The sequence below is a fragment of the Zea mays genome, chromosome 2, assembly GCF_902167145.1.
Source record: "Zea mays cultivar B73 chromosome 2, Zm-B73-REFERENCE-NAM-5.0, whole genome shotgun sequence".
In the NCBI taxonomy this organism is placed as follows: Eukaryota; Viridiplantae; Streptophyta; class Magnoliopsida; order Poales; family Poaceae; genus Zea; species Zea mays.
In genome coordinates, this window is record NC_050097.1 from 11,392,012 (window position 1) to 11,461,970 (window position 69,959).

The 69,959-nt window shown below is 48.7% G+C and overlaps 5 protein-coding genes across 6 annotated transcripts; 2 read left to right on the forward strand and 3 right to left on the reverse strand.

Moving 5' to 3' along the window:
• The first annotated feature begins 17,141 nt into the window (after nt 1-17,141).
• LOC103645961 (probable protein phosphatase 2C 44) lies at nt 17,142-21,415 on the forward strand. Of its 2 annotated transcripts, none has more exons than XM_008670684.4 (6): nt 17,142-17,375; nt 17,535-17,680; nt 19,579-19,830; nt 19,941-20,223; nt 20,317-20,471; nt 20,761-21,415. In XM_008670684.4, exons 2-6 carry the CDS (start codon nt 17,564-17,566, stop codon nt 20,899-20,901), a joined length of 948 nt encoding a protein of 315 aa, XP_008668906.1. In that variant the 5' UTR covers nt 17,142-17,375; nt 17,535-17,563; the 3' UTR covers nt 20,902-21,415. The 2 variants fall into 2 exon arrangements, with proteins under 2 accessions (XP_008668906.1, XP_008668905.1); XM_008670683.4 differs by having other exon boundaries at nt 17,207-17,437.
• A 367-nt stretch (nt 21,416-21,782) lies between these two features.
• LOC109943956 (uncharacterized) lies at nt 21,783-22,677 on the forward strand. Its single transcript, XM_020548134.3, has 2 exons — nt 21,783-22,216; nt 22,301-22,677. The coding sequence occupies exons 1-2, from the start codon at nt 21,938-21,940 to the stop codon at nt 22,595-22,597; spliced, it is 576 nt and encodes a 191-aa protein (XP_020403723.1). The 5' UTR covers nt 21,783-21,937; the 3' UTR covers nt 22,598-22,677.
• A 1,227-nt stretch (nt 22,678-23,904) lies between these two features.
• LOC103646250 (uncharacterized) lies at nt 23,905-25,672 on the reverse strand. The gene is made up of 6 exons (XM_020549256.3): nt 25,522-25,672; nt 25,258-25,444; nt 24,968-25,176; nt 24,583-24,877; nt 24,430-24,513; nt 23,905-24,353 (listed from the first exon to the last, which is right to left on the reverse strand). The coding sequence occupies exons 1-6, from the start codon at nt 25,524-25,526 to the stop codon at nt 24,075-24,077; spliced, it is 1,059 nt and encodes a 352-aa protein (XP_020404845.1). The 5' UTR covers nt 25,527-25,672; the 3' UTR covers nt 23,905-24,074.
• A 76-nt stretch (nt 25,673-25,748) lies between these two features.
• Nucleotides 25,749-27,149, reverse strand: LOC109944108 (protein MAIN-LIKE 1-like). The gene is made up of 4 exons (XM_020548762.2): nt 26,499-27,149; nt 26,343-26,415; nt 26,100-26,266; nt 25,749-26,028 (listed from the first exon to the last, which is right to left on the reverse strand). The coding sequence occupies exons 1-4, from the start codon at nt 26,708-26,710 to the stop codon at nt 25,749-25,751; spliced, it is 732 nt and encodes a 243-aa protein (XP_020404351.1). The 5' UTR covers nt 26,711-27,149.
• Nucleotides 27,150-30,660: 3,511 nt separating this feature from the next.
• Nucleotides 30,661-34,367, reverse strand: LOC103645962 (hydroxycinnamoyltransferase 2). Its single transcript, XM_008670686.3, has 2 exons — nt 33,843-34,367; nt 30,661-31,823 (listed from the first exon to the last, which is right to left on the reverse strand). The coding sequence occupies exons 1-2, from the start codon at nt 34,260-34,262 to the stop codon at nt 30,861-30,863; spliced, it is 1,383 nt and encodes a 460-aa protein (XP_008668908.1). The 5' UTR covers nt 34,263-34,367; the 3' UTR covers nt 30,661-30,860.
• Nucleotides 34,368-69,959: the final 35,592 nt, after the last annotated feature.

Genomic DNA, 69,959 nt, shown 5'->3' on the forward strand with positions numbered 1-69,959 from the left:
ATACCCAGTACACTTCTGCTCCCTGCTCAGGCGGAGACCCGATACTGCCACGTGGCTCACTGCTCGTGACGTGAGCCAGCGGGCGGAGCCTGACGTAAGGCCTCTGGGCCACGCGACGCTACATTTATTGCGGATAGGACGCGCCGCCTGTCTATTCCACTGGCGAGTGATGTGCCGCCTCGGCATTTAATGAGCCCTGCCGCTCCGCTGGCAGGCGCTGTGCTGCCTCAGTATTAAATGCGCCATGTCCACTCCTCTGACGGACGGCGACCGAACCATCTGGCAGGCGGCGTGCCTGTCCATTCTGTTGGCAGGTAGTGCGCCCGTGCTGCGACATGCACTGTACTCATCATGGCAAGCGCGGGATATCAATACTGTATACGCTACGGATATTATGGCACTCGGAGATCTTGTGGGCAGCACTGGCATTGGATACTTCTATATGAGTTCCCTCCGTTTTGCCCCTGGGCCAACATGTCGGGGCTCAGCACCCTTGTATGTGCCCCCCTTCGAGTTATAAAAGGGAGGGCACACGACAACTGACAACAGGATCTCTCAGACCCAACTTAGACTCTCAGCTCTCAAGCTTCCACAACAATCCAACACACAATGGAGTAGGGTATTACGCTCCGACGGCCCGAACCACTCTAAACTATCGGGTGTTCATGTGCTCGGTGATCATTTAGCAGGACTGGCAAAACGCTTAAGCCCATTCCTCATCTTAGGATTTGTCGGCGTTTCGGACCCGGGGGGTCCCTGGACCGACGAGTAAATTTGTCGCTGCGTGCCCCTGCCCAGATGGGTTGGTGCGAGATGGAACACAAGTGGGGGAATGAGCCTTGTATTATCTTGCACCCGGGTGCTCATAGTAGGGGTTACAAGCATTGCGAGAGAGTGAGAGCGAGAGAGGGCAAGTAGCAGAGAGCGAGAGAGAGAGAGAGGGTCCGACCCCTGCTCGTCTTCTCCCGTCGTGCGTACGTATGCTTCGTATGTTCGTATGCTCGACCCTTCGTCCTCTCGCTCCCCCTTTTGTCCTCTTTTCCCTCGTGGGGCCCTGGACACCCCCTTTTATAGATGTAAGGAGATGCCCAGCTGTACAATGGGGTGTAGCTGGGAGCTAACGTGGCTGGCAGGGAAGTGCCCTGAGCCCTGTACAGATAACAACGTGGCCGTCGGGGGTGTCTCGAGTCCTGTAGAGGTAGTATCGTGGCCGTCGGAGAAGTGCCTTGGACCCTGTAGCAGTACAGCTGTTAGCGCTGCATGGATCTTGCTGAGGTCTCCTTGCTTCCGTAGGGGGCTTAAGGAGCACCGACATCATGGTTGCATGCGGGAAACCACCATCGCCTGTTACCGGGGTAAGCTTGATGGGACGCCGGTCTTGTTCCTTCGTAGCCTGAGCTAGCTAGGAGTAGGGTAATGATGCATCCCTCGTGGCGTGGTTGATCCGAGCCTGAGGTCGGGCGAGGCAGCGACTCCTCCGAGGCCGAGGCTGGGGCCGAGACCTAGGGTCGGGCGAGGACGTGATTCTTCCCGAGGCCGGGGCCGAGGCCGAGCCCTGGGGTCGGGCGAGGCGGAGCTTCTTATTGCGCCCGAGGCTGAACTCGACCGTTGCCGGTTTCGCCCGGGTGGTTGGCACAGCAGCCGAAGCAGGGCGGGCGGCGCTGTTTTCCTGTCAGATCGGTCAGTGAAAGGGTGAAGTGACTGCGGTCACTTCGACCTTGCCGAATGAGGTGCGCGTGTCAGGATAAGGTGTCAGGCGACCCCAGCATTAAATGCGCATGCAACACGGTCGGCTGGTAAGGCGATTTGGCCAAAGTTGCTTGCAAGACAAGGCTTGTCTTTGGCGGAGCCGAGGGTGCACTCACTGTCCGAAGGGACCCTCGGGCGAGGCGTGGGCTCATCCGGGACCACTGTTCCGCCCGAGGCCGGGCTCGGGCGAGGTGAGATCGCGTCCCTTTGTAGACGAAGCTTTGACTTTGACCTGAGCCGTAAGCCTTTGTGGTTTGCTCCAAAGGTGTTTACCAGCCGTGATTAGGAGTGTTGGGGGTACCCCTAATTTCGGTACCCGACAGTAGCCCCCGAGCCTCGAGGGAAGTGGTGATGCTCGCTTCGAGTCTCTACCGCATTCTTGGTGAGGGGACCGGCCTTTCTCGGTTATACTTTGTTCCGACAGGTGCGCGCGAGCGCACCCGCCGGGTGTAGCCCCCGAGACCTCGGAGGAGTGGTTTGACTCCTCTGAGGTCTTAACGCTTTTCGGGATGTTTCGGCCGGTCCTGTCGTTCCCTCATGCGGCCTGGCCGTGGCCCAGGTGCACGATCAGGTTCCGAGTTTTTGATCTGGTTTGTTGATGCTGTCAACAGTTTGGCCGTAGCCGGGTGCGAGAGCAGCCCCCGAGCCTCTGCACGGAGCGAGAGGACGATCAAGGACTGTCTTGACTTTTATTATATGCCCTTTCGTCGCCTTTCCGCAAGGAGGAAGGGGGAAAGCGCCATGTTACACTCGGAGGGCACCGATCATGGTGTTTCCGATGAGCTGCTAACGGGTGATCCGAGTGGACGCCCGTGCCCCATTCGTTAAGGGTCGGCTAGTGGCCCAGAGGTGCGCTCCAAAAGTACCTGCAGGTGATTCGCTGGACCCGGCCCCTTTTCGACAGGGTCCAAGGGCTCGATGCCTCCCTCCCGTGGGATTCCATTACGAGTCGTTCCCGCGGGTCTCGGAAATGTCCTAGGGTACCTCGGGAGCGTAGCCCGAGCCTCGGCCATGTATCGGATGTACCCAGGGTCATCCCTCACTCTACGTGTTCTGGGGCGGCTATCGAACCCCTTCGAGGGGCCAGCCTACGAACCCCTGATCAGTAGTGGGCGCGGAGCCCGAGTACTCTGGGGCAGCTGTCGAACCCTTCCGAGGGGCAAGCCTTCGAACCCCTGATCAGTAATGGGCGCGGAGCCCAGGTTCTCTGGGGCGGCTGCCGAACCCTTCCGAGGGGCCAGCCTTCGAACCCCTGATCAGTAGGAGGGCTCGGGGGCCCGTTTCCTTCGCGGGGAAGGATCCCTTTCAAAATATCCCCTTTCCCAGTCTCTGTGGCAAGAGAGAGAGAGGAAACAGAAAATGATATGAATTCAAAAGTCGTGGCACACCTTTTTTGACGCGGCCTTTATGGCGGAGGTAAAATGTCGCTCGCTTCGCCTGCCAACTATGTTGCTGGCTCTGCCAAGGAGTTAATGCGACGGGACGGGCGATTCGTGGGTCGTCTGTTGCGCGTGCGCAGGCCGTTCGAGGAACGGGGCACGAGCGCGTCGTTCTTACGCCATGGGAGAGGGCTCTCCCGCTGCTTCAGGAAAAGATGTGAGCCTGGGGGTGATCTGACCGTTGCTTCCGCCCGTCTGTTGCAGCAGTTATTGCCGGTCCGCTTTTGGCCACATCAACTGTCGTGCCTAGCCCCGCGGCTGACTGACTCGTGACCGCTGCACCCAATTGGCACTGTTGGGTCACGCGCGGGGCCGCCTTGAGTCGCGGAACTGGTTCCACAGTCAAGAAGACGCGATATTGGCGCAAGTGACGGTGCAGTTTCCTCGCACGTAGTGACCGTTGCGCCGATTGCATGGTAGGTGGGACCGGGCCTTCGTGCTGGTCCACCGGAAGTGATGAAGCCAAAAGGGTGCATAACCGTGGTGCGGTCGCATGCTCCCTTGCGAGGCGGCTCGCCCTTTCGTCTGCTGGTTCCGGCGAGGATGAGGGAACGCTTATAACCGCAGGGCGGTTTCATGCCTTGCGTGCGGCGGTTTGCCTCCCTCGCGTCTTGAGTCAGTTCGCACGACGTATGGGGCCCAACCCCCGTGTCGTAGGGGGAGAACCCTGGAGCACGTTGGTGGAGACTTTGCCCGTGACGCTAAGGGGTGCAAGTGAGGAGATCTGCCTATAAAAGGGGATCGATCCCCCGGGCAGTGTCCATGCCTTCGTTCTTCTCTCATGTGTTGTGTCCTTCCACCTTTCGAGCCCCCGGATGGGGTGCACCGGCGTCGCGTTGCTCTTGCTGTCGTTGGAGGAGCGCGGCCTCGTGGAGATTGGCGCTCTTCAGCCACCGCTTAGCTTCAAGGATTTTCGTCATGCAGTCCGGCTGCATTCCCTCACTGATGGTCATCCGTAGGGATGATCACCAGCCTGGTGGTGGGGAGAGGCAAGCCGGGCTGCGACCTCCGCCCCGCCCTTAGCTTCAAGGATCTTTGTCATCCGAGCTGAGGCGGAGGAGCGCACCGAGTGGGGGGTTGCCTCCGCGTGGGTCGGTGACCCTTTTCTTCCCTCAGCGTTCGGGGGAGAAGGGCATCCTCCAGCCCTGTGGAGGCATCCTCCAGCCATGCGGGGGAAGGCGAACTGCTACTCCCTGGCTAGGGTGTAGCTTTCCGTCCTCCACCCGGGTGGCGGTCGTGCCGCGCACGGGCCGGACACGTCTAGGTCCTCCTCGCACCGTCAGCTGCGCCAGGGGTTGCCCAGCACGTCGTACGCTGCGAGGGCGGTACTCGTGTTCTGAGTCGGCTTCGGTGAGGACGGGAGTGAGGACCTGCCGGTGCGCTTTGGGGTGGCCGCTGTTCGCCGGCGTGTTGTCGGTGGGTTCGATCCCCACGGACGGCGCCCTCCGACTCTTCGGCCTTAATGGCTTGTCCTTGCCCCTCGTTTGGGGATGTGGGCGAGGGTCTTTTCACAGCAGCGTCTGTCCTGAGGTCATCGCTGCTGCTGTTTAGCCGCCCGAGGTGGAGGTCGTTGTCTCTGCTGCTGCAGAGCAAGCCGCTTCGGAGTTTGTTATCCCGCGGGTCCCCTGGTGTGGAGGTTGTTCATACCCACGGGATTGGAACCGGAGTCCCGTCTGTATGGAGATATACTGGGTTTTTGCCCGAGCAAAATGTAACTGCTTCAAGGACTTAGACATTTGTTGTAGGCCGGGAGAACCGCCGAGGGTCCTGCCGACGTCTAAGTCTATGTAGCATAGTTACCCCAAGCATATGTACTTGTTCTTTGTGGCTATCGAGGCCTGAACATTTGGGTATTCGAGTATAAAGTTGTGCTTCTTCCTCATTTCGAGCACTAGGACTTGCCTGTCGGTGGCCGAACCACTTAACCGAGTGTGAGTTGCCTTGCGCGTAAGGTGACGAGTGAGGTATCCGTATCCCGGAGGCGTAGGAGTCCCTCGGCTCGGTTGGCCTTGCCGTTTAAAGCCTCTCTTGCTCGGTTTTAGAGCCTTCGGCTGCTCTGCGATGAGCCGAAGCTGAAGGCAGCGGTGGCGTGGACAGAGGCGATGTCGGCTCGGACATAGGCTTTCTCGGCGTGGGAGCAGGCGGCTTCCCAGACCGAGAAGGTGCAACAGCGGTAGCTGGGGTTTGGCCAGATCACCTGCGAGCAGGGCCAATCCCGGAGCTAAGCCGCCGAGGCCGTGAGCCGGGCTGAGATCCTCGGGGGACGGCTGGCTGGGGCTTAGGAGCAGCTGGCCGAGGTGGCTGCTCGCATCGCCGTCTGAGGCTAGGCCAGATTCCGCCGAGGGTGGAAATGACGCCGAGAGTGCCGCTCCTCCCCCTGCTGATGTTTGAGCCTGCATGAACAGTTCGTCTGAAGTATGCGTATGTTTCTTGCGGCCACCGAGGCCTAAACATATTTAGCATTCAGATTATAGAGCTGTGTTTTCCTTCCTCTTGTTTCGAGCACTTACGACTTGTTCGTCGGCAGCAGAATCGCATTATCCAAGCGAGAGTTACTTTTCGCGGAAGGTGATGAGTGAGGTATCCGTATCCCGGAGGCATAGGAGTCCCTCGGCTCGATCGGCCTTACCGCTTACGTGCTCTCTCACTAGTTCGTAGGATTCTGCTATCGATATAGTCGAAAAATGCACGAAAGTCATTTTCTACCCGAGCGTTAGGACTTGTTCGGTAGCAGGATCGCTTATCCGAGCGTGAGTTACTTTTCGCGGAAGGTGATGAGTGAGGTATCCGTATCCCGGAGGCGTAGGAGTCCCTTGACTCGGTCGGCCTTGCCGCTTATGTGTACTCTCGTCGTTTTTAGGGCCCTGCTATCGACATAGTCGAAAGCACAAAAGTTGTTTTCTGTAGAAAACATTCCTCGGTAGAAAACTTTTCCGAAGAAAATTCCGACGCAGAGGGGGGGTCCCCCCTTCTAGCCCCCGAGGCAAGGCTGACCCTTCCTTGACGGTTAGACTTTATTTAAGCGCGTAAAAATGAGGAACATGAATGACTTGAAACATTTCAAGGGTAGAAGCGACGTAGCTGTTCGACGTTCCAAGCGTTGTTGTAGACCTCGCCTTGATCGTTGGCCAGCTTGTATGTTCCGGGCTTCAAGATCTTGGCGATGATGAATGGCCCTTCCCAGGGGGAGTAAGCTTGTGGCGCCCTTGGGCGTCCTGTCACAGCCGAAGCACCAAGTCTCCCACTTGGAAGCCTCGGGGCCGAACCCTTCGGGCGTGGTAGCGTCGCAGAGACTACTGATACCGCGCCGAATGTAGTAAGGCAACGTCCCGAGCTTCTTCGAGCTGGTCCAGTGAGTTCTCTCAGCTGATCTGGTTGCTTCGGTCGTCATACACCTCCGTCCTCAGGGAACCGTATTCTAAGTCCGTGGGGAGGACGACCTCGGCCCCATAGACTAGAAAGAACGGCGTGAAGCCCGTGGCACTGCTCAGCGTCGTCCTCAGACTCCAGACCACCGAGGGTAGCTCCTTCATCCACCGCTTGCCAAACTTGTTGAGGTCATTGTGGATCCTGGGCTTAAGTCCCTGCAAAATCATACCGTTGGCACGCTCCACCTGCCCATTCGTCATGGGGTGAGCTACGGCGGCCCAGTCCACACGGATGTGGTGGTCCTCGCAGAAGTCCAGGAACTTTTTTCCGGTGAACTGCGTGTCATTGTCGGTGATGATGGAGTTCGGGACTCCAAAGCGATGGATGATATTGGTGAAGAACGCCACCGCCTGCTCAGACTTGATGCTGGTTAGGGGTCGGACCTCGATCCACTTGGAGAATTTGTCGATGGCGACCAGCAGGTGCGTGAAGCCCCCGGGTGCCTTCTGCAAGGGACCAACGAGGTCCAGACCCCACAGAGCAAATGGCCAGGTGATGGGTATCGTCTGCAGGGCCTGAGCGGGTAGGCGTGTCTGCTTTGCGTAGAATTGACACCCCTGGCAGGAGCGTACAATCCTAGTGGCGTCGGCCACCGCGGTTGGCCAGTAGAAACCTTGTCGGAAGGCATTCCCCACGAGGGCTCGAGGTGCTGCATGGTGGCCGCAAGCCCCCGAGTGTATTTCTTGTAACAGCTCTTGTCCTTGGGCGATGGAGATGCATCGCTGGAGGATGCCCGATGGACTGCGGTGATAGAGCTCCCTTTCATCACCCAGCAAAACAAACGACCTAGCGCGCCGAGCCAGTCGCCGAGCTTTGGCCTTGTCGAGGGGCAGCTCTCCTCGGAGGAGATATTCCAGGTACGGGGTCTGCCAGTTCGGGACCGGTATGACCCCATTCCACTCTCCCTCGACGCGGAGGGCCTCACCTTCGGCGGCCGAGGGCACCTCGGGTTCGGCCGAGGCTTCCTCGGGCTTGGCCGAGGGTATCTTGGGCGTGTCGTCGGTCTTGACGGAGGGTTGGTGTATATCCCTAGAGAAGACGTCCGGGGGAACCGGTGTCCGCCCCAAGGCTATTTTATCCAGCTCATCCGCAGTCTCATTGAATCGTCGGGCGACGTGGTTAAGTTCCAGCCCGTAGAACTTGTCTTCCAGGCGTCGAACTTCGTCGCAGTAGGCCTCCATCTTCCGATCGTAGCAGTGGGAGTTCTTCATGACTTGGTCAATGACAAGCTGCGAGTCACCACGAGTGTCGAGGCGCCGAACCCCTAGCTCGACGGTGATGTGCAGCCCATTAACCAATGCTTCATACTCGACCATGTTGTTTGACGCCGGAAAATGAAGGCGGATCACATAGCGAAGATGTTTTCTGAGGGGTGAGATGAAGAGCAAGCCCGCGCCTGCTCCAGTTTTCATCAGCGACCCGTCAAAGTACATGGTCCAAAGCTCGGGTTGGATTGGAGTCGTTGGTAACTGGGTGTCAGTCCACTCAGCCAGGAAGTCGGCCAAGACTTGGGATTTTATGGCCTTCCGAGGGGCGAATGAAAGTGTTTCGCCCATGAGTTCCACTGCCCATTTCGCTATCCTACCTGAGGCCTCTCGGGACTGGATGATCTCTCCCAGAGGAAAGGATGACACCACAGTCACTGGGTGAGACTCGAAGTAGTGTCGCAGCTTCCGCCGTGTCAGAATCACTGCGTAGAGCAGCTTCTGGATCTACGGGTAGCGGATTTTGGTCTCGGAAAGCACTTCGCTGATGAAGTAGACTGACCTCTGGACGAGCAGCGTACGCCCTTCTTCTCGTCTCTCGACTACGACCGCGGCGCTGACCACCTGAGTGGTTGCGGCTACGTAGATCAAGAGGGCGTCTCCCGCAGCAGGGGGCACCAAGATGGGTGCATTTGTAAGGAGTGCCTTCAAGTTCCCGAGGGCTTCTTCGGCCTCGGGGGTCCAAGTGAAGCGCTCGGTCTTCCTTAAGAGGCGGTACAGGGGCAATCCTTTTTCGCCAAGGCGTGAGATGAAATGGCTCAGAGCCGCAAGGCATCCCATGACCCTTTGTACTCCTTTCAAATCCTTTATCGGTCCCATGTTAGTGATGGCGGCGATTTTCTCCGGGTTGGCCTCTATGCCCCGCTCGGAGATGATGAACCCTAGGAGCATGCCTCGGGGGACTCCGAAGACACACTTCTCGGGGTTGAGTTTCACGCCTTTAGCTCTCAGACAATTGAATGTCGTTTCAAGGTCAGAGAGGAGGTCGGAGGCTTTCTTTGTCTTGACAACGATGTCATCGACGTAAGCCTCGACCGTTCTGCCGATGTGTTCTCCGAACACATGGTTCATGCACCTCTGGTAGGTGGCGCCTGCATTCCTCAAACTAAATGGCATTGTAGTGTAACAGTACATGCCAAAATGTGTGATAAAAGAAGTCGCAAGCTGGTCAGACTCTTTCATCTTGATTTGGTGATAGCCTGAGTAGGCGTCGAGGAATGACAGGGTTTCGCACCCAGCAGTGGAGTCCACAATTTGATCGATGCGAGGCAGAGGGTAGGGAACCTTCGGACATGCTTTGTTTAGACCAGTGTAGTCTACGCACATCCTCCATTTCTCATCCTTCTTCCTTACAAGAACAGGGTTAGCTAACCATTCGGGATGGAATACCTCTTTGATGAACCCTACCGCAAGTAGCTTGTGGATCTCCTCGCCTATGGCCCTGCGCTTTTCTTCGTCAAAATGGCGCAGGGTTTGCTTCACGGGTCGGGCTCCAGCTCTGATGTCCAGTGAGTGCTCGGTGACATCCCTTGGTATGCCTGGCATGTCCGAGGGACTCCACGCAAAAACTTCGGTGTTTGCGCGGAGAAAGTCGACGAGCACTGCTTCCTATTTCGGGTTGAGCTCGGAGCCGATCCGGACTTTCTTGTTGGCGTCGTTGCTGGGGTTGAGAGAGACGGACTTAACCGCCTCGGCTGGTTCGAAGTTGCCGGTGTGCCGCTTCGCGTCGGGCGCCTCCTTGGAGAGGCATTCCAGGTTGGCGATGAGGGCCTCGGACTCGGCGAGGGCCTCAGCGTACTCCACACATTCCATGTCGCATTCGTACGCATGGCGGTACGTGGATCCTACGGTGATGATCCCGTTCGGGCCCGACATCTTGAGCTTGAGGTGGGTGTAGTTGGGGACGACCATGAACTTGGTGTAGCACGGCCTTCCCAACACCGCGTGGTAGGTCCCTCGGAACCCGACCACCTCGAAGGTGAGGGTTTCCTTTCGGAAGTTGGAGGGAGTTTCAAAGCAGACGGACAAGTCAATCCGCCCGAGGGGAAGGATACGCTTTCCAGGTGTGATCCCGTGAAAGGGTGCCGCACCGGCCCGGACCTTGGACCGATCAACCCCCAAGAGTTCCAGGGTCTCGGCGTAGATGATGTTGAGGCTGCTGCCCCCGTCCATGAGGACTTTGGAGAGCCTGCCATTGTTGATGATTGGATCGACGACGAGCGGGTACCTCCCTGGGCTTGGCATGAAGTCGGGGTGGTCGCCTCGGTCGAAGGTGATAGGCTTGTCGGACCAGTCTAGGTAGGCTGGCGCTACCACCTTTACCGAGCAGACCTCCCGGCGCTCCTGCTTGCGGTGCCGAGCCGAGGCGTTCGCCACCTGCCCACCGTAAATCATGAAGCAGTTGTGGATCTCGGGGAACTCCTCTTCCTTGTCGCCCTCCTTCTTGTTGTTGCCTTGGCCCTTGCCATCTTCCGCCGGGGGCCCGGCCTTATGAAAGTAACGCCGGAGCATGACACATTCTTCAAGGGTGTGCTTGACGGGACCCTGGTGATAGGGGCTCGGCTCCTTGAGCATCTTGTCGAACGCGGCGGCCCCTCCAGGGGGCTTCCGAGGGTTCCTGTGCTCGGCAGCAGCGAAAAGATTCGCGTCCGCGGCGTTGCGCTTCGCTTGCGCCTTCTTGTTGGCCTTCTTCTTCGCGCCACGCTGGGCGGACGCCTCGGGGGCGTCTTCCTTCGGCTCCCCCTGAGGCTGCTTGTCTTTCCGGAAGATGGCCTCGACCGCCTCCTGACCCGAGGCGAACTTGGTGGCGACGTCCATCAGTTCGCTCGCCCTAGTGGGAGTCTTGTGCCCTAGTTTGCTCACCAGGTCTCGGCAAGTGGTGCCAGCGAGGAAAGCTCCGATGACGTCCGAGTCGGTGATGTTAGGCAGCTCGGTGCACTGCTTTGAAAACCGCCGGATGTACTCTCGGAGGGATTCCCCAGGCTGCTGGCGGCAGCTTCGGAGATCCCATGAGTTCCCAAGGCGCACGTACGTGCCCCGGAAATTTCCCGCAAAAACCTCGACCAGGTCATCCCAGTCGGAGATCTGCGCAGGGGGCAGATGCTCCAGCCAGACCCGGGCAGCGTCGGAGAGGAAAAGGGGTAGATTATGGATGATGAGGTTGTCATCGTCCGCCCCTCCCAACTGGCAATGCTAGTCGGTAGTCCGCGAGCCACAGCTCTGGCCTCGTCTCCCCCGAGTACTTGGTGAACGGGCGGGGAACGGCGCTCGTCGTATGGCCCGGCTGAAGACTCGTGGACCGGGTGGCTCGAGCGAGGGACTTCGATCCTCCTCGCTGTCGCAGCGTCCCCCACACCTGGGATGGTTGCCTCGGCGCACCTTCTCATCGAGGCAGGCTCGATGGTCGTGATGGTGATGCTCGTTGCCGAGGCGATCCCGGGCGGCAGGTGCCTCGTCCCGCGTGCGCTCGGGATGGACCGAGGCCTCCCGCATGCGTCGGGAGGACGTCGTGTGATGCTCCGAGGGGTCAGCTCGTCTCCGGGAGGCGGAGCTCTCGGCTCGTCGAACTGCGACGCCTTCCAGGAGATCCTTGAGTTCGCCCTAGATACGCCGTCCCTCAGTGGTGTATGGCTCTGGCATGGTTCGAAGTAGCATCGCCGCTGCAGCTAGGTCCTGGCCGGACCCGCTGATGGCCGGGGGCAGCGCTGCCCTGGCATTGTCGACGATGCGGCGCTGGACGTCCAGGGCCCGATGATAGGCTCCTCCGACGAGTGTTCGGCCTGCCCACTCCTGTTCGATGTTCTGTCGGAGCTGCACAAGCCGCCCTGCTTCCCCGTCGACCCGGGCCTGCATCTCACGAATTTGCTCGAGCTGTGTGTCCCGACCCCCCACAGGGGCTGGGACCACAGCTAGCTCCCGCGGGATGTCAACACGAGATGCGGGCCCAGGGGGATCGTCAACCTCCGGCATACCGAGGTGGTTGCCTTCGTTATGATCTCCTTGATCGACATGGAAACATTTGCGACTTGGGCCATGACCCTCGTCGTCAAGGCCATGGCCATCGTCAGAGTAACCGGAGAGGTAGTGGTCACATGTGGACATGAAGTCCCGCATGGCACTGTCCGGTGCGGATTTCTTTCCTTCTGTGGCGCAGCCGACCGTTGGAGATCCAGAGCCGTTGGCGCACCGGACACTGTCCGGTGCACACCGGACAGTCCAGTGCCCCCTTGTGACCGTTGGCTCGGCCACGCGTCATGCGCGGAATCCTCGGCCGACCGTTGGCCCGGCTGACCGTTGGCTCACCGGACAGTCCGGTGCACCACCGGACAGTCCGGTGATTTATAGTCGTACGCCGTTAATCGCTTCCCGATAGCGACGACTTCGCCTGTGAATGGCTCACCGGACAGTCTGATGCACCACCGGACAGTCCGGTGATTTATAGTCGTACGCCGTTGATCGCTTCCTGAGAGCAGCCAGTTGACAGTCGCCAGCCTGGCGCACCGGACACTGTCCGGTGCACCACCGGACAGTCCGGTGCACCCAGACCGAGCTGTCTTTGGCTGAACAAAGCCATCTCTTTTCCAACTTGATTTCTCCTGTTTCCAGCACTTAGACACAATACATTAGTTCTTAAAACAATGTACTAAGTCTAGAAACATACCTTTAGACTTGATTTGCACTTTGTCCATCACTTTGCATGAATTACCATAAGTCCACTTGTGTTGGCACCCAATCACCAAAATACTTAGAAATGGCCCAAGGGCACATTTCCCTTTCAATACGCCGTCCCTCGGTGGTGGATGGCTCTGGCATGGTTCGAAGTAGCATCGCCGCTGCAGCTAGGTCCTGGCCGGACCCGCTGACGGCCGGGGGCAACGCTGCCCTGGCATTGTCGACGATGCAGCGCTGGACGTCCCGGGCCCGATGACAGGCTCCTCCGACGAGTGTTCGGCCTGCCCACTCCTGTTCGATGTTCTGTCGGAGCTGCACAAGCTGCCCTGCTTCCCCGTCGACCCGGGCCTGCATCTCACGGATTTGCTCGAGCTGTGTGTCCTGACCCCCCACAGGGGCTGGGACCACAGCTAGCTCCCGCGGGATGTCAACGCGAGATGCGGGCCCAGGGGGATCGTCAACCTCCGGCATACCGAGGTGGTTGCCTTCATTGTGATCTCCCTGATCGATGTGGAAACATTCGCGACTTGGGCCATGACCCTCGTCGTCAAGGCCATGGCCATCGTCAGAGTAACCAGAGAGGTAGTGGTCACATGCGGACATGAAGTCCCGCATGGCACCGGGGTCATCGAGGCCAGAGAAATCCCAACCAAAGTCGGGGTCATCCTCTTCCTTGGAACCCGCCGGTCCAGAGGTTGAGACGGTTGTCAATCGGTCCCAGGTCGACCACATATGGTACCCCGGAAGGTTTGGATACGCCTTTACAAAAGCGCTCACCGTAGCGGGGTCGCTAGGTGGATCGAAGCTGAACTGAAAGGGAACAGGGTGGAATACGGACGGTACCTTTTGATCGATGGACGGTGGCGAAGTCGCGTCGGGGACGGAACGCACCGTCATCTCAGGTACGAGGGTGATGCCCAGCAGGTCCTTCGCGAGGGTGCTGGCGTCGTTGGTCCGCTTGGGGCTGGCTCGTTGTGGGGATGCGGCGCTCGCCGTTGTCCCAGGCGCGAGGACAACACCAGACATGTCCCCCGGAGGAGTGCCGGCGTCGTCGGCTCGCTCTGGTTCGGCAGCCGATAAGGTGCCGCCTCCTGCGTGGCCACGGTTGCCCCGTCTCCGTCTCCTTCGGCGAGGAGGGTGGCGGGGACGACCGGAGTGTTCCTCTTCCGCTATGGGGAGATGCCGTCGTGGAGGTTGCCTCCGCCGGGCGAGCCGTTGACTGTCGTTGTCGTCGCGCTGCAGAGGGAGGAGTACCATGTCGTAGCTGCCGTCGAGGGACATGAACTCGAGACTCCCGAAGTGGAGCACCGTCCCGGGCTGAAGAGGTTGATGAAGTCTACCCATCTGGAACTCAACGGGAAAGTGTTCGTTAACACGCAGCAGGCCCCTACCTGGCGCGCCAACTGTCGGCATTTCGGACCCGGGGGGTCCCTGGACCGACGAGTAAATTTGTCGTTGCGTGCCCCTGCCCAGATGGGTTGGTGCGAGATGGAACACAAGTGGGGGAATGAGCCTTGTATTATCCTGCACCAGGGTGCTCGTAGTAGGGGTTACAAGCGTTGCGAGAGAGTGAGAGCGAGAGAGGACGAGTAGCAGAGAGCGAGAGAGAGGGTCCGACCCCTGCTCGTCTTCTCCCGCCGTACGTACGTATGCTTCGTATGTTCGTATGCTCGACCCTTCGTCCTCTCGCTCCCCCTTTTGTCCTCTTTTCCCTCGTGGGGCCCTGGACACCCCCTTTTATAGACGTAAGGAGATGCCCAGCTGTACAATGGGATGTAGCTGGGAGCTAACGTGGCTGCAAGGGAAGTGCCCTGAGCCCTGTACAGATAACAACGTGGCCGTCGGGGGGCGTCTCGAGTCCTGTAGAGGTAGTATCGTGGCCGTCGGAGAAGCGCCTTGGACCCTGTAGCAGTACAGTTGTTAGCGCTACATGGATCTTGTTGAGGTCTCCTTGCTTCTGTAGGGGGCTTGAGGAGCACCAACGTCATGGTTGCATGCGGGAAACCACCATCGCTTGTTACCGGGTGTCGGCGTTTCGGACCCGGGGGGTCCCTGGACCGACGAGTAAATTTGTCGCTGCGTACCCCTGCCCAGATGGGTTGGTGCGAGATGGAACACAAGAGGGGGAATGAGCCTTGTATTATCCTGCACCAGGGTGCTCGTAGTAGGGGTTACAAGCGTGGCGAGAGAGTGAGAGCGAGAGAGGGCGAGTAGCAGAGAGCGAGAGAGAGAGAGGGTCCGGCCCCTGCTCGTCTTCTCCCGCCGTGCGTACGTATGCTTCGTATGTTTGTATGCTCGACCCTTCATCCTCTCGCTCCCCCTTTCGTCCTCCCCCTCGTGGGGCCCTGGACACCCCCTTTTTATAGACGTAAGGAGATGCCCAGCTGTACAATGGAATGTAGCTGGGAGCTAACATGGCTGGCAGGGAAGTGCCCTGAGCCCTGTACAGATAATAACGTGGCCGTCGGGGGGACGTCTCGAGTCCTGTAGAGGTAGTGTCGTGGCCGTCGGAGAAGTGCCTTAGAACCTGTAGCAGTACAGTTGTTGGCGCTGCATGGATCTTGCTGACGTCTCCTTGCTTGGGCTTGAGGACCGCCGACGTCATGGTTGCATGCGGGAAACCACCATCGTCTGTTACCGGGGTAAGCTTGATGGGACGCCGGTCTTGTTCCTTCGTAGCCTGAGCTAGCTAGGAGTAGGGTAATGATGTATCCCTCGTGGCGTGGTTGATCCGAGCCTGAGGTCAGGCGAGGCGACGACTCCTCCGAGACCGAGGCTGGGGCCGAGACCCAGGGTCGGGCGAGGACGTGATTCTTCCCGAGGCCGGGGCCAAGGCTGAGCCCTGGGGTCGGGCGAGGCGGAGATTTCCTCCCGAGGCCGAGCCCTGAGGTCGGGCGAGGCAGAGCTTCCTGTTGCGCCCGAGGCTGAACTCGACCGTTGCCGGTTTCGCCCGGGTGGTTGGCACAGCAGCCGAAGCAGGGCGGGCGGCGCTGTTTTCCTGTCAGATCGGTAAGTGAAAGGGCGAAGTGACTGCGGTCACTTCGACCTTGCCGACTGAGGTGCGCGTGTCAGGATAAGGTGTCAGGCGACCCCAGCATTAAATGCGCATGCAACACGGTCGGCTGGTAAGGCGATTTGGCCAAAGTCGCTTGCAAGACAAGGCTTGTCTTTGGCGGAGCCGAGGGTGCACTCACTGTCCGAAGGGACCCTCAGGCGAGGCGTGGACTCGTCCGGGACCACTATTCCGCCTGAGGCCGGGCTCGGGCGAGGTGAGACCGCGTCCCTTGGTAGACGAAGCTTTGACTTTGACCCAAGCCGTAAGCCTTTATGGTTTGCTCCGAAGGTGTTTACCGGCCGTGATTAGGAGCGTTGGGGGTACCCCTAATTTCGGTACCCGACAGGATTAAGGACGGGTGCACTCCACCACCCGGCCGGAGAATTCTCTCTTCGACACCTTCAATTTACCTTTTATTGAGCACGTGCTCATAATTATATCAAATTATTTAGTCTAAAGTGGTGTGTTGGATATCTAATCACCAAAAATATATAGAAATGACTATCTAACACATTTCTCTTTCATTTTTTTCTTAATTATTCTCAAACTATGTAGAATGTAGTGGATCAAAATGCAGTAAAATAAACTATCTTTTTTGAAAATAACTCATCGCTATCGTGTATGGGGGACGTACATTACATGCATGGCTTTCTACGTAGCCTAGCCATCAATGAGCCAATTAGCCATGCCTAAATTGAGGGCCACTGTCCGTCTCCCCATTTTTTCACAAAATTGTGTTTCCCATTTCCACGCGTGCACAAAGGATTTATACGGGCTGATTGGTTGGTTATCTGGACGAGCGCATCCACGCTAGGGTAATCGAAAACAGGTACTTTTGACGTATAAAGGGGTGTTTGGTTTTTAGAGACTAATTTTTAGTCCCTCTATTTTATACTATTTTAATCCCTAAAATGCATATATGAAAACTAAAATAGAGTTTTCGTATTTTGCAATTTAGGAACTAAAATGGAATAAAATGAAGGGACTAAAATAGTCCATAAAAACCAAACACCCCTTAAGTGGATGCAGCAAAAAAGCATCAAAATGATTTGTTTTACATTCACTCATGTAACTCATGCTTCAGATATACAAACAACCAAATAAATGTTTAGATAAAGTCTATACATATATTGACCTAGGACCAGAATATGTGACGAACCAATCACACTGTATAATTAGAGCATCTCCAACAATGCCTCAAACTAGTGTCTCAAATTAAAATATAAGGCTCTACACCGGAAAAACTACTCCAACAGACCTCATTTTATAAAATTTTGTCAAAAAATTATAAAGCACCCTCTCAAATGCCTCAAATATACTACACCGTAGTGAGCTGCCCTATAATCTAGATTAGAGACTTTACTGTTGGAGCGGAGTGTTTTATTGGTACCTTAAATTCTATAAAATATACTTATTTTTAAATTATAGAGTATTTTTATAGGTCACGTTGTTAGAAATACTGTTAGAGTCGAGTATATTTGCATTTGTATACATGCTAGCGGGGGCACCAGACTGGGGCCCAATTTCGTCGATGGTGCCGATATCCACCTCCCCGCTCCATCCGCTGTGGGCCCTACTTCCCGCGGCTCCTCCACAGTCATCAAAACAGCAACCGCCCTCTCTCTCTCTCCATCTCCTTCACGCCACACCACAAGTGTCGAAACGGATCAAAGAGCAAGCGACGGGGACGAGAGAGACGAGAGGACCGTCGTCTCCCCCTCCTCCCTCACAACTCACACGCGAGACGGAGACGCGGCCGCAGCCGAGGTCTGCATAAAAGCGCAAAAGATCTCTCGCTCTCGGCTCTCCTCCTCTCCCCCTCACCCCCGGTGCGCTGTCTGTGTCCCGTCTCCGCGAGACCGCGAGCAAGTTCTGTCTTCGTCCGTCCATCCGTGCCCGGTCTTACTGTTGGCGCTCCTTGATTAGCTTACCCCCGCCGGCGAGTTCACCCTGACATGGTCGGCCGGATGGAGCGGCAGACCGCGTCGTCGTCAGCTTCGTGCTCCTCCTCCTCCTCTTCCTCCTCGGTCTGCGGCGGCAAGAAGCGCCCTGATATCCTCAACATGATCCGGGTACGCCTGAATTTACTCAGCCTGCTGCTTGCTCCCGTTCTTCACCTGTCGGGATGAATTTTATTTTATTTTCACGCGTCGTGTCGTCCTGACGTTGATCCCGCAAAAGAAAATTGGGCCAATCCAAGCGTCCGTGGTACCCTTCTGTGGATAAAATCGTTCGGCAGCGCTCGATTAGCTCCTGTGCAGACGACACCACGGCACGGCAGAGTCTGTCTGGTGCAACTGTGCAAGGGAGAGTATCGCGAATTGGAAAAAAAGGGATGATTTTTGATCGTTTATTCTTTCTATCGTGAGGATGTTAACAAATCGATTTAAACTTAAAAGGATGCAGCTTCCTAGCCGGAATCACACGATTTCAAGGTTTGGGGCCGCTACTTCCAGGCAAAGTCGGACTTTTGCGAGGGCTCCTTTTTGACTGGGCACGCATGCGGCCTAGGCATGTCACGCCAGCCGCAATCAGCCTGTCTGCCCTGTGCCTTTTGGAGCCTTGCTCTGCGAGTCTGCGTCTCCGCGTCCCCTAGTAGAAGTGGCCTGATGCACAGGCACGCACAGCGACCTCTCGTTGCAAATCCTGAGCTCCACCTGCCTGTTGAGCCTGTTCTATTCTACGGATGATATATCATCAGAAGCAGACGAGTAGGAAGAGCTGTATCATGTATTCATGTCATGAAGTAAATTAGTTTGTTTATTTTTTGCTACATCAAGTGTTAAAAAAAACAGTATCGTCTTCTTGCCTCGGAAAAGCTGCCACTTGATACAGATGAAATCCTATGGATTTCATTTTTTTTCCCTTTCTCTTTGCGGCAAATGGCGTGCAAGTATCAGTAACTTGCATTGCTCGACACTTGTACCACATATCTAATCAGAAGCATCACCTGTTGAGACATGGACCACCGATAAAGTAGTAGCACCTGAAGTGTTGTGGATATCTCAGAGTGAAGCAGGGAAGATATCCGTCTGCATGATACTAAGGATGCGGCCACGTGCGTTGTCTACTAGGGTTTGGATACTAACCCGTACCCAGCTACCTGTTACCAACCTGCTAAGCCAAACCGTTACTGCATTGTAATTTCAGTTCCTTGTTCTTGGCCTTGGGCCCTCCACCTCGATCTTGATAATGCTTATATATTTCTTCATGCATGCTTATCAATACAGTTTTTACATTCCTATAGTAGTATAGTGTCTCTGAATATCATAGCTGTCTTTGCAACATTTCTGTAGCTAGCTGTATTGGCAGGATTCTTTATTTGAGCAAAACTGTACTTTTTATTTGACTGTAGGAACGTTTTGTGTAATAAGCCCTCCGTTCGAATTTATAATTCATTCGACTTTTTTATATCAAGTTTGACCGACTTGTCTTATTCATAAAAATATTATTATTATTAATTTTTACTATAATATCATTTAGCAATAATATACTTTAAGTATGGCTTTGAAATTTTCCATTTTTCGCAAAAAAAATGAATAAGACGAGCCGATAAATTTGGTAAAAAAAAGTCAAACGGATTATAAATTAGGGTGGAAGGTGTACTAGTTTCAGATACTATAGACCTGTTTAGTTGGTGTCCGGGCAACACGATCCAACCCCAGGCCACCAAGAATGGATGCCTGTGATTTCTGTCTTTCCAGAGTCCGATCCAAACAGGCCCCTTGAGCCTTTTTTTGCCAATGTGTGTGCTGCTGCTGCCTGAATCAGTATTTACTATTTAGTCATTGTGTATAGAACACTTGCTGCCAGTCAGTTTGTCAATGTATGTAGCACACTTGCTCCCAGGATCAGTCTTTTGTTGACGTGTGTAGAACACTTGCTGCTAGAATCAGTCTTTTGTCGATGTGTGTAGGACATATGCAGGCAGCACTGACACAATATTTGGTTCTTTTGCGTGGCTATACAGAATGCAGCCTGTCTTAATTCGTCATCTACTGATACCGGCAAGGGAAGGAGTAAATTGTCAACCAACAAAGTTACACATGGATTCCACCTGGTGGAAGGCAAGTCCGGCCATGGCATGGAAGACTACCATGTGGCAGAGTACAAATATGTGAAGAACCATGAGCTTGGTCTCTTCGCCATCTTTGATGGCCATTTAGGAGATAAGGTGCCAAGTTACCTGAAAGCTAACCTTTTCAGCAACATAATGAAAGAGGTAAGTGTTACATTTGTCTTTCTAATCTGTGTTGGAGACCAAGGAATCCTTTTTAGCTGCTTTACCATTCGCATACATTCCTTATTGTTTCCCTATTCTGATTACTGCAGCCTCTCTTCTGGTCTAGTCCTGAAGAAGCAATAAAGAATGCATACTGCTCTACAAACAAATATATCCTGGAAAATGGCAAACAACTTGGACCAGGTGGTTCAACAGCAGTTACAGCTATTGTAGTCGATGGTAAGGACATGTTGATCGCAAATGTAGGCGACTCTCGAGCTGTTGTGTGTGAAATGGGCTCTGCTAATCAGCTCACTGTTGACCATGAGCCCGATACAACTGAGGAAAGGCAGAGGATTGAAAAGCACGGTGGCTTTGTAACGACATTTCCTGGTCCGTTATTTTTTCTTGTTGTGTTGACCGTTTCTCCATTGTTGTAAATAATTAGATGCAATTACCTTATTATGTGCTATGGTTTGTTTGCAGGTGATGTTCCTCGGGTGAATGGCCAGCTTGCTGTTGCTAGAGCATTTGGTGACCAAAGCCTCAAGGCCCACTTGAGCTCTAAACCTGATACTAGACATGTACCAATAGACTCAAGTATAGAGTTCGTCATACTTGCCAGTGATGGATTGTGGAAGGTTTGTGCCAACTGTTTCATTCATTACTCTTGTTTTTTTTTTTCATGCTTGTGGAAAAAAAAATCTGTACTTTGGTTTCTAGTTAATCCTGTACTTCCCTGAACCTAGATCGAAATGTGTTAGCTTAGGTCACTTTTGAACAATTCTTGCATTATTTGCAACATGTTTTGTCCCTGCAATAAGATGACCTCTTCAGTGATTCATCTCTGTTTGAACCATTTCGTTATAAAAAGCATGTATGTTCGTACACCGGTTTCTAAAACTTGCTGTGTTTCTTTTCTGAATACAGGTAATGAAGAACCAGGAAGCCGTGGATCTCGTGAAGTCAATCAAGGATCCCAAGGCAGCAGCGAAGCGATTGACCACTGAAGCGTTGGCAAGGAAGAGCAAAGATGACATCTCTTGCATTGTCATCCGTTTCCGCTGCTGACTTACCCCCTCAACAGCACTTTTTTATTTCCGATCCACGCCTCATGATATGGATTGAGACAATCTGTCTGTAATCATCTGCCTTGCCGATTTTTTTTCTGGTAGAATCTGCTCTACCTACCGTAGTTGTGGACAGACCTGGAACTAATTAGGACAGTGAAGACTTGAGAGCTGGTAGGTGAGTGTGTGCAGGGTGTCCATTCCATTCGCCTGTGCATATATACACCCAGGCCCCAGCGTAGACTGTGCATCCGTTGACCGGGACTTGGGGGTCCTGTCAGGACCTAGTGCTTGTGATGCTAATGGACCTAATGGTGCGAAGGAACTTGTCGATATCTGATTTGGTCAATTTAGTTTATTACATCGCTCTCAGTTCGTAGGGTAGATGCATCTGATTTCAATGAAACATTTTAGTAGTTCAGGCCACCTTTATAATGATGGATTCCTCCCTATATCCTTCGTTTTGTTCTCTGTGTCCTGCGTTTTTTCTACGAATATGAACTGTTCCTGTAAAATCACTATATGGTTCTTGTGAAATGCATGTTTTTCCTACGAAGACGAACTGGTTATTATGAAATTCACTACACGATTCTTATGAAATCCGTGTGTTCCAAGGGGGACCTCAAGTTCTCAAAGGTGTCCTGTCCTGAGGTCTGAACCGTAGGAGCGGCTGAGCGCCCAACTTTTTTGCAAATTGGCCCTTTTCCGGTTTTTTTCCCACATTTATGCCCCTGGCAGTTTCATTTCAAAAAATGGACCCATAGCTCGGCGCCGTCATCATTGGCGCCGAGCATGTGTGTGCCGGCGCCAATACTATTGGCGCTTATACGTCAGACGCCGGTGTGACCTGGATCTACGTGGCACGCACCTCGGCGCCATAGATCTTGGCGCCGAGGTAGGCGCCCGGTCAACGACGCCTACCTCGGCGCCAAGATCTATGGCGCCGAGGTACGTTCCTATAAATAGTACCCTACGTCTGGCTTGTTGCTGTGCTCATTTCAATTCTTCTAAACTAGAGATGTCTAGGCGTGTTAAATATGCTAAACAAAGGTAAGTTTTGGATCTGCCTCTTATTTTGTGAGTCTATTATATTTCTGATTGTTATAGAGTTTATGGAATTTAGGAAGGGTCCTTTGACCGGAACTGCCTTCGACCCGCTGCCTTTGCCAAGTGGTGTTCCAGTGCCTATGTGTTTTTGTGGTGATCCTTGTAAGGTCGATAAGTCTGAAGATCATGACACCTATCGACAGAGGTATTGGATGTGTGCTAACTTTGCATTTGAGCCAACTATTGTTCAACGTCGGATGAATTTAATGGTGAGAATAGTCTTGTAATATGTTTACATTTGTGATTGTTTTTGTAAATGTTTTTTTGCGTACTAATAATTGCACATTTTGTAGACTCCTCCACCGCTATGTGATTTTGAGCAGTGGATTGACACAGAAATATCAGAGAAAGATAAGAAGTGGCTGGAGAATCTTCAAAAGTGGGATGCAGAGGACAAAGAGAGGATGAAAAAAAGACGAGAGGAGCTTGCTGCCGAGCAACAACGTGAAGACGAAGAGAAAATGAGGCGTGTTGCTGAATGCAGGGAAGATAAGGAGAAGAAGCTTGAGCGTGCACGTCGTGCAAAGGAAGCAATGGAGGAGAACCCTGATGCATTTCGCAAAGGCAAATGGCCCTGTTGTACTCAGTAGTATTGGTGTTTTATTTGAAGTTATGTAATAATGAACTTATTATTCGGTAATATGTATTGTCGAACAATGATATTTCGTAATGAATTACCTTCAAATTGATGAAAAATTACATAAATACATAATTGATGAAAAGTAGATTGAAATAGATAATCAACACGCTGAAAGCAATTGATACATAAGAGTTTTCTAGTAGTGCTCCCACATTCCAAATTGAGTTGACCCTTCCCCATAGTATCCTCCCATTGTTGGTGTCTGCTGTGGGTGCGGTGGAGACGACGGAGGACCAACATTCTTGTTGTGACAAGGGCAGCAACAATATGGATCTGGGCATACTTGCACCTGTGAAGCACCACCATTGTTTGTGTCTCTTTCTTCCTCATCATTTTTGTTGCTTACTTCTCTCTCTAGATCAAATATCCTATTCTGTAGGTAGGATATGTATTCCGCATGAGGAAAAATTGGACGAGGATCTACCCAACGAGTGAACCCACAATTCTCCTTGACCAATGAATGCTGCATAAATGTTTATAGTTAGTTTCACTGAACAACAAAAGTATTTAGAAAAAAGGACTAGAAATTAATTTGTACATATGCATAAGGACATCTGAAGAAACGCCGGCCTCCATCAATTCCACCCTCAACGAACATCTGCACCAAGCAATCCTCGCCATGCATGCACTTCGGCCAATCTTCTCTCCTATTATCGTAGGACCTAAGTCTAACCTCTTTGTTGAAATCTTTTTTACTTTGAACTGGAAAGTTAAAAACCGCCTCTTCAAAAAAATCTGGACCAAGAGGGCCATCAAAACACATTGGAGTTAACTTCCCTCTATCCTTTCGTCTCTCATTTACCGCACCCTTGCCCCTAGAAGACCCTGAAGCCATTCTATTGCACAATGAAGCAAATGTACAAAGGATCGTGTATATATAGGCTAAAGGATAGATAGTGTAATAGATTATAAACATCAGATATGTACAAAAACTCTGAAAAGGCTATGTTCTTGTTCTGAAAAGGCTACATGTCCTACGCTATGTTCTTTTTCTGAAAAGGCTATATATACAATCCTGAAAAGGCTATTTTTACACTCTGAAAAGGCTATATAAGCACTCCTGAAAAGGCTACGAAATGGATCTGAAAAGTATAGATGCTAGTCCAAAAATTAATGCTTCTGAAAAGGCTATGTAATAGTTATGTAAAGGCTACATGACATAACCAACAATTTCACAAAATTTCGGCAGAGTTTTCTCTGTTTTTTGTCAATCCAAGATATACTCATAGATAAGCATAACATACAAGTGCATACAATTGTAAACAATTCCAAGCAAGCTCATAAAAGTCTAAACAAGTTCATTACAAGTCCATAGAATTCATACAAGTCCATTAAAATGTCATACAAGCCCGTAGAGGCCAAATGAGTCCATTACAAGTCTATATAATTCATACGTTACATAACAAGTCCATAGAGTCCAAACCAATTCAACGTCTCCTAGTCTTACCCTTGCCTAAAGCGTCGGTGCCTGGAGTGTAACGTTGTGGAGAGCGGTGTCGCCTACGCTCTTGTGGTTGTAATGGCTGTGTCGAAGGAGCCCCCTCAAGCTGTGAAGGTCCTATCTCGTCGTGATCGTAGTCGAAGCCAGCACCAAGACCTGTGGAGGGCGTTGCTGTGTCGGTACACGATGGTACATGGACGTCATGTGCAATAGTAGTCCTGTAGCCACAGCGAGCAGCAGCTCCACGTAGGCGCCTAGATAAACGCTGCATGCCAAAGACATATTAGTTTACAACATATTCATAACACGCTAAAGGCTATAAACGATGCATGTGGGCTTACCTGCAAGAAGCTGCGCATGCTGCTGTCGCCCGTAGTCAAAAGTTGGCGATCAATGTCCTCTACCGACCGTCGCAATGTGTTACCCTGTACAACACAATTTGCATCACACATACAATTTATACATGTCGAGTATTAAAATCGAGTAAAACTTACCACTCGATCTAATATGGGTGCCGCCTCCACTTGGGTTCCCAGTCTAGTGGACAGGTCATACTCCGTTTCTTCATCGTCAGAAGAATCAATGTCGGCGTAGTCTTCCGCTGTCCACTGCTGGCGAAGCTTACAACGAGTCGCACCCTGGTACCAAGCTTGGTACCGCCTGTAATCACTGTTGTTGTGCAACTCATCGTTGGAATATACATTCTCAGCACCCGATTCCCAATCATTTACTAATATCAGATGATGTTGACGAAAGTCCGTTATCTTCTTTTGCTTCCGCCGGTCAAATCTACACACAAATCATATCATATAAAGAACACAAAGTTAAGAATGATTGATGTTATAAATTGCAAACTGGATTTATAGATTGCGAACTTACTTGTGTAGCTCCTTTGAAGTAGGAACATCTTCAACCGGCCATAGCTGGTTCCTACCAAACTGTCTCTGAACCCTGTGAGGTAGGTGCCACTCAACACACCAGAAACAGACCAAAGGACATTGCATCATATAGAGTTCATCTTCACTGCTGCATACTACACTAAAGATCATCCCAGCATACTCAGGTGCGTTGTATGGCTGCCATGTGACCTAAAATAAAAATGAAGCAATCTATGTTAAGTATAATAAAACAAATTTCATAACGATAAGATATACATGTTGAGTACTTACGCTAGAGGCAGAAAGGGTGTCAAACTCGTTAACATACTCCATGTATGCCCTCTTAGCTCTCGCAAAAGGAGCTGCCACTTGGTCCCAAATATAAGCATACGTCGGTCGAAGACGTTCATTTCCATAAATCATCCATGGCCAGGGTCTAGGCTGGAAAACACGTGGTCGACCAACTGGTATGCGAAACCTGCAAAATGAAATTTATGTTAGTAAGTAATATAGCCTTATTAAATAAAATTTTGAAGACGTCGGTCCAAGACGTACCACATCCATATCTGCAGGAGGTAGACGCAACCGCCTATAGACGAAGAGGAGGACGTACGACGGCAAGCTTCACAAAGCTGCCGGTACAAAAAAGAAAGCACAGCGGAGCCCCAACTGTACTGTCCAGCTGTATCCCAGTCGGTTAGACATGGGATGTTCATCCAGGACGCGCAGTCTCCTGTGGCGTCTGGGAAGAGGACACAACCAAACATGTGCAAGATCCAAGCTCAACAATAGAACTGGACTGTAGCCTCATCAGCATCAGCAGGGCACACACCAAAAGACTGACGGAGCCATGTGATGCCTACTCCAGCAGTCCTTTCAACGCCCTCAGCAGGAAGCTCCCTACCAAGAAAGCCCTCAACTCTAGCCCTCCAACCGTCAGAGTCACATTGGCCTGTCACTGCTCTGCCACCAACATCGAGTCCAAGTATCTTCTGTGCATCCTCTAATGTGACTGTCATCTCACCAAAAGGAAGATGAAAACTATGTGTCTCAGGCCGCCACCTACATAATTAAAAAAATAGTGTAAACGAGCTCAATGATTCAAGAATATTTTTATAAAATCATAACAATACCTGTCCACAAGTGCAGTAATGGCCGCCGAATCAATAGTAGGCAACCCGCGTCGTAACTGGTAAGATATTACATCTAGACCTGCTCGTCTGAGGTAATTAGTGTACCTGTCGTCGAACACCATGTCTAGGAACCCATTGTGTGTCCTAGAACGAAGCGTTGCTAGGTCCTACACGGAAAAATATTATATAAGCAACACCATTTGTACAACAACAAATCTACAAAAGATATTTACAATTAAATACCTGGCCTTCCGACAGAAGGCGCCCCCGGTGGCTCTCGTCGTAGAACGGGTCGAGGAGGTGGAACTGTGCCATCCTACAAAATGAAATTAATGTTAGTAAGTAATATAGCCTTATCAAATAAAATTAAGGTAGTATCATTAAACTAAAAATACAAACCTCGCTAATCTGCCAACGACAAGTGCGTGAATTATGACCAAGTCTACCGCACTTGCCACACTCATACTGCTCGGGGTCGGTAAGAAATGGTGTTCTCCTTCCCCTTCTACTCCTACCACCAACCTGATCCATAACCATCTTGTGCCTCGTCCTCTTCCTGGATCCACGCTTGGTCCAACGACTACTTGGATCAGCGACATACTTTGGGCCATCGTACGGAGGCCACTCACCCGCGTCACGATAAGGAATAAATCTTGGACTCCAAGTCAACACTAGTTTATCAATAGTAAACTCTTGAGGTATCCTCCTCTCTAAGTCAAAGTTACGAGCTCGAACAGCTGCGATTAGATGAGAACATGGAAAATGGTATTGCCTGGGTGCGCCACAAGTACATGACAAGTCATTAAGGACAACCACATGCTTCCTCGACTCTTGTGACTCGCCGTCAGAAGTAGTACCAGCTTGAAGGAATACCTCATATGTCCCTGACTGTAAGTCAAAACAATCAACAGTGTGTGTGTTTGCCCTTTCCTTTGCCTTCTCTAGAAAGGTCTTAGGCTTTGGAGCCCATCTCTCTCCCTCATTCTGCAATCCAACTGCGTGGGTGTGTCTATCATTAAACCATGCCACAAGCTTGTAAAAGGTAAATGTCACTATAGCAGTGACCGGCATACCACGTATGCCCAACAATAATTTGTTGAATGACTCGGCCATGTTACTACACTGGAACTCATATCTCCATCCACCTAAGTCGTGAGCTCTCGTCCACTTCTCCAAATCCGGCATCAATCCATTCAACCAATCTCTACCTTCGGCATTTGTTGCGACTTTGAGCTTTTCTAACTTTTCTCTAAAGAACTTGTCTTCCAGCTGTCGACATGTCTCCTGGAAAAGCTCAAAGTTATCCTTGACACCATCCTTACGCAGAAGATTCTCAGCAAGGTGTCGAGTACACCACCTGTGATGCAAAGGAGGGTACCCATCGATCTGCTCACGGACCGCGTTGAGTATTCCCTGGTGCCGATCTGATATTACACCAACTTCCCGTCCTGGGCCAACCACATGTATCCGGACCAATCGCAGGAACCAGCCCCAACTGTCTTTGTTCTCTTTCTCAACCAGAGCAAATGCTAGGGGAACTAGCTTGTTGTTTGCATCAACGGATATGGCAATTAGAAGAGTGCCCTGGTACTTGCCGAGAAGAAACGTGCCGTCAATTGAAAAGACAGGACGACAATGCCGGAAGGCATCCACACACTGGGGAAAGCACCAGAACGCACGGAAGAATATCTGTCTCCCATCAATCCATGCATTTGGTTTAGGGATGTACTCATAATGCATGCCTGGATTGACCGCCTTCATTGCATTTAAAAGAACAGGTAGCTGCTCGTACCCAGACTCCCAGTCCCCATATATCATCTTCCACGCACACTGCTTAGCCCTCCAAGCTTTACCATATGTTATCTTGTACCCATCAAACACATTCTCCACGATCCTCATGATTGTCCTAACCTTCATATTTGGTTCCGACTGCAGTATTCCCATAAGTCGCTTCCCGATGAGGGTTGATGTCAATTGGCGATGTTTCATCGTTAACTCATGTTCAGCACATGTGTGTGGCCCCACTACTTTTGTTATCTTCCACTTTGCGGTGATCTTTTGTATCCTAGCACAAACCCTCCATGAACAGTTATCCTTGTCGCATACAACCGTGTAACGACGTTTCTCGTACGAATGAAGTACTCTATACGGCCTCTTACGTAAGACTGCATAATGCTGCAACCACCTCTTCAAGGCAGTTAGGTCCTTGAAGACCCTACCCTTTTCAATCATCATGCTAGGACCGGCCTCAGGAGCGTCAAGCAGCTCATCATCCCTGCCCTCTGCATTTGCCTGATGAGAAAGACTAAGATCGCTGAACTCATGCACTCTAGGATCCCGACCGTCTGGAAAAACACGTTGCAACATCTCAATGTCACTCTCTGTGAGTTCACCAACCGGGCGATCATCATCTGAATCGGCAGCCATAGCAAAGGCATATGGCTCCTCTTCATTCCTAAACTCAGGACTGTTGGAGGCAATAAAACCATCACCGAAGCAGCCACGTGCCTCAGTTTGAGGATCAACCACAAGAGTAGGAGTCCCTCCTGCAACATGTACAAGATGATCAGTCCCACGTCAAATGGAATGAGCAAAGTGCTCATGGTCCAAAATGAAGATGTAATGCCAATAAGACTTACTGCAATTGGTTTGTGCCAAAGGGATACACGCAGCTAAATCTGTCTGCAGACCATCTCCTGGCTGACTTAATGGGATCAAATTGGGGCCAGATTGAGCATCAGGAACAGTTGGCACGTCATCGATAGCACGATCAAAGTCTTCAGGGGGACGGTCTACTACAACCGGACGCACCACAACCTCCATGAGTTGCAAATGGGTCTTCATAGCAGAAGTAATATAATTATCCCAATCCAGTTGACAATCAATTGGGATGACTCGTCTTATGACATTTGGTGGATGACCGATATTAAGCACTCCGTCAACCGCAATGTCATCAGCTTCATGGTAACCTAACTTTTGTTTAGCCTTTGTAAACACATCTCTCAAGGAGGGTCTACCATCGAATAGTACCGGCACGTGTCGCATGTCAATGAACTTGGCATTTCCATACGGATCTTGTTCCACATTGCCTCCATGATACAAGCTCAAAAAATTGTCCATCTATTTGAAACACCAATTAAAAATTCAATATAAACTGTGGATGGTTATTACCTAACCACAAACCACTAATTAGTACCTAAATAAGTTTAAATATAACCACCACCCACTAATATACTAACCACCTTATAAAATACTCATATATAATAATTGCAAATTTTGACAGCACCTCCCCTGCACGGGGAGGATAAAAAACATGCACATTTGACTCACATTCATAATATTCAATCAAATTAGCATTTATCACAATAACTAACATTCATCACATTCAAAAAACAACAAATTATAGCACAACAATCTAACATAATTAATACAAAATGCTTACATAATAACAAAAACCATATAAAATTTACCTTGACGGTCGGGGTCGGGGTCGGGGATGGACGACGACGACGCGGGCGAGGAGCGGGGCAGTGTGTCGACGGCCGGGGGCGGGGCGCCGGGAGGGAACTGGGCTTCGCGGGGTTGGCCGGAACGGGGCGCGGCCGTGGGACGGGCGTTGGCGGCGGCGCTTCTTGGGCGGCGCGGTGGAGCTTGCGGGGCGGGCCGGCGCGGGCAGGGGCGGCTCGGGCGTGGCCGTCCGGGGGCGGCGCGGCGCGGGCGTGGCCGTCCGGGGTCGGGGCGGCGCGGGCGTGGCCGGCCGGTGGCGGCGCGGCGCGGGCGTGGCCGTCCGGTGGCGGGGCGGCGCGGGCGGGCAGGCCGGTGGCGGGGAGGCGCGGCCGGGGCGTCGCGGGCGGCAGTGGCGCGGTGGGAGGGCGCCGGGCGGCGTCGGCTATGGCGGCGGGGGGCGAACAAGGCGGCGCGGCGGCTGGCGAAAAGTCCCTGGGCGCGGGTCAAAATTAGGGTTTGAATTATGTTGAATATAGGGGGTCGGCGCCAAGATCTATGGCGCCGACCCCCTGACACGTGTACTGCCGCCGCCAGGGGGGTCGGCGCCAAGATCTATGGCGCCGACCCCCTGCCACGTCACGTCCAGCGAGGCATCCCCGTCAGGCAGACAGGCGCCAATAAGATTGGCGCCGGCACACAGAAGGTCGGCGCCAATGATGACGGCGCCGAGCTAAGGGTCCATTTTTTGAAATGAAACTGCCAGGGGCATAAATGTGGGAAAAAAACCGGAAAAAGGCCAATTTGCAAAAAAGTTGGGCTGAGCGCCTCGCCTTGCATGATCTCCCTGATGGTCTGGCTGGCTGGCCAATGGCCATCCCGTCTGCAGTGCCTGTGCATAGCAGGGAAACGATCAGCCAGGGCACCACTCCATGCCAGACGTCGTGCCTGCCAAGAAAAACCGTGGTGCAGCCGTGCAGGGCACCACTCCATGCCAGACGTCTGCACTGGCCTGTGACTGTGATGCCGTGCACGGTAGACCGTAGACGGTACGTCCCCTTCCCACTTTCCATTGTGGCAAAGCAAACGTATACAGATCGGTTCATTTTGCACGATATACAGAAACTATGTATCAGTATGGGTATATCGGTAGTATTTCGTACGTGTTACACGGCACACACGTGCACGATAACATGGATGGAACCCACAACACAAGGTAAACCACGAATCAGACACGTACACACACACGATATATGCACGGACGATGATGTCACGATGGCGCCATCACGTTCCAGCAGCAGCCGACCAGGCGCGCGCTTAATTCAACTCACCCGATCGATCGAACACGTAGCTACTCTCCAGCGCTCTGAACACCGTCGGCTCCGCCTCCATCACCTCCACCACCTCCAGCGCCGCGTGCACGTACACCACCCAGTCACCGTCCCCGCGCGCGCTCGGCATCGGCATCACGTACCCGGCGCCGCCGGGCCAGGGGAACTGATACGACGCGAACGCCGGCCGGCCCCACCCGAAGTCCACCTCGCCGAGGGGAAGCCGCATCCCCGACGACACCACGCAGGCCATCGCGTCCTCGCCGCCGTGGCCGCGGCCCAGGTACGCTCTCGCCACCGTGGGCTCCGGCCGCTGCGCCTCCACCCAGTCGACGAGCTCGCGGAAGTGCTCGCCGGTCGCGGCCTCCGCCACCCACCGGTGCACGTCGCCGGCCACGTCCGCGAGCGCCATTTCGCCCAGGGCGCCGGTGCCCATGACGCCGTAGGGGATGGTCAGCACGTTGCCGAAGTAGGCCCCCATGGCGCCGTCGCGGCGGAGGCGACTGCGCCCGTCCACCACCACGCCCATGCAGCACGAACGCGGCTGCTGGCGCCGCGAGGCCGCTGCGGCCTTGGCGTGGAGCCCCCACAGGTGGGCCGTGAACGCCTCCAGCTTCGTGCGCCCGGCCCCCGCCGAGGCTTGAAGCGCCGCGACGTCGGCGGCGGACACGCGGTAGATGCGGTTGGCGGTGGCTGTGTCCGGCAAGGCCGGCGCGCGGCTCACGGGGACGAAGAGGCGGTCCGCGAGGCTGCCGGCGGTGCGGAGCGGTGCCGCAGCTGGTTCACGCGGCGCGAGGAACGAGCGGTGGAAGCACGGGGCCGGAGGCGCTGAGCTGCCGCTGGCGGCTGCGGCCCACGCGACGAGGAACATGTTGAACGAGTAGGCGTCGCACACGCGGTGGTCGAAGGTGCACCCAACCACGGCGCCGCCGCACTTGAACTTGGTCACCTGCGTGCGTGCATGTGCTAGATCGAATTACAGTGATGAATGATGATGTCATAATTATAGCCAGTGCTTGTACAAGTATAGCGCCGCGCTGTGTGTAGTTTGCAACAGTTGGTGAGAAGTTAGTAGTCACCTGCATCTTTCCGTTCAGATCAGAAGCTGAATACCTCAATTATGAATAAATTGAATTTGTATGTTTTTTTTGAAAAGTTTGCTTGATCGCTCGAAACCAAAAACAACAAACCACGCCACCAATCTGCGGTAGCGAACCCATAATTTAATCAAGACTAAAGCGCATGTACCGATGTACGTTATTATGAGTTTTGTTTACGATCAAATATATAAGGCTTGTTAAAGCTCTCGATTCTCTGTCTAGTTACCGATTCTCGAAGGCCTGTTGAAGCTATTCGGTCCTGTAAGTTTTGACGGACCTTAGTCAAATACTAAGTTTATGTTTAACGGACTTCTATGGGTCTTATGCTAGACCGACCCATGGAATTGACTTGAGACCTAGACACGACCCACACATAGCGATCTAAATGCTTAAATTTTCTCATAATTATGTTTGACTTTTCTGAGATCAAGTTCGGCCAGCTCGTTTTATTCAAAAAAAAATCATATTTATCGTTTATTTTTATTATGATATAGTTTATCATACCATTTACTTTAACTATAAAGTAAAATTTTCTATATTTTCATAAATATTTTAAATAAGACAAATCGGTAAAACTTGATCTCAAAAAAGTCAAACTATATCCTTTTTAGGACAGAGGGAGTAGGCTACTAAATTATTTTTAGTTCAAAAATTAATAAAAATAGAGTCAGATCCTAATTCGGTATTTTCTTAAATTTATAGTGTAATTAATATTTAGAGACTATTATTACCCCTAGGTACAACTAAGCATAGAGATCTACAATAGTGTTAATATGCAGCAGCAAAACCATTATACTAGAAAGGAAATAATATGTGCATATCCATGTAAATAAGTTTTAATTGTGTGCAAATATTTAAAGGCTGGTAGGATTGGTTGATGGGACATGGTGATAGTGGCCTACGTACCAAATGCAAACTAGAAAAGGCCACACACTGTCGCAGTCATCATAAAGGAAAAGAACGTTTGCATGCAAAAGACCGGACACATAATGAGGTGGCATGACATAATGCTAATCTTAACTCCTGATTGGTTGCAACTTAGTTTTTAATAAACTGTTTTTTTGTATCTTTTAGATAGTAGAGGTCAGCTTTTTGGTTTTTAAGAAACTTGGAATATAATTTTTATAAACTGAAACATAAATGATTATGTTTAGAGACACATCAATTTTCATAAACTAGTTTCCAAACAGGCCCTAAAAGAATGTATATTTGGAGCCCTAGAGGTGGCAAATCATGACTAACATTAAGCGACGATCATCTCTTTCATTCTTTTTTTTCTTATTATTTATATAGTTGACGTGTGGTGAACCCTGCCCCTTGGGTCTTGAGTTGGCGAACCATAAAATTCTGTGATCGTATACGTAGGTAACCTGGCACAACCGCGCACGTCCATTCTTGTCACGTCCGTTTCTCGTCCGTGGAGTTCTTTCATTTTGCTGGAGACACTTGGACGCGCAATTCTCGCGCACGTCAACGTGTGAGACGCCACCCGTAGCGTTTCACAGGCATCATCAGACGGTCCAATACAAGCTATTTTGTTTCAAATTCTTACTATAGTCTTAGTTATACACACACACGATGCACGTAAATGTATAGATTTTGTTTTTGAGGTAAACGTTTAACTATACTAGTATAGTAGTATTGCCACATGAATCCATGATGCCTCGTTACCAACCTTCCCCAAATCCAGTCGTCGCAGTCGAACTGTATTTTTCCAAGTATTTTTTTGGTAGTTTTGTGCAGGCTTGCTATAATTGATAACCGTGTGCATATTATTGATGATTTTATTTTATTTTAATTTTCTACTAGAGGTAGTAGTTGAAAGGTACGGATACGGAGTATATATATATGCATGCCATGGATGGAACCTGCACGGACATGACGCCGGCCTTCTTCTTGGGCACGAGCGGCTCGACGCTCTCGTCCGGCAGGCCCAGGCGCAGGTCCCGCAGCACGGTGCCGTCGGCGGCCGCCTCCGCGACGTCCACGCCGCGGCCGCTGCACAGCAGCTCCGGCTCGCCCGCCGCGTTGGCCACCACCTCCCCGGCCAGCGGGTAGTACGCCACCAGCGTCTTGGCCAGCGCCGCCTTGAGGACGGCGGCGACCGGCTGGTGGCTGCGGCCGCCCGCGGGGTCCGCGTCATAGCAGAAGAAGACGCCGACGTCGATGGGCGGCAGGATGAGGTCCAGGTTCGACAGCGGCAGTCGGTGCTCCTGCATGGGCAGCGCCGGTGCCACCGTCGAGACGGCCGCGACGGTCACCGTCGAGACGCGTTCCTGCTTGACCATGTTGCGAGCGACGAGTGTGTGCGGTGTGCCCCAGAGAGGGACAGGGTAGAGAGCACAGAGCAGGGAGAGCGCGAGGGAGAAAGTCAGAAGGGAGCACTTGCTTTTGTTCGAACTGCAGATGGCACCGAGTGGATTTATATAGGAGAGGTAGCTGCTAGCCCAGCACTAGCTAATAGCCTTCGGTCGTTTGTGATAACGACTGATATCCAAGCAGTGAAGCAGGTACTAAGTGCAAATGTGTAAGCAGATTTTTTTAATACGTTATATCTGTATATAACGGTAGATACAATTATAAATTGTTAGTACTTATTTTATAAAGCTATACTAAATAATGGTGGAACAGTGTAAGTGTTAAATATGACATATCGTTGATAAGATCTAACGGATCAAAATGTACTTACATGCTTGCACCTAATATCTACTTGTATATTAGTCTTTACCTCAGTTTAGTTGCTGCAAGGTGGTTAGACTCTGTGTGTAGAGGCTAAGTTTGTGCATAGGCTTATTTTTTGTTGTTTACATTAATACATTCATGACAAATACAACTCGTGTTTAGTTGTCTGCATTAGAACGTGTGTACTAGAGAAGAGTGCATAAATAAAATTTTAAATATTTTATACCATAAGTGATATAATTTTATTAAAAAAATGTCAGAAACATAAATAGAAAATTCGGTAATTAAAAATTTTAATTAGAAAATATAAGAAAAAAACGAAAACGCAATCTTGAAGTACGTGCAGCTGCATTCACAAGGCCAAGACGAGCGGGTACGCTCCTCAACCACGTACACACCCTAAACCATACTTCAACAAAGAGACATTGCTTTAATGCTTCGAAGATACAGTTACACCCATGAGAGCAGACAACCAATCATATATGTATGTTATTGGTCTTTCGATAATCTAAATCACCAACTTTTAATGACCATATATGTTTCTACAAAGGCCTACTTGTACCATCAGTATGGATTGTTAGTGTAGATGAAGAGACCCCTCTCTTCGCCACTCAAACCCTATAAATAGATGGTGAGACCCCTCTCTTCGTCATATATATAGGTAACTCTACGTGCAATCGGTGCTCCGCTTTCGGCTTCTCTCGGTCGCTCCGCGTCGCCTCCACTATGGAGCTTTTGGGTATGTTACTTAGGCTCCCACATCTTCAAATGGCCGGTTGGATGAAGTATATATAGGCTTCAACTCAAAAGTAGCCGTTGGAGAGAAGCTGCTGCTCTCTGCGGCACACCGGACAATTCAGTGGTAGGCACCGAACAGTCTGGTGCCTTGTACGATGCCACATAGCCGTTGGATATGGCTATTGCAGGTGATCGTTGTCGCGTATCAACTTTGCACCGGACAGTTCGGTGGCTCTCCTCCACAGTGCCACCAGGAACTAGCCATTGGGCTATTGTTCCCTAGTGCATCAAACAGTTCGCCATGTGGCACCAGACTATTCGGTGTGCTACCAGACAGTCCACTGTTCTTAGCCGGTCGTGGCTACACATTCTTCAAGTCTTGAACTTTACTTGATATTTGTTGATATTCTCTTATGGTCTTTGAAAGGGAATTAGGCTTACACCTAGTCCCTAATTAATTTTAGTGGTTGAATTGCCCAACACAAACAATTGGACTAACTAGTTTGCTGTAGTGTATAAGTTATACAGGTGTCAAAGGTTCACAACAAGCCAATTAAAAAGACCAAAGTTGGGTTCAAAATAAAGAGCTAAAGGCATCCCGAAAGGTTCCTTGGTCTGGCGCACCGGACTGTCCGGTGGCGCACCGGACAGTGTCCGGTGCACCAGGGAACTTCGCGCAGAACTCTTCAACCTCGGGATTTTCCTGGAGCCGGCGCGCTATAATTCACCGGACTGTCCGGTGTACACCGGACAGTGTCCGGTGCTCCAAGAGGACGCGGCTTCGGAACTTGGCAGCCTCAGGAATTTGCAGCGGTTGCTCCGCTATAATTCACCGGACATGTCCGATGTACACCGAACTGTCCGGTGCAACTACGGGGCAACGACTACTTCGCGCCAACGGTCGCCTGCAACAGCAATTAATGCGCGCCAGAGCGCGCAGGCGTCAGGCACACCCATACTGGCGCACCGGACACTCTACAGTACATGTCCGGTGCGCCACCGGACATCAAGGCGGGCCCTGAAGTCAGAACTCCAACGGTCGAATTGCAACGGCTTTGGTGACGTGGCTCGCGCACCGGACATGTCCGGTGTACACCGGACTGTCCGGTGCACCATACGACAGACAGCCTCCACCAACGGTCATGTTTGGTGGTTGGGGCTATAAATACCCCAACCACCCCACCATTCATTGCATCCAAGTTTTCCACTTCTCAACCATTTACAAGAGCTAGGCATTCAATTCTAGACACGCCAAAGAGATCAAATCCTCTCTAATTCCACACGAGGCTTTAGTGATTAGCGAGAGAGATTTGCCGTGTTCTTTTGAGCTCTTGCGCTTGGATTGCTTCTTTTCTTTCTCGCTTGTTCTTGTGATCAAAACTCAATTGTAACCAAGGCAAGAGGCACCAATTGTGTGGTGGCCCTTGCGGGGAAGCTTTGTTCCCAGTTTTGATTTGAGAAGAGAAGCTCACTCGGTCCGAGGGACCGTTTGAGAGAGGGAAGGGTTGAAAGAGACCCGACCTTTGTGGCCTCCTCAACGGGGAGTAGGTTTGCGAAAACCGAACCTCGGTAAAACAAATTCGCGTGTCACACTCTTCATTTGCTAGCAATTTGTTTTGCACCCTCTCTCGTGGACTCGTCTTTATTTCTAACGCTAACCCGGCTTGTAGTTGTGTTTATACTTGTAAATTTCAGTTTCGCCCTATTCACCCCCCCTCTAGGCGACTATCAATTGGTATCAGAGCCCGGTTCTTCATTAGAGCCTAACCGCTCGAAGTGATGTCGGGAGATCACGCCAAGAAGGAGATGGAGACCGGCGAAAAGCCCACTACAAGCCACAGGAGCACTTCATCGGAAGAGTCCCGCACCAAGAGGAAGGAGAAGAAAGACTCCTCCAAAGGGAAGGAGAAGAAGAAAGACTCCTCCAAAGGGAAGGAGAAGAAATCTTCTTCGCACAAAGAGAAGAAGGAGAAGTCTTCCTCCCACAAGCCGCAACGGAGTGGGGACAAGAAAAAGAGGATGAGGAAAGTGGTCTACTACGAGACCGATTCTTCGTCAACCTCCACCTCCGGCTCCGATGCGGCATCCGTCACCTCTAAGCGCCAAGAGCGCAAGAAGTATAGTAAGATCCCCCTACGCTACCCTCGCATTTCTAAACATACACCTTTACTTTCCGTCCCATTAGGCAAACCACCAACATTTGATGGTGAAGATTACGCTAGGTGGAGTGATTTAATGCGATTTCATCTAACCTCACTCCACAAAAGCATATGGGATGTTGTTGAGTTTGGTGCACAGGTACCATCTGTAGGGGATGAAGACTATGATGAGGATGAGGTGATCCAAATCGAGCACTTCAACTCCCAAGCCACAACCATACTCCTCGCCTCTCTAAGTAGAGAGGAATACAACAAGGTGCAAGGGTTGAAGAATGCGAAAGAGATTTGGGATCTACTCAAGACCGCGCACGAGGGTGATGAACTCACCAAGATCACCAAGCGGGAAACGATCGAGGGGGAGCTCGGTCGCTTCCGTCTTCGCCAAGGGGAGGAGCCACAAGATATGTACAACCGGCTCAAAACCTTGGTGAACCAAGTGCGCAACCTCGGGAGCAAGAAATGGGATGATCACGAGGTGGTTAAGGTTATTCTAAGATCTCTTATTTTCCTTAACCGTACTCAAGTTCAATTAATTCGTGGCAACCCAAGATATACACTAATGACTCCCGAGGAAGTAATCGGGAATTTTGTGAGCTTTGAGTATATGATCAAGGGCTCGAAGAAGATCAACGAGCTAGATGATCCCTCCACATCCGCGGCACAACCGGTCGCATTTAAGGCGACGGAGGAGAAGAAGGAGGTGTCTACATCGAGTAGACAACCAATCGACGCCTCAAAGCTCGATAACGAGGAGATGGCGCTCGTCATCAAGAGCTTCCGCCAAATCCTCAAACAAAGGAAGGGGAAGGACTACAAACCCCGCTCCAAGAAAGTGTGGTACAAATGTGGTAAGCCCGGTCATTTTATTGCAAAATGTCCCATATCTAGTGACAGTGACAGGGGCGACGACAAGAAGGGGAGAAGAAAGGAGAAGAAGAGATACTACAAGAAGAAGGGCGGCGATGCCCATGTTTGTCGGGAATGGGACTCCGACGAAAGCTCTAGCGACTCCTCCGATGACGAGGACGCTGCCAACATCGCCGTCACCAAGGGACTCCTCTTCCTCAACGTCGGCCACAAGTGCCTCATGGCAAAGGACGACAAAAAGAAGGTTAAATATAAATCCTCCACTGGATATGAATCCTCTAGTGATGAAAATGCTAGTGATGAGGAGGATAACTTGCACACTCTTTTTGCTAACTTAAACATGCAACAAAAGGAGAAATTAAATGAGCTAATTAGTGCCATCCATGAGAAGGATGATCTCTTGGACTCCCAAGAGGACTTCCTAATCAAGGAAAATAAAAAGCATGTTAAGGTTAAGAATGCTTATGCTCTAGAGGTAGAAAAATGTGAAACATTAACTAGTGAGCTAAGCACATGCCATGACACTATTGCCAACCTTAGAAATGAAAATGCTAATTTATTAGCTAAGGTTGATTCTCATGTTTGTAATGTTTCAATTTCCAATCCTAGAGATAATAATGATGATTTACTTGCTAGGATTGAAAAATTGAATGTTTCACTTGCTAGCCTTAAAGTTGAAAATGAGAAATTACTTGCTAAGGCTAGAGACTTTGATATTTGCAATGCTACTATTTCCGACCTTAGAACTAAGAATGACATATTACATGCTAAGGTTATCGAGTTAAAATCTTGCAAACCCTCTACATCTAGTGTTGAGCATGTTTCTATTTGTGCTAGATGTAGAGATGTTGATATTAATGCTATTCATGATCACATGACTTTAATTAAACAACAAAATGATCATATAGCTAAATTAGATGCAAAAATTGCCGAGCATAACTTGGAGAAAGAAAATTTTAAATTTGCTCGTAGTATGCTTTATAATGGGAGACGCCCTGGCATCAAGGATGGCATTGGCTTCCAAAGGGGAGACAATGTCAAACTTAATGCCCCTCCTAAAAGATTGTCTAACTTTGTTAAGGGCAAGGCTCCCATGCCTCAGGATAACGAGGGTTACATTTTATACCCTGCCGGTTATCCCGAGGACAAAATTAGGAGAATTCACTCTAGGAAGTCTCACTCTGGCCCTAACCATGCTTTTATGTATAAGGGTGAGACATCTAGCTCTAGGCAACCAACCCGTGCTAAGTTGCCTAAGAAGAAAACTCCCAGTGCATCAAATGAACATAGTCTTTCTTTTAAAACTTTTGATGTATCTTATGTTTTGACTAACAAATCCGGCAAAGTAGTTGCCAAGTTTGTCGGGGGCAAACACAAGGGCTCCAAGACTTGTGTTTGGGTACCCAAAGTTCTTGTTTCTAATGCCAAAGGACCCAAAACCGTTTGGGTACCTAAAGTCAAGAACTAAACTTGTTTTGTAGGTTTATGCATCCGGGGGCTCAAGTTGAATCATCGATAGCGGGTGCACAAACCACATGACAGGGGAGAAAAGGATGTTCTCCTCCTACGAGAAAAACCAAGATCCCCAACGAGCTATCACATTCGGGGATGGAAACCAAGGTTTGGTCAAGGGTTTTGGTAAAATTGCTATATCTCCTGACCATTCTATCTCCAATGTTTTTCTTGTAGATTCTTTAGATTACAATTTACTTTCTGTATCTCAATTATGCAAAATGGGCTACAACTGTCTCTTTACTGATGTAGGTGTCACTGTCTTTAGAAGAAGTGATGATTCAATAGCATTTAAGGGTGTGTTAGAGGGTCAGCTATACTTAGTAGATTTTGATAGAGCTGAACTCGACACATGCTTAATTGCTAAGACTAACATGGGTTGGCTCTGGCACCGCCGACTAGCCCATGTTGGGATGAAGAATCTTCATAAGCTTCTAAAGGGAGAGCACATTATAGGACTAACAAATGTTCATTTTGAGAAAGACAGGATTTGTAGCGCATGCCAAGCGGGAAAGCAAGTTGGTGCCCATCATCCACACAAGAACATCATGACAACCGACAGGCCGCTTGAGCTACTCCACATGGATCTATTTGGCCCGATTGCTTACATAAGCATCGGCGGGAGTAAGTATTGTCTTGTAATAGTGGATGATTATTCTCGCTTCACTTGGGTGTTCTTTCTGCAGGAAAAATCACAAACCCAAGAGACCGTAAAGGGATTCTTGAGACGGGCTCAAAATGAGTTCGGCTTAAGGATCAAGAAAATAAGAAGCGACAACGGAACGGAGTGTAGGAAACGGGTGACGCCTAAGAGGGGGGTGAATTAGGACTTCTAAAACTTTCGCTAAACTAGGCCACAATTAAATCCCTAGAGCAAAACCTATGCAAATAGTCAAACTAGAATGTGCAAACTAGGTTTTGTCTAAGTGTTGCTATCTCTACCGCAAAGGCTAAGTTTCAATCTACACTAGATATGTATGAATACAAGATTGAAACTTAAATGCTTAATATAAATGCGGAAACTTAAAGAGCAAAGTAGAGAAGCAAACTCTCGTGGATGACGCCGGTATTTTTACCGAGGTATCCGGAACCGTGCAAGGTCCCGACTAATCCTCGTTGGTGCCCCTACGCGAAGGGAAGCCCACGCGAGAGCCAAGCACCTCGGTCGAGTAACTCCGTAGAGAGCCGCGGGCCTTCTCCACACGCAAGTGGTGCTCCGCTTTCGGCTCCTCTCGGACGCTCCCCGCCGTCTCCACTATCGAGCTTCCGGCCGAAACGCCGCGGGCCTCGTTCCCTCCGGTACACGGTGGCGGCCGTGACACAAACGCGGTTGTCACGGTCTCGCAAGACTCTCGCCCCACTCGATACAATTACAATGGCTCAGGCAAGAGCCGAGGGGTTGTGAGGTTTATCTAAACTCACTCAACAATCTAGGGTTCACCTAGAGCAAGCGCTAAAGCGGTCTAACTAACCTAAGCACTTCGCAAAGCACCTACGCTAATCACCGAGTGATTCTATTAAGCACTTGGGTGTTTGAGCACTTGGAAATGTCTACAATATGCCTTGGTATGTTGCTTGGGCTCCCACGCTTGAGAATGGCCAGTTGGGGTGGTATTTATAGCCTCCACACCCCAAACTAGTCGTTGGACAGAAAGCAGCAGCTTTCTGTCGTCGGGTGCACCGGACAGTCCGGTGCACCACCGGACACTGCACAGTGGATGTCCGGTGCATGCCACGTCAGCCGACCGTTGGCGCCTGTAGCAGTCGACCGTTGGATCCGACCGTTGTCGTCTGCCCGTGGCACACCGGACAGTCCGGTGCACACCGGACAGTCCGGTGCTACAGCCAGAGAACGCGTGTCTGCGGCCTCTCTGCGCAGACTGTCCGGTGCCACACCGGACAGTCCGGTGCACACCGGACACCAATGTCCGGTGCGCCACCAGGCGCTGGCTGACAACCCTCATCTTGGATTTCTTCGCTGATTTCTTTGGGCTTCTTTGTTCTTGAGTATTGGACTCCTATGTATCTTTTTATGTCTTCTTTTGAGGTGTTGCATCCTCATTGCCTTTGTCCAATTCTCTTCGCATCCTGTGAACTACAAACACAAACACTAGAAAACTTATTAGTTCACGGATTGTGTTGTTCATCAAACACCAAAACTCAATTAGCCAAATGGTCCGGGGTCCATTTTCCTTACAATCTCCCCCTTTTTGGTGATTGATGACAACACAACCAAAGCAAGCAAATAATACAAGTATTTGAATGAAAATATGCATTTTACTGGCTAAGATGCATGATTGTCCCCACAATGATGATATTATGGACTTAAGCCTCCCCCTAACTCCATAATTCACTTACTTCCTATTTTTGGACCAAAAAACCAAAACCACTTGAAAAACCATTTGTAGATATAAAATTTTGAATTGGTGGTGTTTGGTGTTTGATATAGTTTTCATTGCTTTGGTCCCTAAACTTCTCCCCCTTTGGCATCAACCACCGAAAAGGAAGACATTAAAAGCAGTAGGAAGAAAATAACAGCTTGCCCTCATCAAGAATTGTATCAGATGATATCACTAGAAGGATATTAAATTAAACTATGAAAATGATACCACTTGAAGGAGTCCTCAAAAGATTACTCCCCCTAAATGAGTTGTCTCCTTTAGAAAGAGTTTTTCTCCCCCTTTAGAGATGAAGAAATACTCCCCTTGACAGAGATCCTCTACTTAGGAAAAAGCATGTGAAAATTAGAGGTGCAAGACATGATTTGAAAAGACTAACTTCCCTTATGCATAGGTAACAGAATATGAATTAACCACTTATGCATTTTTAGCAACATGGAAGTATATGATATGAAATATAGTCTAATCAAATATTGGAGAAGACATGTAAATGATACTAGATGTAGTCTCAAAAGATACCAATTGAAAGTCAATGGCGAGCTTGAGAGACATGAGAATTCTTGGAGATTTTGCAGTCGAAGATTGTTGTCTTTCTCCGGGGACCTTATTTTCCTTACAATGAGACTATCACAAGAAATAGACTTGAAAAGGTGTTAGTCTCAAAGTGTTAGATTATAGAGTAACCTCCCCCTAAAGGTGTACATACAAGTTTTGAATACTTGTAGGAGACATGCACTTTGATTTGATATTAAGAGGGGCAAATTATCTGTAATCCAAACTTTGGCACATATAAGTTAAATGATACAACTTGTACAAATCAAAATTTTCAATTTATGCATCATTTACTATGGAGTGATATAGAAGCTATGTGCCGTGCTTAAATAAACATTTTAAGCCATGTAGGTTTGCTCAAGTATATGAATTTAAAAACAAGCAATCCTACCATATGATTTACCTAGTATGCATGATTTTAAACAAAAGTACATAACAAATGAAATACTAGGCAAGAAAGGTAAACTAGATAAAAGGAAGATAGATACGCATATAAAAAACAAAAAGATACAATAAAACTAGTTACCTTAGTCATGGGTGGGAAATTTGGGTCCAAAATTTTCACTAACCCACTTGGCAATAAACTTGATCCAATATGATGTATCCCATGATATACATTCTAATTTTGCCAAGTCTCCAAATTTCCCGTTCCTCCTTTGGTCTACTCACTTCCCTTTCGGGATCCAAACCTTCTTGGTGCTTTTCATGGTTGTAATTATTTCCTTTGGCACCCAGATGCGTTTGGCCCCCTTTCCTTTGTTGGCTTGCTTGTTGGCCTTGATTGCTATCACCTTTCCATTCTTTTTCTTTTTGATCAAATATGGTGTAGCAGCCTTTTTGTCCACCTTTTTGATGTAGGTGTTAGAGATTTTGCTTGATGGCTTTTGCTTGAGCTTTTGCCTTTGTTTGTCCCCGGTCATCGCCTTGCATTGGAAAGACTTATGGCCTTCCATGTGACATAGCCGACAAATCACAATTTCTCCCTCCATAGGCTTGTTCACTCCCGCAGTGGTGTTATCCTGTGGAGGTCGGATTTGTTTGGCTTTGCCTTTCTTGTCATACAAAGCCTTGCCAAGGCGAGCCACTTCTTGCATTAATTGTTCATTTTCCTTTGCAACCTCATCCGAACATGTTTCTGCAACAATATTCTCAACACGAACTTGGTTGCATGGGTTAGAATCATCAATTAAATCAAAGCAAGAAGTAGAAGCATCCTTTTTAATAATTTCAGGAACTAAAGATGCTTCTGGGGTGCTACCAATGTTTTCTAGCTTAGTAGTTAGCTCATTGTTGTGTATGCTAAGAATTTCCATTTTCTCTAGCAAATTTTCAATAGTATTTTGGGAGCTAGCTAACTTAGCCTTGAGTTTTTCATTCTTTTTAATAAGGCCATCATCGGTAGCAGTGGATGGAGCACTAGATTCTAATAGCTCAATTTTGGTTGACAGCTCACTATTTAAGTTTGCAAAAGTTTCAAATTTTTCTAGCAAACCTTTGTAATCATTTTGGGAGCTAATCAACTTATTTTTCAAGGTTTTAAGTTGAGCTTTTTGTTTAGTGCAAACATCTTGAAAAAATTCAACGGCATTCGCAAGCTCATCTACAGAGGGCTTTCCCTCACCTTCATCATCACTACCACTTTCATCACTAGAGTATGGAATGCTTTTGTTACCTCTTGCCATAAGGCATTTGTGTGATGACCGTGATGAGCGTGATGAGGACCGGTGGCTGCGCGTCCTTGGAGGTTCATCTTCACTTGAAGAGTCATCCCAAGTTCTAACACTTGTTAGCGCCTTGCCTTTGCTCCTCTCCTTTTTGGGTTCGGCCATAGTTGGACAGTTGTCCCTGAAGTGGCCCTTCTCCCCACATGTGAAGCATCCTCTCTTCCTTTGCTTTTTTCTGTCAATGTTAAAGAGAAGATCTTCGACCTGCAGGGGCACACCCATTAGATTAATCTTGCGGATCATCCCCATTACCTTTCCGACGCGTCGGATTGTTTCTTCGTCCTCGGAGGATGATGTGCATGGTTGATTATCTTCATCATCATCAATTTCTTCTTCTTCCTCTTCTTCACTTGAGGAACTTGGAGTGGGAGCCTTCTTTTTGCCCTTCCTTTCATCACATGCAAAAGCATATGGCCTTGAGGAAGTTGGCTCCTCTCCCCGACACATTTTTCGCGACATCTCAAAAGCCACGATTTTTCCAATTACAATGGTTGGGGTCATGTTACCCAAGTCCTCCATGTTGTGAAGGATAGTGATGATGCTCCCATATCTTCGTTGTGGTAGTAGGGAGATAATCTTCCTCACAATGTCCGCATCACCTAGCTTATTAATGCCAATAGAATTGAGCTCATTGATAATTAGATTCAAACGAGAATACATGCCTCTAACAAGCTCATCATCTTTCATAGCAAAAGAATTATACTCATTTAAGACTAGGCAATGTTTTTGCTCACGGACATTGGATGTGCCGTCATGGATGAAAGGGAATTAGGCTTACACCTAGTTCCTATATAATTTTGGTGGTTGAATTGCCCAACACAAATCTTTGGACTAACTTGTTTGCCCAAGTGTATAGATTATACAGGTGTAAAAAGGTTCACACTCAGCCAATAAAAAGACCAAGTTTTGGATTCAACAAAGGAGCAAAGGGGCAACCGAAGGCACCCCTGGTCTGGCGCACCGGACTGTCCGGTGTGCCACCGGACAGTGAACAGTTCCTGTCCGGTGCACCAGGGGACTCAGACTCAAACTCGCCACCTTCGGGAATTTCCGAGGCGACTCCGCTATAATTCACCGGACTGTCCGGTGTACACCGGACAGTGTCCGGTGCGCCAAAGGTGGTCGGCCTCAGGAACTCGCCAGCTTCGGGAATCGCCAACGGCTCGTCCGCTATAATTCACCGGACTGTCCGGTGTGCACCGGACTGTCCGGTGCGACTCCGGAGCAACGGTCATCTCCGCGCCAACGGCTCTCTGCCGCGCATTTAATGCGCGCTCTGCGCGCGCAGAAGTCAGAATCGCCCATGCTGGCACACCGGACAGCAAACAGTACCTGTCCGGTGTGCACCGGACACCCAGGCAGGCCCACAAGTCAGAAGCTCCAACGGTCAGAATCCAACGGCAGTGATGACGTGGCAGGGGGCACCGGACTGTCCGGTGTGCACCGGACTGTCCGGTGCGCCATCGAACAGACAGGATTCCCAACGGCCACATTTGGTGGTTGGGGCTATAAATACCCCAACCACCCCACCATTCATTGCATCCAAGTTTTCCCACTTCTCAACCACTTACAAGAGCTAGGCATTCAATTCTAGACACATACAAAGAGATCAAATCCTCTCCAATTCCACACAAGGCTTTAGTGATTAGCGAGAGAGATTTGCCGTGTTCTTTTGAGCTCTTGCGCTTGGATTGCTTCTTTTCTTTCTCACTTGTTCTTGAGATCACAACTCCATTGTAATCAAGGCAAGAGGCACCAATTGTGTGGTGGCCCTTGCGGGGAAGTTTTGTTCCCGGCTTTGATTTGAGAAGAGAAGCTCACTCGGTCCGAGGGACCGTTTGAGAGAGGGAAGGGTTGAAAGAGACCCGGCCTTTGTGGCCTCCTCAACGGGGAGTAGGTTTGCAAGAACCGAACCTCGGTAAAACAAATCTCCGTGTCTCACTTGCTTATTCGCTTGGGATTTGTTTTGCGCCCTCTCTCGCGGACTCGTTTCTTTATTACTAACGCTAACCCGGCTTGTAGTTGTGTTTATATTTGTAAATTTCAGTTTCGCCCTATTCACCCCCCTCTAGGCGACTATCAATTGGTATCAGAGCCAGGTTCTTCATTAGAGCCTAACCGCTCGAAGTGATGTCGGGAGATCACGCCAAGAAGGAGATGGAGACCGGCGAAAAGCCCACTACAAGCCAAGGGAGCACTTCATCGGAAGAGTCCCGCACCAAGAGGAAGGAGAAGAAAAAGATCTCCTCCAACAAAGGGAAGGAGAAGAAATCTTCTTCTCATCACAAAGAGAAGAAAGAAAAATCTTCTTCCCACAAGCCGCATCGGAGCGGTGACAAGCACAAGAGGATGAGGAAGGTGGTCTACTACGAGACCGACACTTCATCACCATCCACCTCCGGCTCCGACGCGGCATCCGTCACTTCTAAGCGCCAAGAGCGCAAGAAGTATAGTAAGATCCCCCTACGCTACTCTCGCATTTCAAAGCATACACCTTTACTTTCCGTCCCATTAGGCAAACCACCAACTTTTGATGGTGAAGATTATGCTAGGTGGAGCAATTTAATGCAATTTCATCTAATCTCGCTCCACAAAGGTATATGGGATGTTGTTGAGTTTGGTGCGCAGGTACCGTCAATAGGGGATCAAGACTATGATGAGGATGAGGTGGCCCAAATCGAGCACTTCAACTCACAAGCCACAACAATTCTCCTCGCCTCACTAAGTAAAGAGGAATATAACAAAGTACAAGGGTTGAAGAACGCCAAGGAGATTTGGGATGTACTCAAAACCGCGCACGAGGGAGACGAGCTCACCAAGATCACCAAACGGGAAATGATCGAGGGCGAGCTCGGTCGGTTCCGGCTTCACAAAGGAGAGGAGCCACAACACATGTACAACCGGCTCAAGACTTTGGTGAACCAAGTGCGCAACCTCGGGAGCAAAAAGTGGGACGATCACGAAGTGGTAAATGTTATTTTAAGATCTCTCATTTTTCTTAATCCTACTCAAGTTCAATTGATTCGTGGTAATCCTAGATATACTAAAATGACCCCCGAGGAAGTTATCGGGCATTTTGTAAGTTTTGAGTGCATGATAGAAGGCTCGAGGAAAATCAACGAGCTTGGCGACCCATCCGAAGCCCAACCCGTTGCATTCAAGGCGACGGAAGAAAAGAAGGAGGAGGCTACACCAAGTCGACAACCAATAGACGCCTCCAAGCTCGATAATGAGGAAATGGCGCTCGTCATCAAGAGCTTCCGCCAAATCCTCAAGCAAAGAAGGGGGAAAGACTACAAGTCCCGCTCCAAGAAGGTTTGCTACAAATGTGGTAAGCCCGGTCATTTTATTGCTAAATGTCCTATATCTAGTGACAGTGATCGAGGCGACGACAAGAAGGGGAGAAGAAAGGAGAAGAAAAGGTACTACAAGAAGAAGGGCGGCGATGCCCATGTTTGTCGGGAATGGGATTCCGACGAGAGCTCAAGCGACTCCTCCGACGACGAGGACGCCGCCAACATCGCCGTCACCAAGGGACTTCTCTTCCCCAACGTCGGCCACAAGTGCCTCATGGCAAAGGACGGCAAAAAGAAGAAGGTTAAATCCAACTCCTCCACTAAATATGAATCGTCTAGTGATGATAATGCTAGTGATGAGGAGGATAATTTGCGTATTCTCTTTGCCAATCTTAACATGGAGCAAAAAGAAAAACTAAATGAATTGATTAGTGCTATTCATGAAAAGGATGACCTTTTGGACTCCCAAGAGGATTGTCTAATTAAAGAAAACAAGAAACATGTTAAGGTTAAAAAGGCTTATGCTCTAGAAGTAGAAAAATGTGAAAAATTGTATAGTGAGCTAAGCACATGCCGTGAGATTATTAACAACCTTAGGAATGAAAATGCTAGTTTAAATGCTAAGGTTGATTCTCATGTTTGTAATGTTTCAATTCCCAATCTTAGAGATGATAATGTTGATTTGCTTGCTAAGATTGATGATTTGAATATATCTCTTGCTAGCCTTAGAGTAGAAAATGAAAAATTGATTACTAAGGCTAAAGAACTAGACGTTTGCAATGTTACAATTTCCGACCTTAGAACTAAAAATGATATGTTGCATGCTAAGGTTGTAGAATTAAAATCTTGCAAACCCTCTACATCTATTGTTGAGCATGTATCTATTTGTACTAGATGTAGAGATATTGATGTTAATGCTATTCATGATCACATGATCTTAATTAAGCAACAAAATGATCATATAGCTAAACTAGATGCTAAAATTGCCGAGCACAACTTGGAAAATGAAAAATTTAAATTTGCTCGTAGCATGCTTTATAATGGGAGACGCCCGGGCATTAAGGATGGCATTGGCTTCCAAAGGGGAGACAATGTCAAAATTAGTGCCCCTCCTAAAAGATTGTCAAATTTTGTTAAGGGCAAGGCTCCCATGCCTCAGGATAACGAGGGTTACATTTTATATCCTGCCGGTTATCCCGAGGACAAAATTAGGAAAATTCATTCTAGGAAGTCTCACTCTGGCCCTAATCATGCTTTCATGTATAAGGGTGAGACATCTAGCTCTAGGCAACCAACCCATGCTAAGTTGCCTAGAAAGAAAACTCCTAGTGCATCAAATGATCAAAACATTTCCTTTAAAACTTTTGATGCATCCTATGTTTTAACTAACAAATCCGGCAAGGTAGTTGCCAAATATGTTGGGGGCAAGCACAAGGGGTCAAAGACTTGTGTTTGGGTACCCAAAGTTCTTGTGTCTAATGCCAAAGGACCCAAAACCATTTGGGTACCTAAAGTCAAGAACTAAATTTGTTTTGTAGGTTTATGCATCCGGAGGCTCAAGTTGGATACTAGATAGCGGGTGCACAAACCACATGACTGGGGAGAAAAAGATGTTCTCCTCATATGAGAAAAACCAAGATCCCCAAAGAGCAATCACATTCGGGGATGGAAATCAAGGTTTGGTCAAAGGTTTGGGTAAAATTGCTATATCTCCTGACCATTCCATTTCCAATGTTTTTCTCGTTGATTCTTTAGATTACAATTTGCTTTCTGTATCTCAATTATGTCAAATGGGCTACAACTGTCTTTTCACTGATATAGGTGTCACTGTCTTTAGAAGAAGTGATGATTCAATAGCATTTAAGGGAGTGTTAGAGGGTCAGCTATACTTGGTAGACTTTGATAGAGCTGAACTCGACACTTGCTTAATTGCTAAGACTAACATGGGTTGGCTCTGGCACCGCCGACTAGCCCATGTTGGAATGAAGAATCTTCATAAGCTTCTAAAGGGTGAGCACATTTTAGGACTAACCAATGTTCATTTTGAGAAAGACAGGATTTGTAGCGCATGCCAAGCAGGGAAGCAAGTTGGCAGTCATCATCCGCATAAGAACATAATGACGACCGACAGGCCACTGGAGCTCCTACACATGGATCTATTCGGCCCGATCGCTTACATAAGCATCGGCGGGAGTAAGTACTGTCTTGTTATTGTGGATGATTATTCTCGCTTCACTTGGGTATTCTTTTTACAGGAAAAATCTCAAACCCAAGAAACCCTAAAGGGATTCTTGAGAAGGGCTCAAAATGAGTTCGGCTTAAGGATCAAGAAAATTAGAAGCGATAACGGGACGGAGTTCAAGAATTCTCAAATTGAAGGCTTCCTTGAGGAGGAGGGCATCAAGCATGAGTTCTCTTCTCCCTACACGCCACAACAAAATGGTGTAGTGGAGAGGAAGAATAGAACTCTATTGGACATGGCAAGGACCATGCTTGATGAGTACAAGACTTCGGATCGGTTTTGGGCGGAGGCAGTCAACACCGCTTGCTACGCCATCAACCGATTATATCTTCACCGAATCCTCAAGAAGACATCATATGAACTCCTAACCGGTAAAAAGCCCAACATTTCATACTTTAGAGTTTTTGGTAGCAAATGCTTTATTCTTGTTAAAAGAGGTAGAAAATCTAAATTTGCTCCTAAAACTGTAGAAGGCTTTTTACTTGGTTATGACTCAAACACAAGGGCATATAGGGTCTTTAACAAGTCCACTGGACTGGTTGAAGTCTCATGTGACGTTGTGTTTGATGAAACTAACGGCTCTCAAGTAGAGCAAGTTGATCTTGATGAGATAGGTGATGAAGAGGCTCCATGCATCGCATTAAGGAACATGTCCATTGGGGATGTGTGTCCTAAGGAATCCGAAGAGCCTCCAAATGCACAAGATCAACCATCCTCCTCCATGCAAGCATCTCCACCAACTCAAGATGAGGAAGAGGCTCAAGTTGATGAAGAAGAAGATCAATCAAAAGAGCCACCTAAAGATGATGGCAATGATCAAGGGGGAGATGCAAATAATCAAGAAAAGGAGGATGAGCAAGAACCAAGGCCGCCACACCCAAGAGTCCACCAAGCAATCCAACGAGATCACCCCGTCGACACCATCCTCGGCGACATTCATAAGGGGGTAACCACTCGATCTCGTGTTGCACATTTTTGTGAACATTACTCTTTTGTTTCCTCTATTGAGCCACATAGGATAGAGGAAGCACTTCAAGATTCGGATTGGGTGGTGGCAATGCAAGAGGAGCTCAACAATTTCACGAGGAACGAGGTATGGCATTTAGTTCCACGTCCTAACCAAAATGTTGTAGGAACCAAATGGGTCTTCCGCAACAAGCAAGACGAGCATGGTGTGGTGACAAGGAACAAAGCTCGACTTGTGGCCAAGGGATACTCCCAAGTCGAAGGTTTGGATTTCGGTGAAACCTATGCACCCGTAGCTAGGCTTGAGTCAATTCGCATATTATTAGCCTATGCTACTTACCATGGCTTTAAGCTTTATCAAATGGACGTGAAAAGTGCCTTCCTCAACGGACCAATCAAGGAAGAGGTCTATGTTGAGCAACCTCCCGGCTTTGAAGACAGTGAGTACCCTAACCATGTCTATAGGCTCTCTAAGGCGCTTTATGGGCTCAAGCAAGCCCCAAGAGCATGGTATGAATGCCTAAGAGATTTCCTTATTTCTAATGGCTTCAAAGTCGGCAAAGCCGATCCTACACTCTTTACTAAAACTCTTGAAAATGACTTATTTGTATGCCAAATTTATGTTGATGATATTATATTTGGGTCTACTAACGAGTCTACTTGTGAAGAGTTTAGTAGGATTATGACACGAAAATTCGAGATGTCTATGATGGGGGAGTTGAAGTATTTCTTAGGATTCCAAGTGAAGCAACTCCAAGAGGGCACCTTCATTAGCCAAACGAAGTATACTCAAGACATTCTAAACAAGTTTGGGATGAAGGATGCCAAGCCCATCAAGACACCCATGGGAACCAATGGGCATCTCGACCTCGACACGGGAGGTAAGTCCGTGGATCAAAAGGTATACCGGTCGATGATAGGTTCTTTACTCTACTTATGTGCATCTCGACCGGATATTATGCTTTCCGTATGCATGTGTGCAAGATTCCAAGCCGACCCTAAGGAAGCTCACCTTACGGCCGTAAAACGAATCTTGAGATATTTGGCTTATACTCCTAAGTTTGGGCTTTGGTATCCTAGGGGATCCACATTTGATTTGATTGGTTATTCGGATGCCGATTGGGCGGGGTGCAAAATCAATAGGAAGAGCACATCGGGGACTTGCCAGTTCTTGGGAAGATCCTTGGTGTCTTGGGCTTCAAAGAAGCAAAATTCGGTCGCTCTTTCCACCGCCGAAGCCGAGTACATTGCCGCAGGCCATTGTTGCGCGCAATTGCTTTGGATGAGGCAAACCCTGCGGGACTACGGTTACAAATTGACCAAAGTTCCCTTGCTATGTGATAATGAGAGTGCAATCAAAATGGCCGACAATCCCGTCGAGCATAGCCGCACTAAACACATAGCCATCCGGTATCATTTTCTTAGGGATCACCAACAAAAGGGAGATATCGAGATTTCTTACATTAACACTAAAGATCAATTAGCCGATATCTTTACCAAGCCTCTTGATGAACAATCTTTTAACAAACTTAGGCATGAGCTCAATATTCTTGATTCTAGAAATTTCTTTTGCTAGCTTGCACACATAGCTCATTTGAATATCTTTGATTATATCTCTTTTATATGCTATGACTAATGTGTTGTCAAGTCTATTTCAAACCAAGTCATAGGTATATTGAAAGGGAATTGGAGTCTTCGGCGAAGACAAAGGCTTCCACTCCGTAACTCATACTTCGCCATCACTCCAAGCAACTCTCTATTCCTTGGGGAGAAATGAGCATCAAGGAAAAGGACTTCGTCTTTGGTATAGTCTTAACTCATTTATTTATGACCAAAGGGGAAGATAACACTAAGAGGGCTCTAATGATTCCGTTTTTGGCGATTCATGCCAAAAAGGGGGAGAAATGAGCCCAAAGCAAAAGGACCGCACCACCACCACCAAATTCAAAAACTTAGTACTTTCCAAAAGTATTTTTCAATTGGTATCCTATTGTGTTCAAGAGGGGGAGAAAGTAGTATTTCAAAAATGGTATATCAAAACCCTCTTGAACACTAAGAGGAGTATCTCATTTAGGGGGAGTTTTGTTAAGTCAAAGAAAAAGCATTTGAAACAGGGGGAGAAAACTTCAAATCTTGAAAATGCTTTGCAAAAATCTTATTCATTTACCTTTGACTATTTGCAAAAGATCTTCGAAATGGATTTACAAAAAGAATTTGCAAAAACAAAACATGTGGTGCAAACGTGGTCCAAAATACTAAATAAGAAAGAAACATTCCATGCATATCCTGTAAGTATTTATATTGGCTCAATTCCAAGCAACCTTTACACTTAAATTATGCAAACTAGTTCAAATTATGCACTTCTATACTTGCTTTGGTTTGTGTTGGCATCAATCACCAAAAAGGGGGAGATTGAAAGGGAATTAGGCTTACACCTAGTTCCTATATAATTTTGGTGGTTGAATTGCCCAACACAAATCTTTGGACTAACTTGTTTGCCCAAGTGTATAGATTATACAGGTGTAAAAAGGTTCACACTCAGCCAATAAAAAGACCAAGTTTTGGATTCAACAAAGGAGCAAAGGGGCAACCGAAGGCACCCCTGGTCTGGCGCACCGGACTGTCCGGTGTGCCACCGGACAGTGAACAGTTCCTGTCCGGTGCACCAGGGGACTCAGACTCAAACTCGCCACCTTCGGGAATTTCCGAGGCGACTCCGCTATAATTCACCGGACTGTCCGGTGTACACCGGACAGTGTCCGGTGCGCCAAAGGTGGTCGGCCTCAGGAACTCGCCAGCTTCGGGAATCGCCAACGGCTCGTCCGCTATAATTCACCGGACTGTCCGGTGTGCACCGGACTGTCCGGTGCGACTCCGGAGCAACGGTCATCTCCGCGCCAACGGCTCTCTGCCGCGCATTTAATGCGCGCTCTGCGCGCGCAGAAGTCAGAATCGCCCATGCTGGCACACCGGACAGCAAACAGTACCTGTCCGGTGTGCACCGGACACCCAGGCAGGCCCACAAGTCAGAAGCTCCAACGGTCAGAATCCAACGGCAGTGATGACGTGGCAGGGGGCACCGGACTGTCCGGTGTGCACCGGACTGTCCGGTGCGCCATCGAACAGACAGGATTCCCAACGGCCACATTTGGTGGTTGGGGCTATAAATACCCCAACCACCCCACCATTCATTGCATCCAAGTTTTCCCACTTCTCAACCACTTACAAGAGCTAGGCATTCAATTCTAGACACATACAAAGAGATCAAATCCTCTCCAATTCCACACAAGGCTTTAGTGATTAGCGAGAGAGATTTGCCGTGTTCTTTTGAGCTCTTGCGCTTGGATTGCTTCTTTTCTTTCTCACTTGTTCTTGAGATCACAACTCCATTGTAATCAAGGCAAGAGGCACCAATTGTGTGGTGGCCCTTGCGGGGAAGTTTTGTTCCCGGCTTTGATTTGAGAAGAGAAGCTCACTCGGTCCGAGGGACCGTTTGAGAGAGGGAAGGGTTGAAAGAGACCCGGCCTTTGTGGCCTCCTCAACGGGGAGTAGGTTTGCAAGAACCGAACCTCGGTAAAACAAATCTCCGTGTCTCACTTGCTTATTCGCTTGGGATTTGTTTTGCGCCCTCTCTCGCGGACTCGTTTCTTTATTACTAACGCTAACCCGGCTTGTAGTTGTGTTTATATTTGTAAATTTCAGTTTCGCCCTATTCACCCCCCTCTAGGCGACTATCAATGGAGCTGTGCAATTTTAGCCAAATCTCATTAGCAGTTTTCAAGGTAAATACTTGATTAAAAATATCCATGCTAAGAGATTCATACAAGCAATTTTTGGCTCTAGCATTTAAGTGAATTTCTTTTTCCTCACTCGTGGTTGGTTTCTCGGGATTCTTGAGGGGTTTCATCCCATCACGAGTGACTCTCCAAACACCTAGATCAACGGCCTCTAGGTAGCAAGCCATTCTAGCACTATAATATGGGAAGTTAGTGCCGTCGAAGTGTGGTGGCCTATGGGTATCCATCCCTTCCTCTAAAAAGCGTCGGTTCTTTTAGCGGTGAAGCTAAAACGTTTCAAATGAGCCAAACCAGGCTCTGATACCACTTGTAGGAAACGGGTGACGCCTAAGAGGGGGGGTGAATTAGGACTTCTAAAACTTTCGCTAAACTAGGCCACAATTAAATCCCTAGAGCAAAACCTATGCAAATAGTCAAACTAGAATGTGCAAACTAGGTTTTGTCTAAGTGTTGCTATCTCTACCGCAAAGGCTAAGTTTCAATCTACACTAGATATGTATGAATACAAGATTGAAACTTAAATGCTTAATATAAATGCGGAAACTTAAAGAGCAAAGTAGAGAAGCAAACTCTCGTGGATGACGCCGGTATTTTTACCGAGGTATCCGGAACCGTGCAAGGTCCCGACTAATCCTCGTTGGTGCCCCTACGCGAAGGGAAGCCCACGCGAGAGCCAAGCACCTCGGTCGAGTAACTCCGTAGAGAGCCGCAGGCCTTCTCCACACGCAAGTGGTGCTCCGCTTTCGGCTCCTCTCGGACGCTCCCCGTCGTCTCCACTATCGAGCTTCCAGCCGAAACGCCGCGGGCCTCGTTCCCTCCGGTACACGGTGGCGGCCGTGACACAAACGCGGTTGTCACGGTCTCGCAAGACTCTCGCCCCACTCGGTACAATTACAATGGCTCACGCAAGAGCCGAGGGGTTGTGAGGTTTATCTAAACTCACTCAACAATCTAGGGTTCACCTAGAGCAAGCGCTAAAGCGGTCTAACTAACCTAAGCACTTCGCAAAGCACCTACGCTAATCACCGAGTGATTCTATTAAGCACTTGGGTGTTTGAGCACTTGGAAATGTCTACAATATGCCTTGGTATGTTGCTTGGGCTCCCACGCTTGAGAATGGCCGGTTGGGGTGGTATTTATAGCCTCCACACCCCAAACTAGCCATTGGACAGAAAGCAGCAGCTTTCTGTCGTCGGGTGCACCGGACAGTCCGGTGCACCACCGGACACTGCACAGTGGATGTCCGGTGCACGCCACGTCAGCCGACCGTTGGCGCCTGTAGCAGTCGACCGTTGGATCCGACCGTTGTCGTCTGCCCGTGGCACACCGGACAGTCCGGTGCACACCGGACAGTCCGGTGCTACAACCAGAGAACGCCTGTCTGCGGCCTCTCTGCGCAGACTGTCCGGTGCCACACCGGACAGTCCGGTGCACACCGGACACCAATGTCCGGTGCGCCACCAGGCGCTGGCTGACAGCCCTCATCTTGGATTTCTTCGCTGATTTCTTCGGGCTTCTTTGTTCTTGAGTATTGGACTCCTATGTATCTTTTTATGTCTTCTTTTGAGGTGTTGCATCCTCATTGCCTTGGTCCAATTCTCTTCACATCCTGTGAACTACAAACACAAACACTAGAAAACTTATTAGTTCACGGATTGTGTTGTTCATCAAACACCAAAACTCAATTAGCCAAATGGCCCGGGGTCCATTTTCCTTACACGGAGTTCAAGAACTCTCAAATTGAAGGCTTTCTTGAGGAGGAGGGGATCAAGGATGAGTTCTCTTCTCCCTACACGCCACAACAAAATGGTGTAGTGGAGAGGAAGAATCGAACTCTATTGGACATGGCAAGGACCATGCTTGATGAGTACAAGACTTCGGATCGGTTTTGGGCCGAGGCGGTCAACACCGCTTGCTATGCCATCAACCGATTGTATCAACACCGAATCCTCAAGAAGACATCATACGAACTCCTAACCGGTAAAAAGCCCAACATTTCATATTTTAGAGTCTTTGGTAGCAAATGCTTCATTCTTATTAAAAGAGGTAGAAAATCTAAATTTGCTCCTAAGACTGTAGAAGGCTTTTTACTAGGATATGATTCAAACACAAGGGCATATAGAGTCTTTAACAAGTCCACTGGACAAGTTGAAGTTTCTTGTGACGTTGTGTTTGATGAGACTAACGGCTCTCAAGTAGAGCAAGTTGATCTTGATGAGATAGGTATTGAAGAGGCTTCGTGCATCGCGCTAAGGAACATGTCCATTGGGGATGTGTACCCTAAGGAATCCGAAGAGCCTCCAAATGCACAAGATCAACCATCCTCCTCCACGCAAGCATCTCCACCAACTCAAAATGAGGATGAAGCTCAAGTTGATGAAGTAGAAGATCAAGCAAATGAGCCACCTCAAGATGACGGAAATGATCAAGGGGGAGATACAAATGATCAAGACAAGGAGGATGAAGAGCAAAGGCCGCCACACACAAGAGTCCACTAAGCAATCCAACGAGATCACCCCGTCGACACCATCCTCGGCGACATTCATAAGGGGGTAACTACTAGATCTCGTATTGCACATTTTTGTGAGCATTACTCTTTTGTTTCCTCTATTGAGCCACACAGGGTAGAGGAAGCACTCCAAGATTCGGATTGGGTGGTGGCGATGCAAGAGGAGCTCAACAACTTCACTAGGAATGAGGTATGGCATTTAGTTCCACGTCCTAACCAAAATGTTGTAGGAACCAAATGGGTTTTCCGCAACAAACAAGATGAGCATGGTGTGGTGACAAGGAACAAGGCTCGACTTGTGGCCAAAGGATACTCCCAAGTCGAAGGTTTGGATTTCGGTGAAACCTATGCACCCGTAGCTAGGCTTGAGTCAATTTGTATATTATTGGCCTATGCTACTTACCATGGCTTTAAGATTTATCAAATGGACGTGAAAAGTGCCTTCCTCAATGGACCAATCAAGGAAGAGGTCTATGTTGAGCAACCTCCCGGCTTTGAAGATAGTGAGTACCCTAACCATGTCTATAAACTCTCTAAGGCGCTTTATGGGCCCAAGCAAGCCCCAAGAGCATGGTATGAATGCCTTAGGGATTTTCTCATCACTAATGAATTCAAAGTCGGAAACGCCGATCCTACTATATTCACTAAAGCCATTGAAAATGACTTGTTTGTATGCCAAATTTATGTTGATGATATTATATTTGGGTCTACTAATGAGTCTACATGTGAAGAATTTAGTAGGATCATGACACAAAAGTTCGAGATGTCTATGATGGGGGAGTTGAAATATTTCTTAGGATTTCAAGTAAAGCAACTCCAAGAGGGCACCTTCTTAAGCCAAACGAAGTACACTCAAGATATTCTAAGCAAGTTTGGAATGAAGGATGCCAAACCCATCAAGACACCCATGGGAACTAATGGGCATCTCGACCTCGACACGGGAGGTAAGTCCGTGGATCAAAAGGTATACCGGTCGATGATAGGTTCTTTACTCTATTTATGTGCATCTCGACCGGATATTATGCTTTCCGTATGCATGTGTGCAAGATTCCAAGCCGACCCTAAGGAAGCTCACCTTACGGCCGTAAAACGAATCTTGAGATATTTGGCTTACTCTCCTAAGTTTGGGCTTTGGTATCCTAGGGGATCCACATTTGATTTGATTGGTTATTCGGATGCCGATTGGGCGGGGTGCAAAATCAATAGGAAGAGCACATCGGGGGCTTGCCAGTTCTTGGGAAGATCCTTGGTGTCTTGGGCTTCAAAGAAGCAAAATTCCGTCGCTCTTTCCACCGCCGAAGCCGAGTACATTGTCGCAGGCCATTGTTGCGCGCAATTGCTTTGGATGAGGCAAACCCTGTGGGACTACGGTTACAAATTAACCAAAGTCCCTTTGCTATGTGATAATGAGAGTGCAATCAAGATGGCGGATAATCCCGTCGAGCATAGCCGCACTAAACACATAGCCATTCGGTATCATTTTCTTAGGGATCACCAACAAAAGGGAGATATCGAGATTTCTTACATTAATACTAAAGATCAATTAGCCGATATCTTTACCAAGCCTCTTGATGAACAAACTTTTAACAAACTTAGGCATGAGCTAAATATTCTTGATTCTAGGAACTTCTTTTATTGACTTGCACATATCGCTCATTTATATACCTTTGATCATGTCTCTTTCATATGCTATGACTAATGTATTTTTCAAGTCTATTTCAAACAAAGTCATAGGTTTATTGAAAGGAAATTGGAGTCTTCGGCGAAGACAAAGGCTTCCACTCCGTAACTCATCATTCGCCGTCGCTCCGTGCAACTCTCCATCTTTGGGGGAGAGAGCAAAAGGACTCCATCTTTGGTATAATCTTCACTCATTTATTTATGACCAAAGAGGGAGAGAGTATTAAAAGGGCTCTAATGATTCCGTTTTTGGCGATTCATGCCAAAGGGGGAGAGAGTATGAGCCCAAAGCAAAAGGACCGCACCACCACCAATTTCAAAAACTTAGTTTTTCAAAGAGTATTTTCAATTGGTATCTTATGGTGTTCAAAAGGGGGAGAAAGTAGTATTTTAAAAATGATATATCAAAACCCTCTTGAACACTAAGAGGAGGATCTCATTTAGGGGGAGTTTTGTTTAGTCAAAGGAAAAGCATTCGAAACAGGGGGAGAAAATATCAAATCTTGAAAATGCTTCATAAAATCGTATTCATTTACCTCTGACTATTTGCAAAAGGACCTTGAAAAGGATTTACAAAAGGGTTTGCAAAAACAAAACATATGGTGCAAGCGTGGTCCAAAAATGTTAAAAACAAAGGAACAATCCATGCATATCTTGTAAGTATTTATATTGGCTCAATTCCAAGTAACCTTTGCACTTACAACATGCAAACTAGTTCAATTATGCACTTCTATATTTGCTTTGGTTTGTGTTGGCATCAATCACCAAAAAGGGGGAGATTGAAAGGGAATTAGGCTTACACCTAGTCCCTAATTAATTTTAGTGGTTGAATTGCCCAACACAAACAATTGGACTAACTAGTTTGCTCTAGTGTATAAGTTATACAGGTGTCAAAGGTTCACAACAAGCCAATTAAAAAGACCAAAGTTGGGTTCAAAATAAAGAGCTAAAGGCATCCTGAAAGGTTCCCTGGTCTGGCGCACCGGACTGTCCGGTGGTGCACCGGACAGCCTCGGGATTTTCCTGGAGCCGGCGCGCTATAATTCATCGGACAGTGTCCGGTGCTCCAAGAGGACGCGGCTTCGGAACTTGGCAGCCTCAGGAATTTGCAGCGGTTGCTCCGCTATAATTCACCGGACATGTCCGGTGTACACCGAACTGTCCGGTGCAACTACGGGGCAACGGCTACTTCGCGCCAACGGTCGCCTGCAACAGCAATTAATGCGCGCTAGAGCGCGCAGGCGTCAGGCACGCCCATACTGGCGCACCGGACACTCTACAGTACATGTCCGGTGCGCCACCGGACATCAAGGCGGGCCCTGAAGTCAGAACTCCAACGGTCGAATCGCAACGGCTTTGGTGACGTGGCTGGCGCATCGGACATGTCCGGTGTACACCGGACTGTCCGGTGCACCATACGACAGACAGCCTCCACCAATGGTCATGTTTGGTGGTTGGGGCTATAAATACCCCAACCACCCCACCATTCATTGCATCCAAGTTTTCCACTTCTCAACCATTTACAAGAGCTAGACATTCAATTCTAGACACACCAAAGAGATCAAATCCTCTCCAATTCCACACGAGGCTTTAGTGATTAGCGAGAGAGATTTGCCGTGTTCTTTTGAGCTCTTGCGCTTGGATTGCTTCTTTTCTTTCTCGCTTGTTCTTGTGATCAAAACTCAATTGTAACCAAGGCAAGAGGCACCAATTGTGTGGTGTCCCTTGCGGGGAAGCTTTGTTCCCAGTTTTGATTTGAGAAGAGAAGCTCACTCGGTCCGAGGGACCGTTTGAGAGAGGGAAGGGTTGAAAGAGACCCGGCCTTTGTGGCCTCCTCAACGGGGAGTAGGTTTGCGAAAACCGAACCTCGGTAAAACAAATTCGCGTGTCACACTCTTCATTTGCTAGCAATTTGTTTTGCACCCTCTCTCGTGGACTCGTCTTTATTTCTAACGCTAACCCGGCTTGTAGTTGTGTTTATACTTGTAAATTTCAGTTTCGCCCTATTCACCCCCCCTCTAGGCGACTATCAGTCTTGATAATGTATTCTTTTGAGGTGTTGCTTCCTCGATGCCTTAGACCAAGTTACTTTAGCATCCTCTGAACTACAAATACAAACACTAGAAAAAATATTTGTCCATCGATTATGTTGATCGTCAAGCTCCAAAATTGAGAGCACCTAGAGGGGGGGTGAATAGGTGATCCTGTAAAACTTGAACTTAATGCCACAAAAACTTGGTTAAGCGTTAGCACAGTATTGCCCAGTGGCTAGAGAAGAGTCTTAGCGAAACACGATAACCACAAGAGAATCAACATAGGTAGACACAGTGATTTATCCCGTGGTTCGGCCAAGTACAACACTTGCCTACTTCCACGTTGTGGCGTCCCAACGGACGAGGGTTGCAATCAACCCCTCTCAAGCGGTCCAAAGACCCACTTGAATACCACGGTGTTTGCTTTTCTTTTCTATATCCCGTTCGCGAGGAATCTCCACAACTTGGAGTCTCTCGCCCTTACAAAGATGTTCACAAAGAAGCACGGAGTAAGGGAGGGATTAACAACTCACACAAGACACAAAGATCACAGCAAATACGCACACATAAGACCCAGACTTAAGCTCAAAAGACTAGCACACTAGAACGGAGCTCAAATCACTAGAATGTCGAACAAGTGCGCAATAATGGAGTGTGAGTGATCAAGAGTGCTCAAGGAATGCTTGGTATCCTCCTCCATGCGCCTAGGGGTCCCTTTTATAGCCCCAAGGCAGCTAGGAGCCGTTGAGAGCAATCCGGGAAGGCAATTCTTGCCTTCTATCGCTTGGCGCACCGGATAGTCCGGTGCACCACCGGACACTGTCCGATGCGGATTTCCTTCCTTATTTGGCGAAGCCGACCGTTGGCAGCCTTGGAGCCGTTGGCGCACCGGACAGTCCGGTGCCCCCTCCCGACCGTTGGCTTGGCCACGTGTCTCGCGCGGATCGCGCGGCCGACCGTTGGCCCGGCCGACCGTTGGCTCACCGGACAGTCCGGTGCACACCGGACAGTCCGGTGAATTATAGCCGTACGCCGTCAATTTCTTCCCGAGAGCAGCAAGTTTGCCTGAGCCAGTCTGGCACACCGGACACTATCCGGTGCACCACCGGACACTGTCCGGTGCACCACCGGACAGTCCGGTGCACCCAGACAGAGCTAGCTTTGGCTGAAACAAAGCTATCTCTCTCCAATTTATTTTCTCATGTTTCCAGCACTTAGACACAATACATTAGTCCATAAAACAATGTACTAAGTCTAGAAACATACCTTTTGAACATGATTTGCACTTTGTCCACTACATTGCATAGATCAACACAAAAGCACTTGCGTTGGCACTCAATCACCAAAATACTTAGAAATGGCCCAAGGGCACATTTCCCTTTCAATCTCCCCCTTTTTGGTGATTTATGCCAACACAACATAAAGCAACTGGAACAAGTGCAATATCAATTCAAATAAGAACTCAAATTTGTTTTGAATTAAATTTGGCATATATGGATCACTCTTTGCCACCACTTGGTTTGTTTTTGCAAATCAAACTCAATTTCTATCTCTAAGTCAAACACACTTGTTAAGATATAAAGAGAGTCATTCCAAGAGAAATTGATTCAAGATTTCAAAAACTCCCCTATTTCCCATAATCAACCACTTTCCCCACAAGAGGCCAACTTTTGACAAAAGAGACAATAAAAGAGTTTTGACAAACCAACAGCTCTACACTACTATTTTCAAAATTTCTCAAGTGGTAGGTGATCCATTTATTGCTTTGGCCTTATTTTCTCCCCCTTTGGCATCAAGCACCAAAATGGAATCAATCTTGGCCCTAGAACCCCATTGCCTCACCAAAATCTTCAATAAGAATACAAAGGCAATAAGAGTACTAAGATGAACTTGGAAAAAGTTACTCTTTCATCGGAGTGCAGTGGAAGTCTTGCATGGTCCAAGTCCACCTTTTTCCTTTCAAACCTCCTTTGAGACTAAGATAAGCAAACTTAAGCACACGATTAGTCTCAAAGGGTCAAGTTGTAGCACATCTCCCCCTAAATTTGTGCATCACTTGCAAAGGACTTGTGAGGTCCGGGGAGTGCTTGTACAACTTGAGCACCATAAATGAACAACAAAATGCAGAAGGAACATGATCAAGGGCATAAACACATGTATGCTATAAATCAATCCATGTTCCGCGAATCTAGGACATTTAGCTCACTTCGCAGCCTGCAAAAGGTCTTCTCATCTAAAGGCTTAGCGAAGATATCGGCTAGCTGGTTCTCGGAGCTAACATGAAACACTTTGATATCTCCCTTTTGCTGGTGGTCTCTCAAAAAGTGATGCCGGATGTCAATGTGCTTTGTGCGGCTGTGCTCAACATGATTTTCCGATATTCGGATAGCACTCTCATTATCACATAGGAGTGGGACTTTGCTCAGATTGTAACCAAAGTCCCGGAGGGTTTGCCTCATCCAAAGTAGTTGCGCGCAACACTGTCCTGCGGCAACGTACTCGGCCTCAGCGGTGGATAGGGCAACGGAAGTTTGTTTCTTAGAGTTCCATGACACCAGAGACCTTCCTAAGAATTGGCATGTCCCTGATGTACTCTTCCTATCGACCTTACATCCAGCATAGTCGGAATCTGAATATCCAATCAAGTCAAAGTTAGACCCCTTTGGATACCAGATCCCGAAGCAAGGCGTAGCGACTAAATATCTAAGAATTCGCTTCACAGCCACTAAGTGACACTCCCTTGGATCGGATTGAAATCTAGCACACATGCATACGCTAAGCATAATATCCGGTGTACTAGCACATAAATAAAGCAAATAACCTATCATTGACCGGTATGCCTTTTGATCAACGGACTTACCTCCTTTGTTGAGGTCGGTGTGTCCATCGGTTCCCATCGGTGTCTTTGCGGGCTTGGCGTCCTTCATCCCAAACCGCTTTAGCAAGTCTTGTGTGTACTTCGTTTGGGAGATGAAGGTGCCGTCCTTGAGTTGCTTCACTTGGAACCCAAGGAAGTAGTTCAACTCGCCCATCATCGACATCTCGAATTTCTGTGTCATCACCCTGCTAAACTCTTCACAAGACTTTTGATTAGTAGAACCAAATATTATGTCATCGACATAAATTTGGCACACAAAGAGATCACCATCGCAAGTCTTAGTGAAAAGAGTTGGATCGGCTTTCCCAACCTTGAAAGCATTAGCAATTAAAAAGTCTCTAAGGCATTCATACCATGCTCTTGGGGCTTGCTTAAGTCCATAGAGCGCCTTAGAGAGCTTACACACGTGGTCGGGGTACCGTTCATCCTCGAAGCCAGGGGGTTGCTCTACGTACACCTCCTCCTTGATTGGCCCGTTGAGGAAAGCGCTCTTCACATCCATTTGGAACAACCTGAAGGAATGGTGAGCGGCATATGCTAGCAAGATACGAATGGACTCTAGCCTAGCCACAGGAGCAAAAGTCTCCTCAAAGTCCAAACCTGCGACTTGGGCATAACCTTTTGCCACAAGTCGTGCCTTATTCCTTGTCACCACCCCGTGCTCGTCTTGTTTGTTGCGGAACACCCACTTGGTTCCCACAACATTTTGCTTGGGACGAGGCACCAGTGTCCAAACTTCATTACGCTTGAAGTTGTTGAGCTCTTCCTGCATGGCCAACACCCAGTCCGGATCTAGCAAGGCCTCTTCTACCCTGAAAGGCTCAATAGAAGAGACAAAAGAGTAATGCTCACAAAAATTCACCAATCTAGAGCGAGTAGTTACTCCCTTGCTAATATCACCCAAAATTTGATCGACGGGATGATTCCTTTGAATCGTCGCTCGAACTTGGGTTGGAGGTGCCTGAGGTGCTTCTTCCTCTTCAACTTGAACATCCTGTGCTCCCCCTTGATCATGCGCCTCCACTTGAGGTACTTGTTCGTCATCTTGGGTTGGGGGATGCACCATTGTTGAGGAAGAAGGTTGATCTTGCTCCAAATGTTCCTGTGGTCGCACATCGCCAATCGCCATGGTGCGCATAGCGGCCGTTGGAACGTCTTCTTCATCTACATCATCAAGATCAACAACTTGCTCTCTTGGAGAGCCATTAGTCTCATCGAATACAACGTCGCTAGAGACTTCAACCAAACCCGATGATTTGTTGAAGACCCTATACGCCTTTGTATTTGAGTCATAACCTAATAAAAACACTTCTACAGCTTTGGAAGCAAATTTAGAAGTTCTACCTTTCTTCACAAGAATATAACACTTGCTCCCAGATACACGAAAATATGACACATTGGGTTTGTTACCAGTTAGCAGCTCATACGAAGTCTTTTTGAGGAGGCGGTGAAGGTAGACCCGGTTGATGGCGTCGTGTTCACGGCTTCCGACCAAAAGCGCTCGAGGGTCTTGAACTCTCCAAGCATAGTCCTCGCCATATCGATGAGCGTCCTGTTCTTCCTCTCTACCACACCATTTTGTTGTGGTGTGTAGGGAGCGGAGAACTCGTGCTTGATCCCTTCCTCCTCAAGGAACTCCTCCACTTGAAGGTTCTTGAACTCGGACCCGTTGTCGCTCCTTATCTTCTTCACTTTGAGCTCAAACTCATTTTGAGCTCTCCTGAGGAAGCGCTTGAGGGTCCCTTGGGTTTCAGATTTATCCTGCAAAAAGAATACCCAAGTGAAGCGGGAAAAATCATCAACTATAACAAGACCATACTTACTTCCTCCTATACTTAGATAGGTGACGGGTCCGAAGAGGTCCATATGAAGCATCTCCAAGGGTCTTGATGTGGTCATCACATTTTTGGTGTGATGAGAGCCTCCCACCTGTTTCCTTGCTTGACAAGCTGCACAAGGTCTATCTTTTTCGAAATGTACGTTAGTTAGACCTAACACGTGTTCTCCCTTTAGAAGTTTGTGAAGGTTCTTCATCCCCACATGTGCTAAGCGGCGATGCCACAGCCAGCCCATGCAAGTCTTAGCAATTAAGCATGCATCTAGATCGGCCTCTTCTTTTGCAAAATCAACTAAATAAAGTTTGTCGTCTAGTACACCCTTAAAAGCTAGTGAACCATCACATCTTCTAAAGACAGACACATCTACATTTGTGAATAGACAATTATATCCCATATTGCATAATTGACTAACAGATAACAAATTATATCCAAGAGACTCAACTAAAAACACATTAGATATAGAGTGCTCAGATGAAATAGCAATTTTACCTAACCCTTTTACCTTGCCTTGGTTCCCATCACCGAATATTATTGAATCTTGGGAATCCTTGTTTTTTACGTAGGAGGTGAACATCTTCTTCTCCCCCGTCATATGGTTTGTGCATCCGCTGTCGATAATCCAGCTTGAACCTCCGGATGCATAAACCTGCAAGGCAAATTTAGGCTTGGGTCTTAGGTACCCAACTCTTGTTGGGTCCTACAAGGTTAGTGACAATGGTCTTAGGGACCCAAATGCAAGTTCTGTCTCCCTTACATTTGGTCTCTAACTTCCTAGCAATTACCTTCTTATCCTTTCTACAAATAGCAAAGGAAGCATTGCAAGCATAATAAATTGTAGAAGGTTCATTCATTACTTTCCTAGGAGCATGAACAATATTCTTTCTAGGCATATGAACAATATTTCTTCTAGACATATCTCTACCATGCATATGGGAAGAACTAGAAGCAAACATGGCATGAGAATCAAAAGCATCATAAGCATTACAACTCCTATAAGCATTTCTAGATTGTCTCCTATCATGGTATATAAAAGCATGGTTCTTTTTAGCACTACTAGCCATAGGGGCCTTCCCTTTCTCCTTGGCGGAGATGGAAGCCTTATGGCTTGTCAAGTTCTTGGCTTCCCTCTTGAAGCCAAGTCCATCCTTAATTGAGGGGTGTCTACCAATCGTGTAGGCATCCCTTGCAAATTTTAGCTTGTCAAATTCACCTTTGCTAGTCTTAAGTTGGGCATTAAGACTAGCCACTTCATCATTTAATTTAGAAATACAAACTAGGTGTTCACTACAAGCATCAATGTCAAAATCTTTACACCTAGTGCAAATCATAACATGTTCTACACAAGAGTTAGATTTATTTGCTACTTCTAGTTTAGCATTTAAATCATTGTTAATTCTCTTTAAGCTAGAGATAGAGTCATGACATGTAGACACTTCACTAGAAAGCATTTCATTCCTTTTTAACTTCTAGAGCAAGTGAATTTTGTGCACTAACAAATTTATCATGCTCTTCATATAAAAGGTCCTCTTGTTTCTCTAAAAGTCTATCCTTTTCATTCAAGGCATCAATCAATTCATTAATCTTATCTATTTTAGTTCTATCCAATCCCTTGAACAAACTAGAGTAATCTATTTCTTCATCACTAGACTCATCATCACTAGAAGAATCATAAGTAGTACTGTCTCGAGTACATACCTTCTTCTCCTTCACCATGAGGCATGTGTGACGCTTGTTGGGGAAGAGGGATGACTTGTTGAAGGCGGTGGCGGCGAGTCCTTCATTTTCGGAGTCGGATGACGAACAATCCGAGTCCCACTCCTTGCCAAGGTGTGCCTCGCCCTTAGCCTTCTTGTATGCCTTCTTCTTCTCCCTCTTGCTCCCTTGTTCCTGGTCACTATCATTATCGGGACAGTTAGCAATAAAATGACCAATCTTACCACATTTGAAGCATGAGTGCTTCCCCTTTGTCTTGGTCTTGCTTGGCTGTCCCTTGCGACCCTTTAGCGCCGTCTTGAAGCGCTTGATGATGAGGGCCATCTCTTCATCATTGAGCCCGGCCGCCTCAACTTGCGCCACCTTGCTAGGTAGCGCCTCCTTGCTCCTCGTTGCCTTGAGAGCAATGGGTTGAGGCTCATGGATTGGACCGTTCAACGCGTCGTCCACGTACCTCGCCTCCTTGATCATCATTCGCCCGCTTACGAATTTTCCAAGGACTTCTTCGGGCGAAATCTTGGTGTACCTAGGATTTTCACGAATATTGTTCACCAAATGTGGATCAAGTACAGTAAAGGACCTTAGCATTAGGCGGACGACGTCGTGATCCGTCCATCGCATGCTTCCGTAGCCCCTTATTTTGCTGATAAGGATCTTAAGCCGGTTGTATGTTTGGGTTGGCTTCTCGCCCCTTATCATCGCGAATCTTCCAAGCTCGCCCTCCACCAACTCCATCTTGGTGAGTAAGGTAACGTCGTTCCCCTCATGAGAGATCTTGAGGGTGTCCCAGATCTGCTTGGCATTGTCCAAGCCGCTCACCTTATGGTACTCGTCCCTGCACAAAGAGGCTAACAACACAGTAGTAGCTTGTGCATTTTTATGAATCTGTTCATTAATAAATATAGGACTATCTGAGCTATCGAATTTCATTTCATTCTCAACAATCTCCCATATGCTTGGATGGAGAGAGAACAAGTGACTACGCATTTTGTGACTCCAAAATCCGTAGTCCTCCCCATCAAAGTGTGGAGGTTTGCCAAGAGGGATGGAAAGCAAATGTGCATTTGAGCTATGCGGGATACGCGAATAATCGAAAGAAAAGTTTGAGTTAACCGTCTTTCGTTTGTCGTAGTCGTTGTCGTCATTGTCCTTTTGGGAAGAAGTGGACTCATCGCTGTCGTCGTAGTAGACGATATCCTTGATGCGTCTCGTCTTCTTCTTCTTCCCATATTTGCGTATGTGGCCCGAGCCCGAGTCAGTAGGCTTGTCATCCTTCGGCTCGTTGACGAAGGACTCCTTCTCCTTATCGTTGATCACGATTCCCTTCCCCTTAGGATCCATCTCTTCGGGCGATTAGTCCCTTCGTGAAGAGAACGGCTCCGATACCAATTGAGAGCACCTAGAGGGGAGGGTGAATAGGTGATCCTGTAAAACTTGAACTTAATGCCACAAAAACTTGGTTAAGCGTTAGCACAGTATTGCCCAGTGGCTAGAGAAGAGTCTTAGCGAAATACGATAACCACAAGAGAATCAACATAGGTAGACACAGTGGTTTATCCCATGGTTCGGCCAAGTACAACACTTGCCTACTTCCACGTTGTGGCGTCCCAACGGACGAGGGTTGCAATCAACCCCTCTCAAGCGGTCCAAAGACCCACTTGAATACCACGGTGTTTGCTTTTCTTTTCTATATCCCGTTCGCGAGGAATCTCCACAACTTGGAGTCTCTCGCCCTTACAAAGATGTTCACAAAGAAGCACGGAGTAAGGGAGGGATTAACAACTCACACAAGACACAAAGATCACAGCAAATACGCACACACAAGACCCAGACTTAAGCTCAAAAGACTAGCACACTAGAACGGAGCTCAAATCACTAGAATGTCGAACAAGTGCGCAAGAATGGAGTGTGAGTGATCAAGAGTGCTCAAGGAATGCTTGGTATCCTCCTCCATGCGCCTAGGGGTCCCTTTTATAGCCCCAAGGCAGCTAGAAGCCATTGAGAGTAATCCGGGAAGGCAATTCTTGCCTTCTGTCGCTTGGCGCACCGGACAGTCCGGTGCACCACCGGACACTGTTCGGTGCGGATTTCCTTCCTTATTTGGCGAAGTCGACCGTTGGCAGCCTTAGAGCCGTTGGCGCACCGGACAATGTCCGGTGCACACCGGACAGTCCGGTGCCCCCTCCCGACCGTTGGCTTGGCCACGTGTCTCGCGCGGATCGCGCGGCCGACCGTTGGCCCGGCCGACCGTTGGCTCACCGGACAGTCCGGTGAATTATAGTCGTACGCCGTCAATTTCTTCCCGAGAGCAGCAAGTTCGCCTGAGCCAGTCTGGCACACCGGACACTGTCCGGTGCACCACCGGACAGTCCGGTGCACTCATACAGAGCTAGCTTTGGC

Excerpts from the sequence above, each read along its gene's own strand:
- LOC103645962 (XM_008670686.3), bottom strand. The coding sequence starts at position 34,262 with ATGGTCAAGCAGGAACGCGTCTCGACGGTGACCGTCGCGGCCGTCTCG. Across the intron at positions 31,824-33,842 it reads CCGGCGTCATGTCCGTGCAG|GTGACCAAGTTCAAGTGCGG; the intron begins GTTCCATCCATG and ends GCACGCACGCAG.
- LOC103646250 (XM_020549256.3), bottom strand. Across the intron at positions 24,878-24,967 it reads ACTTCAAAGGAGCTACACAA|ATTTGACCGGCGGAAGCAAA; the intron begins GTAAGTTCGCAA and ends ATTTGTGTGTAG. Across the intron at positions 24,354-24,429 it reads GCATGCGCAGCTTCTTGCAG|CGTTTATCTAGGCGCCTACG; the intron begins GTAAGCCCACAT and ends TTTGGCATGCAG.
- LOC109943956 (XM_020548134.3), top strand. The coding sequence starts at position 21,938 with ATGCTAAACAAAGGTAAGTTTTGGATCTGCCTCTTATTTTGTGAGTCT. Across the intron at positions 22,217-22,300 it reads AACGTCGGATGAATTTAATG|ACTCCTCCACCGCTATGTGA; the intron begins GTGAGAATAGTC and ends CACATTTTGTAG.
- LOC109944108 (XM_020548762.2), bottom strand. The coding sequence starts at position 26,710 with ATGGCCCAAAGTATGTCGCTGATCCAAGTAGTCGTTGGACCAAGCGTG. Across the intron at positions 26,416-26,498 it reads GTCGTTGGCAGATTAGCGAG|GATGGCACAGTTCCACCTCC; the intron begins GTTTGTATTTTT and ends TTCATTTTGTAG. Across the intron at positions 26,029-26,099 it reads ATTACTGCACTTGTGGACAG|GTGGCGGCCTGAGACACATA; the intron begins GTATTGTTATGA and ends TTAATTATGTAG.
- LOC103645961 (XM_008670684.4), top strand. The coding sequence starts at position 17,564 with ATGGTCGGCCGGATGGAGCGGCAGACCGCGTCGTCGTCAGCTTCGTGC. Across the intron at positions 17,681-19,578 it reads ATATCCTCAACATGATCCGG|AATGCAGCCTGTCTTAATTC; the intron begins GTACGCCTGAAT and ends GTGGCTATACAG. Across the intron at positions 19,831-19,940 it reads TCAGCAACATAATGAAAGAG|CCTCTCTTCTGGTCTAGTCC; the intron begins GTAAGTGTTACA and ends TGATTACTGCAG.